This window comes from Melopsittacus undulatus, chromosome 30 (genome assembly GCF_012275295.1).
Source record: "Melopsittacus undulatus isolate bMelUnd1 chromosome 30, bMelUnd1.mat.Z, whole genome shotgun sequence".
Lineage (NCBI taxonomy): Eukaryota > Metazoa > Chordata > Aves > Psittaciformes > Psittaculidae > Melopsittacus > Melopsittacus undulatus.
Window position 1 is genome coordinate 57,227 of NC_047556.1, and position 72,089 is coordinate 129,315.

The window sequence follows — 72,089 nt, forward strand, 5'->3', positions numbered from 1 at the left end:
TTCTCCTTAAGGAGCCAATCAGAACCCACCCCTTATCCCTCTCACCCCCCCACCCCTTACAGAGCCAATCAGAAGCGTCCTCTTATCACTCTCCCCCCCCCCCCCCCCGGCCTCTCTTTCCACGTGACTCCTCCTCGTCCAATCAGCGATCACTCCCTAACCCCCTCCCCCCCCCTTACAGAGCCAATCAGAAGCCTCCTCATATCCCCCCCAAACCTCACGGAGCCAATCAGAAGCGGCCTCTTATCGCTCCCCCCCCCCCCCCCCCCAACCTTCCTGTCCACGTGACTCCTCCTCGTCCAATCAGCGATCACTCTCTTCCCCCCTCCCCCCGCTTCTTACAGAGCCAATCAGAACCCACCTCTTATCACTCCCCCCCCTTCCCTTAGACAGCCAATCAGAAGCCGCCTCTTATCGCTCCCTCCCCCCCCCACCTCCCTTTCCACGTGACTTCCCCTCGTCCAATCAGCGAACACTCTCTCCCTCCCCCCCCCCCCCCCCCCCCTCCCTCTTTACGGAGCCAATCAGAAGCCGCCTCTTATCGCTCTTTAACACTCCCCTTTCCACGTGACCTCTCCTCCTCCAATCACCCCGCCCTCCCGTACGTAACCCCGCCCCTCTTGTACGTAGCCCCGCCCCTCTACGTCCCCAACGTCACGTAGCGGCAGCGGCGGCGTCCGACGGGAGCTCCTCGGGCTCTGATTGGTCAGAGGGGAGGGGGGAGGGGGGGAGGGGGCGGAGCTTGATCCTGATTGGTCAGAGAGGGGAGGGGAGGGGGCGAGGGGAGGGGGGAGCGGAGAGGAGCAGCTCGGGCTGTGATTGGCTGAGAGCGGAGGGGGGAGGGGGGAGCGGAGAGGAGCAGCTCGGGCTGTGATTGGCTGAGGGGGGGGGGGGGGGGGGGGGTGAGTGTGTTGCTATGGTAACCGGAAGCTCCGCCCCCTCCCCCGCAGGCAGCCAATGGGATCGCAGAGCAGCAGCCGGGGGGCGGGGCCGGAAGAGGAGGGGAGGGGGGAGGGGCAGGAGGAGGATGACGTCGACCTGAGGAGGGTCCTGAGCCTGTTGCTGAGGTGAGGGGGGAGGGGAGACCTATGGGGGCTATAGGGGATCTATAGGTGTCTATAGGTGTCTATGGGTGTCTATGGGTGTCTATGGGTGTCTATGGGGTGTCTATGGGTGTCTATAGGTGTCTATGGGGTGTCTATGGGGTGTCTATGGGTGTCTATGGGGTGTCTATGGGTGTCTATGGGTGTCTATGGGGTGTCTATGGGTGTCTATGGGTGTCTATGGGTGTCTATGGGGTGTCTATGGGGTGTCTATGGGGTGTCTATGGGTGTCTATAGGTGTCTATGGGGTGTCTATGGGGTGTCTATGGGTGTCTATGGGGTGTCTATGGGTGTCTATGGGTGTCTATGGGTGTCTATGGGGTGTCTATGGGTGTCTATGTGGTGTCTATGGGGTGTCTATGGGTGTCTATGGGTGTCTATGGGGTGTCTATGGGGTGTCTATGGGGCTCTATGGGTGTCTATGGGTGTCTATGGGGTGTTTATGGGGCTCTATGGGGCTCTGTGGGGTCTCTATGGGGCTCTATGGGGTCTCTATGGGGTCTCTATGGGGTCTCTATGGGGTCTCTATGGGGCTCTATGGGGTCTCTATGGGGCTCTATGGGGCTCTGTGGGTTTCTATGGGGCTCTATGGGGTGCTATGCAATGTCTATGGGGTGTCTATGGGGCGCTATGGGGTGTGTATGGAGTGTCTGTGGGACACTATGGGTCTCTATGGGAGGTCTAAGGGTGTTTATGTGGTGTCTATGTAGTGGCTATGGGTAACTATGGGGTGGCTATGGGTGTCTATGGGTCTCTATTTCTCTCTATGGGGTCTCTATGGGGCCTCTATGGGGCTCTGTTGATCTCTATGTGTCCCATTGATCTCTATGGGCCCCATTGATCTCTATGGGTCCCATTGATCTCTATGTGTCCCATTGATCTCTATGGGTCCCATTGATCTCTATGGTCCCCATTGATCTCTATGGTCCCCATTGATCTCTATGGTCCCCATTGATCTCTATGGTTCCCATTGATCTCTATGGGTCCCATTGATCTCTATGGGTCCCATTGATCTCTATGGGCCCCATTGATCTCTAAGGGCCCCATTGATCTCTATGGGTCCCCATTGATCCCTCTGGGTCCCATTGATCTCTATGGGTCCCATTGATCTCTATGGGCCCCATTGATCTCTATGGGCCCCATTGATCCCTCTGGGTCCCATTGATCTCTATGGGTCCCATTGATCTCTATGGTCCCCATTGATCTCTATGGTCCCCATTGATCTCTATGGTCCCCATTGATCTCTATGGTTCCCATTGATCTCTATGGGTCCCATTGATCTCTATGGTCCCCATTGATCTCTATGGTCCCCATTGATCTCTATGGGTCCCCATTGATCTCTATGGTTCCCATTGATCTCTATGGGCCCCATTGATCCCTATGGGCCCCATTGATCTCTATGGGGCTGCCCCACAGGGGTCGCTCCGTTCAGGACCCCTCCGATGAGGAAGAGGAGGAGGAGGAGCAGTGGGGGTGGGGCAACGATGACGTCACCGCCCCCGGTAGGCGTGGCCTAAGAGGGGGGAGGGGCTAAGAGGGGGAGGGGCTAAGAGGGGGAGGGGCTAAGAGGGGGAGGGGCTAAGAGGGGGAGGGGCTAAGAGGGGGGAGGGGCTAAGAGGGGGAGGGGCTAAGAGGGGGAGGGGCTAAGAGGGGGGAGGGGCTAAGAGGGGGAGGGGCTAAGAGGGGGAGGGGCTAAGAGGGGGAGGGGCTAAGAGGGGGAGGGGCTAAGAGGGGGAGGGGCTAAGAGGGGGAGGGGCTAAGAGGGGGGAGGGGCTAAGAGGGGGGAGGGGCTAAGAGGGGGAGGGGCCTAAGAGGGGGGAGGGGCTAAGAGGGGGAGGGGCTAAGAGGGGGAGGGGCTAAGAGGGGGAGGGGCTAAGAGGGGGGAGGGGCTAAGAGGGGGAGGGGCTAAGAGGGGGGAGGGGCTAAGAGGGGGAGGGGCTAAGAGGGGGAGGGGCTAAGAGGGGAGGGGCTAAGAGGGGAGGGGCTAAGAGGGGAGGGGCTAAGAGGGGGAGGGGCTAAGAGGGGAGGGGCTAAGAGGGGGAGGGGCTAAGAGGGGAGGGGCTAAGAGGGGAGGGGCTAAGAGGGGGAGGGGCTAAGAGGGGGAGGGGCTAAGAGGGGGAGGGGCTAAGAGGGGGAGGGGCTAAGAGGGGGAGGGGCTAAGAGGGGAGGGGCTAAGAGGGGGAGGGGCTAAGAGGGGGAGGGGCTAAGAGGGGGAGGGGCTAAGAGGGGGAGGGGCTTATGGGGGCTATGGGAGGGGGCTTGGCCTGACGTCGTGACGTCATCACGTTAAGCTCCGCCCCCTCCGGACACGCGGGTGCTGGACGGGCACGAGCTGAAAGCTGAGCTCCTATTGGCTCGTGGGAAGGGGGCGGGGCCTAAGGAGGAGAACCTGCCCCGGCTGCTGCGGATGGTGATTGGCTATGGGGGATATGGGTGTCTATGGGTGTCTATGGGGTGTCTATGGGTGTCTATGGGTGTCTATGGGTGTCTATGGGTGTCTATGGGTGTCTATGGGTGTCTATGGGTGTCTATGGGTGTCTATGGGTGTCTATGGGTGTCTATGGGTGTCTATGGGTGTCTATGGGTGTCTATGGGTGTCTATGGGTGTCTATGGGTGTCTATGGGTGTCTATGGGTGTCTATGGGTGTCTATGGGTGTCTATGGGTGTCTATGGGGTGTCTATGGGTGTCTATGGGTGTCTATGGGTGTCTATGGGTGTCTATGGGTGTCTATGGGTGTCTATGGGTGTCTATGGGTGTCTATGGGTGTCTATGGGGTGTCTATGGGTGTCTATGGGTGTCTATGGGTGTCTATGGGTGTCTATGGGTGTCTATGGGTGTCTATGGGTGTCTATGGGTGTCTATGGGTGTCTATGGGTGTCTATGGGTGTCTATGGGTGTCTATGGGGTGTCTATGGGTGTCTATGGGTGTCTATGGGTGTCTATGGGTGTCTATGGGTGTCTATGGGTGTCTATGGGTGTCTATGGGGTGTCTATGGGTGTCTATGGGTGTCTATGGGTGTCTATGGGTGTCTATGGGTGTCTATGGGTGTCTATGGGTGTCTATGGGTGTCTATGGGTGTCTATGGGTGTCTATGGGTGTCTATGGGTGTCTATGGGTGTCTATGGGTGTCTATGGGTGTCTATGGGTGTCTATGGGTCTCTATGGGTGTCTATGGGTGTCTATGGGTGTCTATGGGTGTCTATGGGTGTCTATGGGTGTCTATGGGTGTCTATGGGTGTCTATGGGTGTCTATGGGTGTCTATGGGTGTCTATGGGTGTCTATGGGTGTCTATGGGTGTCTATGGGTGTCTATGGGTGTCTATGGGTGTCTATGGGTGTCTATGGGTGTCTATGGGTGTCTATGGGTGTCTATGGGTGTCTATGGGTGTCTATGGGTGTCTATGGGTGTCTATGGGTGTCTATGGGTGTCTATGGGTGTCTATGGGTGTCTATGGGTGTCTATGGGTGTCTATGGGTGTCTATGGGTGTCTATGGGTGTCTATGGGTGTCTATGGGTGTCTATGGGTGTCTATGGGTGTCTATGGGTGTCTATGGGTGTCTATGGGTGTCTATGGGTGTCTATGGGTGTCTATGGGTGTCTATGGGTGTCTATGGGTGTCTATGGGTGTCTATGGGTGTCTATGGGTGTCTATGGGTGTCTATGGGTGTCTATGGGTGTCTATGGGTGTCTATGGGTGTCTATGGGTGTCTATGGGTGTCTATGGGTGTCTATGGGTGTCTATGGGGTGTCTATGGGTGTCTATGGGTGTCTATGGGTGTCTATGGGTGTCTATGGGTGTCTATGGGTGTCTATGGGTGTCTATGGGTGTCTATGGGTGTCTATGGGTGTCTATGGGTGTCTATGGGTGTCTATGGGTGTCTATGGGTGTCTATGGGTGTCTATGGGGTGTCTATGGGTGTCTATGGGTGTCTATGGGTGTCTATGGGTGTCTATGGGTGTCTATGGGTGTCTATGGGTGTCTATGGGTGTCTATGGGTGTCTATGGGGTGTCTATGGGTGTCTATGGGTGTCTCTATGGGTGTCTATGGGTGTCTATGGGTGTCTATGGGTGTCTATGGGTGTCTATGGGTGTCTATGGGTGTCTATGGGGTGTCTATGGGTGTCTATGGGTCTCTATGGGGTGTCTATGGGTCTCTATGTGTCTCTATGTGTCTCTATGGGTCTCTATGTGTCTCTATGTGTCTCTATGTGTCTCTATGTGTCTCTATGTGTCTCTATGTGTCTCTATGGGTCTCTATGTGTCTCTATGGGTCTCTATGGGTCTCTATGGGTCTCACTGGTCTCTCCCCATAGCGTCAATGGGGCAGGTGCCGCAACAGCAGCTTCTCCTATGGGGAGCGTTCAATGCTCAGCTCCCAGTGAGTACAATGGGGTCTGTGGTGTCAATGGGGGTCAATGGGGTCTCTATGTGGGTCAGTGGGGCTCTATGGGGTTCTATGGGCTTAATGGGTCTCTATGGGGGTGAATGGGGCTCTATGGTCACTTATGGGTCACCCCATAACCAACCTCTTCCCCACCAGTTTCCTCCCCAACCATGAGGCCTTTAAGGACCAATATCCACAAAAGGCTTTTTGTGGGATCTACTCCCCTGATGGCTCCTTGTTTGTGTCAGCGTCACAAGGTATCTATGGGGCAGCTATGGGGCAGCTATGGGGTCTATGGGTGTCTATGGGTGTCTATGGGTGTCTATGGGTGTCTATGGGTGTCTATGGGGTGTCTGTGGGTGTCTATGGGGTGTCTATGGGGTGTCTATGGGGTGTCTATGGGTGTCTATGGGTGTCTATGGGGTGTCTATGGGTGTCTATGGGTGTCTATGGGGTGTCTATGGGGTGTCTATGGGTGTCTATGGGGTGTCTATGGGGTGTCTATGGGTGTCTAGGGGTGTCTATGGGTGTCTATGGGGTGTCTATGGGGTGTCTATGGGTGTCTATGGGGTGTCTATGGGTGTCTATGGGGTGTCTATGGGTGTCTATGGGTGTCTATGGGGTGTCTATGGGTGTCTATGGGGTGTCTATGGGTGTCTATGGGTGTCTATGGGTGTCTATGGGGTGTCTATGGGGTGTCTATGGGTGTCTATGGGGTGTCTATGGGTGTCTATGGGGTGTCTATGGGTATCTAGGGGTGTCTAGGGGTGTCTATGGGTGTCTATGGGGTGTCTATGGGGTGTCTATGGGTGTCTAGGGGTGTCTATGGGTGTCTATGGGGTGTCTATGGGGTGTCTATGGGTGTCTATGGGGTGTCTATGGGTGTCTATGGGGTGTCTATGGGTGTCTATGGGTGTCTATGGGGTGTCTATGGGTGTCTATGGGGTGTCTATGGGTGTCTATGGGTGTCTATGGGTGTCTATGGGGTGTCTATGGGGTGTCTATGGGTGTCTATGGGGTGTCTATGGGTGTCTATGGGGTGTCTATGGGTATCTAGGGGTGTCTAGGGGTGTCTATGGGTGTCTATGGGGTGTCTATGGGGTGTCTATGGGTGTCTAGGGGTGTCTATGGGTGTCTATGGGGTGTCTATGGGGTGTCTATGGGTGTCTATGGGTGTCTATGGGGTGTCTATGGGTGTCTATGGGTGTCTATGGGTGTCTATGGTGTGTCTATGGGTGTCTATGGGGTGTCTATGGGGTGTCTATGGGGTGTCTATGGGTGTCTATGGGTGTCTATGGGGTGTCTATGGGTGTCTATGGGTGTCTATGGGGTGTCTATGGGTGTCTATGGGTGTCTATGGGGTGTCTATGGGTGTCTATGGTGTGTCTATGGGTGTCTATGGGGTGTCTATGGGTGTCTATGGGTGTCTAGGGGTGTCTATGGGTGTCTATGGGGTGTCTATGGGGTGTCTATGGGTGTCTATGGGTGTCTATGGGTGTCTATGGGGTGTCTATGGGTGTTTGTGGGGTGTCTATGGGTGTCTATGGGGTGTCTATGGGTGTCTAGGGGTGTCTATGGGTGTCTATGGGGTGTCTATGGGGTGTCTATGGGTGTCTATGGGTGTCTATGGGTGTCTATGGGGTGTCTATGGGTGTCTATGGGTGTCTATGGGGTGTCTATGGGTGTCTATGGGTGTCTATGGGTGTCTATGGGTCCCTATAGGTCCCTATATGTCTCTATATGTCTCCCCCCTTGGCCCCGCCCCCAGACCACCTCCTCCGCTTCTATTGGTCACGTGACCCGCTGAGGCTCCGCCCCTTCCGCTCCGCCCCCGCCCGGGACGTTGGGTGGAGCCTGTTGGACGTGACCTTTACCCCCGACGGGACCCAGTGTGTGTACTGCAGCTGGTCCAACTATGGTGGGTGACCTATAGAATGTATGGGACCTATAGAGTGTGTGGGACCTATAGAGTGTGTGGGACCTATAGAGTGTGTGGGACCTATAGAATGTATGGGACCTATAGAGTGTATGGGACCTATAGAATGTATGGGACCTATAGAGTGTATGGGACCTATAGACTGTGTGGGACCTATAGAGTGTATGGGATCTATAGAGTGTATGGGACCTATAGATTATATGGGACCTATACAGTGTATGGGACCTATAGATTATATGGGACCTATAGAGTGTATGGGACCTATAGAGTGTGTGGGACCTATAGATGATATGGACCTATAGAGTGTATGGGACCTATAGAGTGTATGGGACCTATAGATTATATGGGACCTATAGAGTGTGTGGGACCTATAGATTATATGGGACCTATAGAGTGTATGGGACCTATAGAGTGTGTGGGACCTATAGAGTGTGTGGGACCTATAGAGTGTATGGGACCTATAGAGTGTATGGGACCTGTAGAGTGTATGGGACCTATAGATTATATGGGACCTATAGAGTGTGTGGGACCTATAGATTATATGGGACCTCTAGAATGTATGGGACCTATAGAATGTATGGGACCTATAGAGTGTATGGGACCTATAGGTTATATGGGACCTATAGAGTGTATGGGACCTATAGAGTGTATGGGACCTATAGGTTATATGGGACCTATAGAGTGTATGGGACCTATGGATTATATGGGACCTATAGAGTGTATGGGACCTATAGAGTGTATGGGACCCATAGAGTGTATGGGACCTATAGAGTGTATGGGACCTATAGAGTGTATGGGACCTATAGAGTGTATGGGACCTATAGATTATATGGGACCTATAGAGTGTATGGGACCTATAGAGTGTGTGGGACCTATAGATTATATGGGACCTATAGAGTGTATGGGACCTATAGAGTGTGTGGGACCTATAGAGTGTATGGGACCTATAGAGTGTATGGGACCTATAGAGTGTGTGTGACCTATAGAGTGTGTGGGACCTATAGAGTGTATGGGACCTATAGAGTGTGTGGGACCTATAGAGTGTATGGGACCTATAGAGTGTATGGGACCTATAGAGTGTATGGGACCTATAGAGTGTGTGGGACCTATAGAGTGTATGGGACCTATAGAGTGTATGGGACCTATAGACTGTATGGGACCTATAGAGTGTGTGGGACCTATAGAGTGTATGGGACCTATAGACTGTATGGGACCTATAGAGTGTGTGGGACCTATAGAGTGTGTGGGACCTATAGAGTGTATGGGACCTATAGAGTTTGTGGGACCTATAGAGTGTATGGGACCTATAGAGTGTGTGGGACCTATAGAGTGTATGGGACCTATAGAGTGTGTGGGACCTATAGAGTGTATGGGACCTATAGAGTGTGTGGGACCTATAGATTATATGGGACCTATAGAGTGTATGGGACCTATAGAATGTATGGGACCTATAGAGTGTATGGGACCTATAGGTTATATGGGACCTATAGAGTGTATGGGACCTATAGAGCGTATGGGACCTATAGAGTGTATGGGACCTATAGGTTATATGGGACCTATAGAGTGTATGGGACCTATAGAGTGTATGGGACCGATAGATTATATGGGACCTATAGAGTGTATGGGACCTATAGGGTGTGTGGGACCTATAGAGTGTATGGGACCTATAGAGTGTGTGGGACCTATAGAGTGTATGGGACCTATAGAGTGTATGTGACCCATAGAGTGTATGGGACCTATAGAGTGTATGGGACCTATAGAGTGTGTGGGACCTATAGAGTGTATGGGACCTATAGAGTGTATGGGACCTATAGGGTGTGTGGGACCTATAGAGTGTATGGGATCTATAGAGTGTATGGGACCTATAGATTATATGGGACATATAGAGTGTATGGGACCTATAGAGTGTATGGGACCTATAGATTATATGGGACCTATAGAGTGTGTGGGACCTATAGATTATATGGGACCTATAGAGTGTATGGGACCTATAGAATGTATGGGACCTATAGAGTGTATGGGACCTATAGATTATATGGGACCTATAGAGTGTATGGGACCTATAGAGTGTATGGGACCTATAGATTATATGGGACCTATAGAGTGTATGGGACCTATAGAGTGTATGGGACCTATAGATTATATGGGACCTATAGAGTGTGTGGGACCTATAGATTATATGGGACCTATAGAGTGTATGGGACCTATAGAATGTATGGGACCTATAGAGTGTATGGGACCTATAGGTTATATGGGACCTATAGAGTGTATGGGACCTATAGAGTGTATGGGACCTATAGATTATATGGGACCTATGGAGTGTGTGGGACCTATAGAGTGTGTGGGACCTATAGAGTGTATGGGACCTATAGAGTGTGTGGGACCTATAGAGTGTGTGGGACCTATAGATTATATGGGACCTATAGAGTGTATGGGACCTATAGAATGTATGGGACCTATAGATTATATGGGACCTATAGAGTGTATGGGACCTATAGATTGTATGGGACCTATAGATGATATGGGACCTATAGAGTGTATGGGACCTATAGATTGTATGGGACCTATAGATTATATGGGACCTATAGAGTGTATGGGACCTATAGAGTGTATGGGACCCATAGAGTGTATGGGACCTATAGAGTGTATGGGACCTATAGAGTGTGTGGGACCTATAGAGTGTATGGGACCTATAGAGTGTGTGGGACCTATAGAGTGTATGGGACCTATAGAATGTATGGGACCTATAGATGATATGGGACCTATAGAGTGTATGGGACCTATAGATTATATGGGACCTATAGAGTGTATGGGACCTATAGATTATATGGGACCTATAGAGTGTATGGGACCTATAGATTGTATGGGACCTATAGAGTGTATGGGACCTATAGAGTGTGTGGGACCTATAGAGTGTATGGGACCTATAGACTGTATGGGACCTATAGATTATATGGGACCTATAGATTATATGGGACCTATAGAGTGTATGGGACCTATAGAGTGTGTGGGACGTATTGACTGTATGGGACCTATAGATTGTATGGGACCTATAGAGTGTATGGGACCTATAGAGTGTGTGGGACCTATAGAGTATATGGGACCTATAGAGTGTATGGAACCTATAGAGTGTGTGGGACCTATAGATTATATGGGACCTATAGAGTGTATGGGACCTATAGAGTGTGTGGGACCTATAGAGTGTATGGGACCTATAGAGTGTATGGGACTTATAGAGTGTGTGTGACCTATAGAGTGTATGGGACCTATAGAGTGTATGGGACCTATAGAGTGTGTGGGACCTATAGAGTGTATGGGACCTATAGAGTGTGTGGGACCTATAGAGTGTATGGGACCTATAGAGTGTATGGGACCTATAGACTGTATGGGACCTATAGAGTGTGTGGGACCTATAGAGTGTATGGGACCTATAGAGTGTGTGGGACCTATAGAGTGTGTGGGACCTATAGAGTGTATGGGACCTATAGAGTGTGTGGGACCTATAGAGTGTATGGGACCTATAGAGTGTGTGGGACCTATAGAGTGTATGGGACCTATGGAGTGTGTGGGACCTATAGATTATATGGGACCTATAGAGTGTATGGGACCTATAGGTTATATGGGACCTATAGAGTGTATGGGACCTATAGAGTGTATGGGACCTATAGAGTGTATGGGACCTATAGGTTATATGGGACCTATAGAGTGTATGGGACCTATAGAGTGTATCGGACCGATAGATTATATGGGACCTATAGAGTGTATGGCACCTATAGGGTGTGTGGGACCTATAGAGTGTATGGGACCTATAGATTATATGGGACCTATAGATTGTATGGGACCTATAGATTATATGGGACCTATAGAATGTATGGGACCTATAGAATGTATGGGACCTATAGAGTGCATGGGACCTATAGGTTATATGGGACCTATAGGGTGTATGGGACCTATAGAGTGTATGGGACCTATAGATTATATGGGACCTATAGAGTGTATGGGACCTATAGATTATATGGGACCTATAGAGTGTGTGGGACCTATAGATTATATCTGACCTATAGAATGTATGGGACCTATAGAATGTATGGGACCTATAGAGTGTATGGGACCTATAGGTTATATGGGACCTATAGAGTGTATGGGACCTATAGAGTGTATGGGACCTATAGATTATATGGGACCTATAGAGTGTGTGGGACCTATAGAGTGTGTGGGACCTATAGAGTGTATGGGACCTATAGAGTGTGTGGGACCTATAGAGTGTGTGGGACCTATAGATTATATGGGACCTATAGAGTGTATGGGACCTATAGGGTGTGTGGGACCTATAGAGTGTATGGGACCTATAGAGTGTGTGGGACCTATAGAGTGTATGGGACCTATAGAGTGTATGTGACCCATAGAGTGTATGGAACCTATAGAGTGTATGGGACCTATAGAGTGTGTGGGACCTATAGAGTGTATGGGACCTATAGAGTGTATGGGACCTATAGATTATATGGGACCTATAGAGTGTATGGGATCTATAGAGTGTATGGGACCTATAGATTATATGGGACCTATAGAGTGTATGGGACCTATAGAGTGTATGGGACCTATAGATTATATGGGACCTATAGAGTGTGTGGGACCTATAGATTATATGGGACCTATAGAATGTATGGGACCTATAGAATGTATGGGACCTATAGAGTGTATGGGACCTATAGGTTATATGGGACCTATAGAGTGTATGGGACCTATAGAGTGTATGGGACCTATAGATTATATGGGACCTATAGAGTGTATGGGACCTATAGAGTGTATGGGACCTATAGATTATATGGGACCTATAGAGTGTGTGGGACCTATAGATTATATGGGACCTATAGAATGTATGGGACCTATAGAATGTATGGGACCTATAGAGTGTATGGGACCTATAGGTTATATGGGACCTATAGGGTGTATGGGACCTATAGAGTGTATGGGACCTATAGATTATATGGGACCTATGGAGTGTGTGGGACCTATAGAGTGTGTGGGACCTATAGAGTGTATGGGACCTATAGAGTGTGTGGGACCTATAGAGTGTGTGGGACCTATAGATTATATGGGACCTATAGAGTGTATGGGACCTATAGAGTGTATGGGACCTATAGATTATATGGGACCTATAGAGTGTATGGGACCTATAGATTGTATGGGACCTATAGATTATATGGGACCTATAGAGTGTATGGGACCTATAGATTGTATGGGACCTATAGATTATATGGGACCTATAGAGTGTATGGGACCTATAGAGTGTATGGGACCCATAGAGTGTATGGGACCTATAGAGTGTATGGGACCTATATAGTGTATGGGACCTATAGAGTGTGTGGGACCTATAGAGTGTATGGGACCTATAGAGTGTGTGGGACCTATAGAGTGTATGGGACCTATAGAGTGTGTGGGACCTATAGATGATATGGGACCTATAGAGTGTATGGGACCTATAGATTATATGGGACCTATAGAGTGTATGGGACCTATAGATTATATGGGACCTATAGAGTGTATGGGACCTATAGATTGTATGGGACCTATAGAGTGTATGGGACCTATAGATTATATGGGACCTATAGAGTGTATGGGACCTATAGACTCTATGGGACCTATAGATTATATGGGACCTATAGATTATATGGGACCTATAGAGTGTATGGGACCTATAGAGTGTGTGGGACGTATTGACTGTATGGGACCTATAGATTGTATGGGACCTATAGAGTGTATGGGACCTATAGAGTGTGTGGGACCTATAGAGTATATGGGACCTATAGAGTGTATGGGACCTATAGAGTGTGTGGGACCTATAGATTATATGGGACCTATAGAGTGTATGGGACCTATAGAGTGTGTGGGACCTATAGAGTGTATGGGACCTATAGAGTGTATGGGACCTATAGAGTGTGTGTGACCTAAAGAGTGTATGGGACCTATAGAGTGTATGGGACCTATAGAGTGTGTGGGACCTATAGAGTGTATGGGACCTATAGAGTGTGTGGGACCTATAGAGTGTATGGGACCTATAGAGTGTATGGGACCTATAGACTGTATGGGACCTATAGAGTGTGTGGGACCTATAGAGTGTATGGGACCTATAGAGTGAATGGGACCTATAGGTTATATGGGACCTATAGAGTGTATGGGACCTATAGAGTGTATGGGACCTATAGAGTGTGTGGGACCTATAGAGTGTATGGGACCTATAGAGTGTGTGGGACCTATAGAGTGTATGGGACCTATAGAGTGTGTGGGACCTATAGAGTGTATGGGACCTATAGAGTGTGTGGGACCTATAGATTATATGGGACCTATAGAGTGTATGGGACCTATAGAGTGTATGGGACCTATAGAATGTATGGGACCTATAGAGTGAATGGGACCTATAGGTTATATGGGACCTATAGAGTGTATGGGACCTATAGAGTGTATGGGACCTATAGGTTATATGGGACCTATAGAGTGTATGGGACCTATAGAGTGTATGGGACCGATAGATTATATGGGACCTATAGAGTGTATGGGACCTATAGGGTGTGTGGGACCTATAGAGTGTATGGGACCTATAGATTATATGGGACCTATAGAGTGTGTGGGACCTATAGATTATATGGGACCTATAGAATGTATGGGACCTATAGAATGTATGGGACCTATAGAGTGCATGGGACCTATAGGTTATATGGGACCTATAGGGTGTATGGGACCTATAGAGTGTATGGGACCTATAGATTATATGGGACCTATAGAGTGTATGGGACCTATAGATTATATGGGACCTATAGAGTGTGTGGGACCTATAGATTATATGGGACCTATAGAATGTATGGGACCTATAGAATGTATGGGACCTATAGAGTGTATGGGACCTATAGGTTATATGGGACCTATAGAATGTATGGGACCTATAGAGTGTATGGGACCTATAGATTATATGGGACCTATAGAGTGTGTGGGACCTATGGAGTGTGTGGGACCTATAGAGTGTATGGGACCTATAGAGTGTGTGGGACCTATAGAGTGTATGGGATCTATAGAGTGTATGGGACCTATAGATTATATGGGACCTATAGAGTGTATGGGACCTATAGAGTGTATGGGACCTATAGATTATATGGGACCTATAGAGTGTGTGGGACCTATAGATTATATGGGACCTATAGAATGTATGGGACCTATAGAATGTATGGGACCTATAGAGTGTATGGGACCTATAGGTTATATGGGACCTATAGAGTGTATGGGACCTATAGAGTGTATGGGACCTATAGATTATATGGGACCTATAGAGTGTATGGGACCTATAGAGTGTATGGGACCTATAGATTATATGGGACCTATAGAGTGTGTGGGACCTATAGATTATATGGGACCTATAGAATGTATGGGACCTATAGAATGTATGGGACCTATAGAGTGTATGGGACCTATAGGTTATATGGGACCTATAGAGTGTATGGGACCTATAGAGTGTATGGGACCTATAGATTATATGGGACCTATGGAGTGTGTGGGACCTATAGAGTGTGTGGGACCTATAGAGTGTATGGGACCTATAGAGTGTGTGGGACCTATAGAGTGTGTGGGACCTATAGATTATATGGGACCTATAGAGTGTATGGGACCTATAGAGTGTATGGGACCTATAGATTATATGGGACCTATAGAGTGTATGGGACCTATAGATTGTATGGGACCTATAGATTATATGGGACCTATAGAGTGTATGGGACCTATAGAGTGTATGGGACCCATAGAGTGTATGGGACCTATAGAGTGTATGGGACCTATATAGTGTATGGGACCTATAGAGTGTGTGGGACCTATAGAGTGTATGGGACCTATAGAGTGTGTGGGACCTATAGAGTGTATGGGACCTATAGAGTGTGTGGGACCTATAGATGATATGGGACCTATAGAGTGTATGGGACCTATAGATTATATGGGACCTATAGAGTGTATGGGACCTATAGATTATATGGGACCTATAGAGTGTATGGGACCTATAGATTGTATGGGACCTATAGAGTGTATGGGACCTATAGATTATATGGGACCTATAGAGTGTATGGGACCTATAGACTGTATGGGACCTATAGATTATATGGGACCTATAGATTATATGGGACCTATAGAGTGTATGGGACCTATAGAGTGTGTGGGACGTATTGACTGTATGGGACCTATAGATTGTATGGGACCTATAGAGTGTATGGGACCTATAGAGTGTGTGGGACCTATAGAGTATATGGGACCTATAGAGTGTATGGGACCTATAGAGTGTGTGGGACCTATAGATTATATGGGACCTATAGAGTGTATGGGACCTATAGAGTGTGTGGGACCTATAGAGTGTATGGGACCTATAGAGTGTATGGGACCTATAGAGTGTGTGGGACCTATAGATTATATGGGACCTATAGAATGTATGGGACCTATAGAATGTATGGGACCTATAGAGTGTATGGGACCTATAGGTTATATGGGACCTATAGAGTGTATGGGACCTATAGAGTGTATGGGACCTATAGATTATATGGGACCTATGGAGTGTGTGGGACCTATAGAGTGTGTGGGACCTATAGAGTGTATGGGACCTATAGAGTGTGTGGGACCTATAGATTATATGGGACCTATAGAGTGTATGGGACCTATAGAGTGTATGGGACCTATAGATTATATGGGACCTATAGAGTGTATGGGACCTATAGATTGTATGGGACCTATAGATTATATGGGACCTATAGAGTGTATGGGACCTATAGATTGTATGGGACCTATAGATTATATGGGACCTATAGAGTGTATGGGACCTATATAGTGTATGGGACCTATAGAGTGTGTGGGACCTATAGAGTGTATGGGACCTATAGAGTGTATGGGACCTATAGACTGTATGGGACCTATAGAGTGTGTGGGACCTATAGAGTGTATGGGACCTATAGACTGTATGGGACCTATAGAGTGTGTGGGACCTATAGAGTGTGTGGGACCTATAGAGTGTATGGGACCTATAGAGTTTGTGGGACCTATAGAGTGTATGGGACCTATAGAGTGTGTGGGACCTATAGAGTGTATGGGACCTATAGAGTGTGTGGGACCTATAGAGTGTATGGGACCTATAGAGTGTGTGGGACCTATAGATTATATGGGACCTATAGAGTGTATGGGACCTATAGAATGTATGGGACCTATAGAGTGTATGGGACCTATAGGTTATATGGGACCTATAGAGTGTATGGGACCTATAGAGTGTATGGGACCTATAGAGTGTATGGGACCTATAGGTTATATGGGACCTATAGAGTGTATGGGACCTATAGAGTGTATGGGACCGATAGATTATATGGGACCTATAGAGTGTATGGGACCTATAGGGTGTGTGGGACCTATAGAGTGTATGGGACCTATAGAGTGTGTGGGACCTATAGAGTGTATGGGACCTATAGAGTGTATGTGACCCATAGAGTGTATGGGACCTATAGAGTGTATGGGACCTATAGAGTGTGTGGGACCTATAGAGTGTATGGGACCTATAGAGTGTATGGGACCTATAGGGTGTGTGGGACCTATAGAGTGTATGGGATCTATAGAGTGTATGGGACCTATAGATTATATGGGACATATAGAGTGTATGGGACCTATAGAGTGTATGGGACCTATAGATTATATGGGACCTATAGAGTGTGTGGGACCTATAGATTATATGGGACCTATAGAATGTATGGGACCTATAGAATGTATGGGACCTATAGAGTGTATGGGACCTATAGGTTATATGGGACCTATAGAGTGTATGGGACCTATAGAGTGTATGGGACCTATAGATTATATGGGACCTATAGAGTGTATGGGACCTATAGAGTGTATGGGACCTATAGATTATATGGGACCTATAGAGTGTGTGGGACCTATAGATTATATGGGACCTATAGAATGTATGGGACCTATAGAATGTATGGGACCTATAGAGTGTATGGGACCTATAGGTTATATGGGACCTATAGAGTGTATGGGACCTATAGAGTGTATGGGACCTATAGATTATATGGGACCTATGGAGTGTGTGGGACCTATAGAGTGTGTGGGACCTATAGAGTGTATGGGACCTATAGAGTGTGTGGGACCTATAGAGTGTGTGGGACCTATAGATTATATGGGACCTATAGAGTGTATGGGACCTATAGAATGTATGGGACCTATAGATTATATGGGACCTATAGAGTGTATGGGACCTATAGATTGTATGGGACCTATAGATGATATGGGACCTATAGAGTGTATGGGACCTATAGATTGTATGGGACCTATAGATTATATGGGACCTATAGAGTGTATGGGACCTATAGAGTGTATGGGACCCATAGAGTGTATGGGACCTATAGAGTGTATGGGACCTATAGAGTGTATGGGACCTATAGAGTGTGTGGGACCTATAGAGTGTATGGGACCTATAGAGTGTGTGGGACCTATAGAGTGTATGGGACCTATAGAATGTATGGGACCTATAGATGATATGGGACCTATAGAGTGTATGGGACCTATAGATTATATGGGACCTATAGAGTGTATGGGACCTATAGATTATATGGGACCTATAGAGTGTATGGGACCTATAGATTGTATGGGACCTATAGAGTGTATGGGACCTATAGATTATATGGGACCTATAGAGTGTATGGGACCTATAGACTGTATGGGACCTATAGATTATATGGGACCTATAGATTATATGGGACCTATAGAGTGTATGGGACCTATAGAGTGTGTGGGACGTATTGACTGTATGGGACCTATAGATTGTATGGGACCTATAGAGTGTATGGGACCTATAGAGTGTGTGGGACCTATAGAGTATATGGGACCTATAGAGTGTATGGAACCTATAGAGTGTGTGGGACCTATAGATTATATGGGACCTATAGAGTGTATGGGACCTATAGAGTGTGTGGGACCTATAGAGTGTATGGGACCTATAGAGTGTATGGGACTTATAGAGTGTGTGTGACCTATAGAGTGTATGGGACCTATAGAGTGTATGGGACCTATAGAGTGTGTGGGACCTATAGAGTGTATGGGACCTATAGAGTGTGTGGGACCTATAGAGTGTATGGGACCTATAGAGTGTATGGGACCTATAGACTGTATGGGACCTATAGAGTGTGTGGGACCTATAGAGTGTATGGGACATATAGAGTGTGTGGGACCTATAGAGTGTGTGGGACCTATAGAGTGTATGGGACCTATAGAGTGTGTGGGACCTATAGAGTGTATGGGACCTATAGAGTGTATGGGACCTATAGAGTGTGTGGGACCTATAGAGTGTATGGGACCTATGGAGTGTGTGGGACCTATAGATTATATGGGACCTATAGAGTGTATGGGACCTATAGGTTATATGGGACCTATAGAGTGTATGGGACCTATAGAGTGTATGGGACCTATAGAGTGTATGGGACCTATAGGTTATATGGGACCTATAGAGTGTATGGGACCTATAGAGTGTATGGGACCGATAGATTATATGGGACCTATAGAGTGTATGGCACCTATAGGGTGTGTGGGACCTATAGAGTGTATGGGACCTATAGATTGTATGGGACCTATAGATTGTATGGGACCTATAGATTATATGGGACCTATAGAATGTATGGGACCTATAGAATGTATGGGACCTATAGAGTGCATGGGACCTATAGGTTATATGGGACCTATAGGGTGTATGGGACCTATAGAGTGTATGGGACCTATAGATTATATGGGACCTATAGAGTGTATGGGACCTATAGATTATATGGGACCTATAGAGTGTGTGGGACCTATAGATTATATCTGACCTATAGAATGTATGGGACCTATAGAATGTATGGGACCTATAGAGTGTATGGGACCTATAGGTTATATGGGACCTATAGAGTGTATGGGACCTATAGAGTGTATGGGACCTATAGATTATATGGGACCTATAGAGTGTGTGGGACCTATAGAGTGTGTGGGACCTATAGAGTGTATGGGACCTATAGAGTGTGTGGGACCTATAGAGTGTGTGGGACCTATAGATTATATGGGACCTATAGAGTGTATGGGACCTATAGGGTGTGTGGGACCTATAGAGTGTGTGGGACCTATAGAGTGTGTGGGACCTATAGAGTGTATGGGACCTATAGAGTGTATGTGACCCATAGAGTGTATGGAACCTATAGAGTGTATGGGACCTATAGAGTGTGTGGGACCTATAGAGTGTATGGGACCTATAGAGTGTATGGGACCTATAGATTATATGGGACCTATAGAGTGTATGGGATCTATAGAGTGTATGGGACCTATAGATTATATGGGACCTATAGAGTGTATGGGACCTATAGAGTGTATGGGACCTATAGATTATATGGGACCTATAGAGTGTGTGGGACCTATAGATTATATGGGACCTATAGAATGTATGGGACCTATAGAATGTATGGAACCTATAGAGTGTATGGGACCTATAGGTTATATGGGACCTATAGAGTGTATGGGACCTATAGAGTGTATGGGACCTATAGATTATATGGGACCTATAGAGTGTGTGGGACCTATAGAGTGTGTGGGACCTATAGATTATATGGGACCTATAGAGTGTATGGGACCTATAGAGTGTATGGGACCTATAGATTATATGGGACCTATAGAGTGTATGGGACCTATAGAGTGTATGGGACCTATAGATTATATGGGACCTATGGAGTGTGTGGGACCTATAGAGTGTGTGGGACCTATAGAGTGTATGGGACCTATAGAGTGTGTGGGACCTATAGAGTGTGTGGGACCTATAGATTATATGGGACCTATAGAGTGTATGGGACCTATAGAGTGTATGGGACCTATAGATTATATGGGACCTATAGAGTGTATGGGACCTATAGATTGTATGGGACCTATAGATTATATGGGACCTATAGAGTGTATGGGACCTATAGATTGTATGGGACCTATAGATTATATGGGACCTATAGAGTGTATGGGACCTATAGAGTGTATGGGACCCATAGAGTGTATGGGACCTATAGAGTGTATGGGACCTATATAGTGTATGGGACCTATAGAGTGTGTGGGACCTATAGAGTGTATGGGACCTATAGAGTGTGTGGGACCTATAGAGTGTATGGGACCTATAGAGTGTGTGGGACCTATAGATTATATGGGACCTATAGAGTGTATGGGACCTATAGATTATATGGGACCTATAGAGTGTATGGGACCTATAGATTATATGGGACCTATAGAGTGTATGGGACCTATAGATTGTATGGGACCTATAGAGTGTATGGGACCTATAGATTATATGGGACCTATAGAGTGTATGGGACCTATAGACTCTATGGGACCTATAGATTATATGGGACCTATAGATTATATGGGACCTATAGAGTGTATGGGACCTATAGAGTGTGTGGGACGTATTGACTGTATGGGACCTATAGATTGTATGGGACCTATAGAGTGTATGGGACCTATAGAGTGTGTGGGACCTATAGAGTATATGGGACCTATAGAGTGTATGGGACCTATAGAGTGTGTGGGACCTATAGATTATATGGGACCTATAGAGTGTATGGGACCTATAGAGTGTGTGGGACCTATAGAGTGTATGGGACCTATAGAGTGTATGGGACCTATAGAGTGTGTGTGACCTAAAGAGTGTATGGGACCTATAGAGTGTATGGGACCTATAGAGTGTGTGGGACCTATAGAGTGTATGGGACCTATAGAGTGTGTGGGACCTATAGAGTGTATGGGACCTATAGAGTGTATGGGACCTATAGACTGTATGGGACCTATAGAGTGTGTGGGACCTATAGAGTGTATGGGACCTATAGAGTGAATGGGACCTATAGGTTATATGGGACCTATAGAGTGTATGGGACCTATAGAGTGTATGGGACCTATAGAGTGTGTGGGACCTATAGAGTGTATGGGACCTATAGAGTGTGTGGGACCTATAGAGTGTATGGGACCTATAGAGTGTGTGGGACCTATAGAGTGTATGGGACCTATAGAGTGTGTGGGACCTATAGATTATATGGGACCTATAGAGTGTATGGGACCTATAGAGTGTATGGGACCTATAGAATGTATGGGACCTATAGAGTGAATGGGACCTATAGGTTATATGGGACCTATAGAGTGTATGGGACCTATAGAGTGTATGGGACCTATAGGTTATATGGGACCTATAGAGTGTATGGGACCTATAGAGTGTATGGGACCGATAGATTATATGGGACCTATAGAGTGTATGGGACCTATAGGGTGTGTGGGACCTATAGAGTGTATGGGACCTATAGATTATATGGGACCTATAGAGTGTGTGGGACCTATAGATTATATGGGACCTATAGAATGTATGGGACCTATAGAATGTATGGGACCTATAGAGTGCATGGGACCTATAGGTTATATGGGACCTATAGGGTGTATGGGACCTATAGAGTGTATGGGACCTATAGATTATATGGGACCTATAGAGTGTATGGGACCTATAGATTATATGGGACCTATAGAGTGTGTGGGACCTATAGATTATATGGGACCTATAGAATGTATGGGACCTATAGAATGTATGGGACCTATAGAGTGTATGGGACCTATAGGTTATATGGGACCTATAGAATGTATGGGACCTATAGAGTGTATGGGACCTATAGATTATATGGGACCTATAGAGTGTGTGGGACCTATGGAGTGTGTGGGACCTATAGAGTGTGTGGGACCTATAGAGTGTATGGGACCTATAGAGTGTGTGGGACCTATAGAGTGTGTGGGACCTATAGATTATATGGGACCTATAGAGTGTATGGGACCTATAGAATGTATGGGACCTATAGATTATATGGGACCTATAGAGTGTATGGGACCTATAGATTGTATGGGACCTATAGATGATATGGGACCTATAGAGTGTATGGGACCTATAGATTGTATGGGACCTATAGATGATATGGGACCTATAGAGTGTATGGGACCTATAGATTGTATGGGACCTATAGATTATATGGGACCTATAGAGTGTATGGGACCTATAGAGTGTATGGGACCCATAGAGTGTATGGGACCTATAGAGTGTATGGGACCTATAGAGTGTATGGGACCTATAGAGTGTGTGGGACCTATAGAGTGTATGGGACCTATAGAGTGTGTGGGACCTATAGAGTGTATGGGACCTATAGAATGTATGGGACCTATAGATGATATGGGACCTATAGAGTGTATGGGACCTATAGATTATATGGGACCTATAGAGTGTATGGGACCTATAGATTATATGGGACCTATAGAGTGTATGGGACCTATAGATTGTATGGGACCTATAGAGTGTATGGGACCTATAGATTATATGGGACCTATAGAGTGTATGGGACCTATAGACTGTATGGGACCTATAGATTATATGGGACCTATAGATTATATGGGACCTATAGAGTGTATGGGACCTATAGAGTGTGTGGGACGTATTGACTGTATGGGACCTATAGATTGTATGGGACCTATAGAGTGTATGGGACCTATAGAGTGTGTGGGACCTATAGAGTATATGGGACCTATAGAGTGTATGGAACCTATAGAGTGTGTGGGACCTATAGATTATATGGGACCTATAGAGTGTATGGGACCTATAGAGTGTGTGGGACCTATAGAGTGTATGGGACCTATAGAGTGTATGGGACTTATAGAGTGTGTGTGACCTATAGAGTGTATGGGACCTATAGAGTGTATGGGACCTATAGAGTGTGTGGGACCTATAGAGTGTATGGGACCTATAGAGTGTGTGGGACCTATAGAGTGTATGGGACCTATAGAGTGTATGGGACCTATAGACTGTATGGGACCTATAGAGTGTGTGGGACCTATAGAGTGTATGGGACCTATAGAGTGTGTGGGACCTATAGAGTGTGTGGGACCTATAGAGTGTATGGGACCTATAGAGTGTGTGGGACCTATAGAGTGTATGGGACCTATAGAGTGTATGGGACCTATAGAGTGTGTGGGACCTATAGAGTGTATGGGACCTATGGAGTGTGTGGGACCTATAGATTATATGGGACCTATAGAGTGTATGGGACCTATAGGTTATATGGGACCTATAGAGTGTATGGGACCTATAGAGTGTATGGGACCTATAGAGTGTATGGGACCTATAGGTTATATGGGACCTATAGAGTGTATGGGACCTATAGAGTGTATGGGACCGATAGATTATATGGGACCTATAGAGTGTATGGCACCTATAGGGTGTGTGGGACCTATAGAGTGTATGGGACCTATAGATTGTATGGGACCTATAGATTGTATGGTACCTATAGATTATATGGGACCTATAGAATGTATGGGACCTATAGAATGTATGGGACCTATAGAGTGCATGGGACCTATAGGTTATATGGGACCTATAGGGTGTATGGGACCTATAGAGTGTATGGGACCTATAGATTATATGGGACCTATAGAGTGTATGGGACCTATAGATTATATGGGACCTATAGAGTGTGTGGGACCTATAGATTATATCTGACCTATAGAATGTATGGGACCTATAGAATGTATGGGACCTATAGAGTGTATGGGACCTATAGGTTATATGGGACCTATAGAGTGTATGGGACCTATAGAGTGTATGGGACCTATAGATTATATGGGACCTATAGAGTGTGTGGGACCTATAGAGTGTGTGGGACCTATAGAGTGTATGGGACCTATAGAGTGTGTGGGACCTATAGAGTGTGTGGGACCTATAGAGTGTATGGGACCTATAGAGTGTATGTGACCCATAGAGTGTATGGAACCTATAGAGTGTATGGGACCTATAGAGTGTGTGGGACCTATAGAGTGTATGGGACCTATAGAGTGTATGGGACCTATAGATTATATGGGACCTATAGAGTGTATGGGATCTATAGAGTGTATGGGACCTATAGATTATATGGGACCTATAGAGTGTATGGGACCTATAGAGTGTATGGGACCTATAGATTATATGGGACCTATAGAGTGTGTGGGACCTATAGATTATATGGGACCTATAGAATGTATGGGACCTATAGAATGTATGGGACCTATAGAGTGTATGGGACCTATAGGTTATATGGGACCTATAGAGTGTATGGGACCTATAGAGTGTATGGGACCTATAGATTATATGGGACCTATAGAGTGTATGGGACCTATAGAGTGTATGGGACCTATAGATTATATGGGACCTATAGAGTGTGTGGGACCTATAGATTATATGGGACCTATAGAATGTATGGGACCTATAGAATGTATGGGACCTATAGAGTGTATGGGACCTATAGGTTATATGGGACCTATAGAGTGTATGGGACCTATAGAGTGTATGGGACCTATAGATTATATGGGACCTATGGAGTGTGTGGGACCTATAGAGTGTGTGGGACCTATAGAGTGTATGGGACCTATAGAGTGTGTGGGACCTATAGAGTGTGTGGGACCTATAGATTATATGGGACCTATAGAGTGTATGGGACCTATAGAGTGTATGGGACCTATAGATTATATGGGACCTATAGAGTGTATGGGACCTATAGATTGTATGGGACCTATAGATTATATGGGACCTATAGAGTGTATGGGACCTATAGATTGTATGGGACCTATAGATTATATGGGACCTATAGAGTGTATGGGACCTATAGAGTGTATGGGACCCATAGAGTGTATGGGACCTATAGAGTGTATGGGACCTATATAGTGTATGGGACCTATAGAGTGTGTGGGACCTATAGAGTGTATGGGACCTATAGAGTGTGTGGGACCTATAGAGTGTATGGGACCTATAGAGTGTGTGGGACCTATAGATGATATGGGACCTATAGAGTGTATGGGACCTATAGATTATATGGGACCTATAGAGTGTATGGGACCTATAGATTATATGGGACCTATAGAGTGTATGGGACCTATAGATTGTATGGGACCTATAGATTATATGGGACCTATAGAGTGTATGGGACCTATAGACTCTATGGGACCTATAGATTATATGGGACCTATAGATTATATGGGACCTATAGAGTGTATGGGACCTATAGACTCTATGGGACCTATAGATTATATGGGACCTATAGATTATATGGGACCTATAGAGTGTATGGGACCTATAGAGTGTGTGGGACGTATTGACTGTATGGGACCTATAGATTGTATGGGACCTATAGAGTGTATGGGACCTATAGAGTGTGTGGGACCTATAGAGTATATGGGACCTATAGAGTGTATGGGACCTATAGAGTGTGTGGGACCTATAGATTATATGGGACCTATAGAGTGTATGGGACCTATAGAGTGTGTGGGACCTATAGAGTGTATGGGACCTATAGAGTGTATGGGACCTATAGAGTGTGTGTGACCTAAAGAGTGTATGGGACCTATAGAGTGTATGGGACCTATAGAGTGTGTGGGACCTATAGAGTGTATGGGACCTATAGAGTGTGTGGGACCTATAGAGTGTATGGGACCTATAGAGTGTATGGGACCTATAGATTGTATGGGACCTATAGAGTGTGTGGGACCTATAGAGTGTATGGGACCTATAGAGTGAATGGGACCTATAGGTTATATGGGACCTATAGAGTGTATGGGACCTATAGAGTGTATGGGACCTATAGAGTGTGTGGGACCTATAGAGTGTATGGGACCTATAGAGTGTGTGGGACCTATAGAGTGTATGGGACCTATAGAGTGTGTGGGACCTATAGAGTGTATGGGACCTATAGAGTGTGTGGGACCTATAGATTATATGGGACCTATAGAGTGTATGGGACCTATAGAGTGTATGGGACCTATAGAATGTATGGGACCTATAGAGTGAATGGGACCTATAGGTTATATGGGACCTATAGAGTGTATGGGACCTATAGAGTGTATGGGACCTATAGGTTATATGGGACCTATAGAGTGTATGGGACCTATAGAGTGTATGGGACCGATAGATTATATGGGACCTATAGAGTGTATGGGACCTATAGGGTGTGTGGGACCTATAGAGTGTATGGGACCTATAGATTATATGGGACCTATAGAGTGTGTGGGACCTATAGATTATATGGGACCTATAGAATGTATGGGACCTATAGAATGTATGGGACCTATAGAGTGCATGGGACCTATAGGTTATATGGGACCTATAGGGTGTATGGGACCTATAGAGTGTATGGGACCTATAGATTATATGGGACCTATAGAGTGTATGGGACCTATAGATTATATGGGACCTATAGAGTGTGTGGGACCTATAGATTATATGGGACCTATAGAATGTATGGGACCTATAGAATGTATGGGACCTATAGAGTGTATGGGACCTATAGGTTATATGGGACCTATAGAATGTATGGGACCTATAGAGTGTATGGGACCTATAGATTATATGGGACCTATAGAGTGTGTGGGACCTATGGAGTGTGTGGGACCTATAGAGTGTATGGGACCTATAGAGTGTGTGGGACCTATAGAGTGTATGGGATCTATAGAGTGTATGGGACCTATAGATTATATGGGACCTATAGAGTGTATGGGACCTATAGAGTGTATGGGACCTATAGATTATATGGGACCTATAGAGTGTGTGGGACCTATAGATTATATGGGACCTATAGAATGTATGGGACCTATAGAATGTATGGGACCTGTAGAGTGTATGGGACCTATAGGTTATATGGGACCTATAGAGTGTATGGGACCTATAGAGTGTATGGGACCTATAGATTATATGGGACCTATAGAGTGTATGGGACCTATAGAGTGTATGGGACCTATAGATTATATGGGACCTATAGAGTGTGTGGGACCTATAGATTATATGGGACCTATAGAATGTATGGGACCTATAGAATGTATGGGACCTATAGAGTGTATGGGACCTATAGGTTATATGGGACCTATAGAGTGTATGGGACCTATAGAGTGTATGGGACCTATAGATTATATGGGACCTATGGAGTGTGTGGGACCTATAGAGTGTGTGGGACCTATAGAGTGTATGGGACCTATAGAGTGTGTGGGACCTATAGAGTGTGTGGGACCTATAGATTATATGGGACCTATAGAGTGTATGGGACCTATAGAGTGTATGGGACCTATAGATTATATGGGACCTATAGAGTGTATGGGACCTATAGATTGTATGGGACCTATAGATTATATGGGACCTATAGAGTGTATGGGACCTATAGAGTGTATGGGACCCATAGAGTGTATGGGACCTATAGAGTGTATGGGACCTATATAGTGTATGGGACCTATAGAGTGTGTGGGACCTATAGAGTGTATGGGACCTATAGAGTGTGTGGGACCTATAGAGTGTATGGGACCTATAGAGTGTGTGGGACCTATAGATGATATGGGACCTATAGAGTGTATGGGACCTATAGATTATATGGGACCTATAGAGTGTATGGGACCTATAGATTATATGGGACCTATAGAGTGTATGGGACCTATAGATTGTATGGGACCTATAGAGTGTATGGGACCTATAGATTATATGGGACCTATAGAGTGTATGGGACCTATAGACTGTATGGGACCTATAGATTATATGGGATCTATAGATTATATGGGACCTATAGAGTGTATGGGACCTATAGAGTGTGTGGGACGTATTGACTGTATGGGACCTATAGATTGTATGGGACCTATAGAGTGTATGGGACCTATAGATTATATGGGACCTATAGAGTGTATGGGACCTATAGACTGTATGGGACCTATAGATTATATGGGATCTATAGATTATATGGGACCTATAGAGTGTATGGGACCTATAGAGTGTGTGGGACGTATTGACTGTATGGGACCTATAGATTGTATGGGACCTATAGAGTGTATGGGACCTATAGAGTGTGTGGGACCTATAGAGTATATGGGACCTATAGAGTGTATGGGACCTATAGAGTGTGTGGGACCTATAGATTATATGGGACCTATAGAGTGTATGGGACCTATAGAGTGTGTGGGACCTATAGAGTGTATGGGACCTATAGAGTGTATGGGACCTATAGAGTGTGTGGGACCTATAGATTATATGGGACCTATAGAATGTATGGGACCTATAGAATGTATGGGACCTATAGAGTGTATGGGACCTATAGGTTATATGGGACCTATAGAGTGTATGGGACCTATAGAGTGTATGGGACCTATAGATTATATGGGACCTATGGAGTGTGTGGGACCTATAGAGTGTGTGGGACCTATAGAGTGTATGGGACCTATAGAGTGTGTGGGACCTATAGATTATATGGGACCTATAGAGTGTATGGGACCTATAGAGTGTATGGGACCTATAGATTATATGGGACCTATAGAGTGTATGGGACCTATAGATTGTATGGGACCTATAGATTATATGGGACCTATAGAGTGTATGGGACCTATAGATTGTATGGGACCTATAGATTATATGGGACCTATAGAGTGTATGGGACCCATAGAGTGTATGGGACCTATAGAGTGTATGGGACCTATATAGTGTATGGGACCTATAGAGTGTGTGGGACCTATAGAGTGTATGGGACCTATAGAGTGTGTGGGACCTATAGAGTGTATGGGACCTATAGAGTGTGTGGGACCTATAGATGATATGGGACCTATAGAGTGTATGGGACCTATAGATTATATGGGACCTATAGAGTGTATGGGACCTATAGATTATATGGGACCTATAGAGTGTATGGGACCTATAGATTGTATGGGACCTATAGAGTGTATGGGACCTATAGATTATATGGGACCTATAGAGTGTATGGGACCTATAGACTGTATGGGACCTATAGATTATATGGGACCTATAGATTATATGGGACCTATAGAGTGTATGGGACCTATAGAGTGTGTGGGACGTATTGACTGTATGGGACCTATAGATTGTATGGGACCTATAGAGTGTATGGGACCTATAGAGTGTGTGGGACCTATAGAGTATATGGGACCTATAGAGTGTATGGGACCTATAGAGTGTGTGGGACCTATAGATTATATGGGACCTATAGAGTGTATGGGACCTATAGAGTGTGTGGGACCTATAGAGTGTATGGGACCTATAGAGTGTATGGGACCTATAGAGTGTGTGTGACCTAAAGAGTGTATGGGACCTATAGAGTGTATGGGACCTATAGAGTGTGTGGGACCTATAGAGTGTATGGGACCTATAGAGTGTGTGGGACCTATAGAGTGTATGGGACCTATAGAGTGTATGGGACCTATAGACTGTATGGGACCTATAGAGTGTGTGGGACCTATAGAGTGTATGGGACCTATAGAGTGTATGGGACCTATAGAGTGTGTGGGACCTATAGAGTGTATGGGACCTATAGAGTGTGTGGGACCTATAGAGTGTATGGGACCTATAGAGTGTGTGGGACCTATAGAGTGTATGGGACCTATAGAGTGTGTGGGACCTATAGATTATATGGGACCTATAGAGTGTATGGGACCTATAGAGTGTATGGGACCTATAGAATGTATGGGACCTATAGAGTGAATGGGACCTATAGGTTATATGGGACCTATAGAGTGTATGGGACCTATAGAGTGTATGGGACCTATAGGTTATATGGGACCTATAGAGTGTATGGGACCTATAGAGTGTATGGGACCGATAGATTATATGGGACCTATAGAGTGTATGGGACCTATAGGGTGTGTGGGACCTATAGAGTGTATGGGACCTATAGATTATATGGGACCTATAGAGTGTGTGGGACCTATAGATTATATGGGACCTATAGAATGTATGGGACCTATAGAATGTATGGGACCTATAGAGTGCATGGGACCTATAGGTTATATGGGACCTATAGGGTGTATGGGACCTATAGAGTGTATGGGACCTATAGATTATATGGGACCTATAGAGTGTATGGGACCTATAGATTATATGGGACCTATAGAGTGTGTGGGACCTATAGATTATATGGGACCTATAGAATGTATGGGACCTATAGAATGTATGGGACCTATAGAGTGTATGGGACCTATAGGTTATATGGGACCTATAGAATGTATGGGACCTATAGAGTGTATGGGACCTATAGATTATATGGGACCTATAGAGTGTGTGGGACCTATAGAGTGTGTGGGACCTATAGAGTGTATGGGACCTATAGAGTGTGTGGGACCTATAGAGTGTGTGGGACCTATAGATTATATGGGACCTATAGAGTGTATGGGACCTATAGAGTGTATGGGACCTATAGATTATATGGGACCTATAGAGTGTATGGGACCTATAGATTGTATGGGACCTATAGATTATATGGGACCTATAGAGTGTATGGGACCTATAGATTGTATGGGACCTATAGATTATATGGGACCTATAGAGTGTATGGGACCTATAGAGTGTATGGGACCCATAGAGTGTATGGGACCTATAGAGTGTATGGGACCTATATAGTGTATGGGACCTATAGAGTGTGTGGGACCTATAGAGTGTATGGGACCTATAGATTATATGGGACCTATAGATTATATGGGACCTATAGATTGTATGGGACCTATAGATTATATGGGACCTATAGAGTGTATGGGACCTATAGAGTGTGTGGGACGTATTGACTGTATGGGACCTATAGATTGTATGGGACCTATAGAGTGTATGGGACCTATAGAGTGTGTGGGACCTATAGAGTATATGGGACCTATAGAGTGTATGGGACCTATAGAGTGTGTGGGACCTATAGAGTGTGTGGGACCTATAGATTATATGGGACCTATAGAGTGTATGGGACCTATAGAGTGTATGGGACCTATAGATTATATGGGACCTATAGAGTGTATGGGACCTATAGATTGTATGGGACCTATAGATTATATGGGACCTATAGAGTGTATGGGACCTATAGAGTGTATGGGACCTATAGATTGTATGGGACCTATAGATTATATGGGACCTATAGAGTGTATGGGACCTATAGACTGTATGGGACCTATAGATTATATGGGAGCTATAGATTATATGGGACCTATAGAGTGTATGGGACCTATAGAGTGTGTGGGACGTATTGACTGTATGGGACCTATAGATTGTATGGGACCTATAGAGTGTATGGGACCTATAGAGTGTGTGGGACCTATAGAGTATATGGGACCTATAGAGTGTGAGGGACCTATAGAGTGTGTGGGACCTATAGATTATATGGGACCTATAGAGTGTATGGGACCTATAGAGTGTATGGGACCTATAGATTATATGGGACCTATAGAGTGTATGGGACCTATAGATTGTATGGGACCTATAGATTATATGGGACCTATAGAGTGTATGGGACCTATAGAGTGTATGGGACCTATAGATTGTATGGGACCTATAGATTATATGGGACCTATAGAGTGTATGGGACCTATAGAGTGTATGGGACCTATATAGTGTATGGGACCTATAGAGTGTATGGGACCTATAGAGTGTGTGGGACCTATAGAGTGTATGGGACCTATAGAGTGTGTGGGACCTATAGAGTGTATGGGACCTATAGAGTGTGTGGGACCTATAGATGATATGGGACCTATAGAGTGTATGGGACCTATAGATTATATGGGACCTATAGAGTGTATGGGACCTATAGATTGTATGGGACCTATAGAGTGTATGGGACCTATAGATTATATGGGACCTATAGAGTGTATGGGGCCTATAGACTGTATGGGACCTATAGATTATATGGGACCTATAGATTATATGGGACCTATAGAGTGTATGGGACCTATAGAGTGTGTGGGACCTATAGAGTGTATGGGACCTATAGAGTGTGTGGGACCTATAGATGATATGGGACCTATAGAGTGTATGGGACCTATAGATTATATGGGACCTATAGAGTGTATGGGACCTATAGATTGTATGGGACCTATAGAGTGTATGGGACCTATAGACTGTATTCGACCTATAGATTATATGGGACCTATAGATTATATGGGACCTATAGAGTGTATGGGACCTATAGAGTGTGTGGGACGTATTGACTGTATGGGACCTATAGATTGTATGGGACCTATAGAGTTTATGGGACCTATAGAGTGTGTGGGACCTATAGAGTATATGGGACCTATAGAGTGTATGGGACCTATAGAGTGTGTGGGACCTATAGGGTTTGTGGGACCTATAGATTATATGGGACCTATAGAGTGTATGGGACCCATAGAGTGTATGGGACCCATAGAGTGTATGGGACCTATAGATTGTATGGGACCTATAGAGTGTGTGGGACCTATAGAGTGTATGGGACCTATAGAGTGTGTGGAACCTATAGAGTGTATGGGACCTATAGAGTGTATGGGACCTATAGAGTGTGTGGGACCTATAGAGTGTATGGGACCTATAGATTATATGGGACCTATAGATTATATGGGACCTATAGATTGTATGGGACCTATAGATTATATGGGACCTATAGAGTGTATGGGACCTATAGAGTGTGTGGGACGTATTGACTGTATGGGACCTATAGATTGTATGGGACCTATAGAGTGTATGGGACCTATAGAGTGTGTGGGACCTATAGAGTATATGGGACCTATAGAGTGTATGGGACCTATAGAGTGTGTGGGACCTATAGAGTGTGTGGGACCTATAGAGTGTGTGGGACCTATAGACTGTATGGGATCTATAGAGTGTATAGGACCCATAGAGTGTATGGGACCTATAGAGTGTATGTGACCTATAGATTATATGGGACCTATAGAGTGTATGGGACCTATAGAGTGTATGGGACCTATAGACTGTATGGGACCTATAGATGATATGGGACCTATAGAGTGTGTGGGACCTATAGAGTGTATGGGACCTATAGATTATATGGGACCTATAGACTGTATGGGACCTATAGATGATATGGGACCTATAGAGTGTATGGGACCTATAGAGTGTATGGGACCTATAGATTATATGGGACCTATAGATGATATGGGACCTATAGAGTGTATGGGACCTATAGAGTGTGTGGGACCTATAGAGTGTGTGGGACCTATAGAGTGTGGGGCTGGGACCTATAGATTATATGGGACCTATAGAGTGTATGGGACCTATAGATTATATGGGACCTATAGAGTGTATGGGACCTATAGAGTGTGTGGGACCTATAGAGTGTATGGGACCTATAGATTATATGGGACCTATAGAGTGTATGGGACCTATAGACTGTATGGGACCTATAGAGTGTATGGGACCTATAGAGTGTGTGGGACCTATAGAGTGTATGGGACCTATAGAGTGTATGGGACCTATAGGTTATATGGGACCTATAGAGTGTATGAGACCTATAGAGTGTGTGGGACCTATAGAGTGTATGGGACACATAGAGTGTGTGGGACCTATAGAGTGTATGGGACCTATAGAGTGTATGGGACCTATAGAGTGTGTGGGACCTATAGAGTGTATGGGACCTATAGTGTGTGTGGGACCTATAGAGTGTATGGGACCTATAGAGATGGGACCCATAGAGTGTGGGGCTGGGACCTATAGATGATATGGGACCTATAGAGTGTGGGGCTGGGACCTATAGATGATATGGGACCTATAGAGTGTGGGGCTGGGACCTATAGATTATATGGGACCTATAGAGTGTGGGGCTCGGACCTATAGATTATATGGGACCTATAGAGTGTGGGGCTGGGACCTATAGATTATATGGGACCCATAAGTGTGGGGCTGACCTATAGATTATATGGGACCTATACAGTGTGACCCATAGCGTGTGGGTCTGACCCATAGAGACAGGAGCCATAGAGTGTGGGGTGACCTATAGATGATATGGGACCCATAAGTGTGGTGCTGGGACCCATAGATATGGGACCTATAGAGTGTGGGGCTGCCCCATAGAGATGGGACCCATAGAGTGTGGGGTGACCGATAGCATGTGTGTCTGCCCCATAGGGGTATATGGGGGGTCTGCCCCTATTGCTCAGCCAATGGGGTTGGGTTTAGGGGTTGGGGGCGTGGCTTGTGTAGGACACGCCCCCTCCCCCCCCCAGTTCATGTCTATGACATCTATGGGGAGGGAGACAACCACACAGCTCTGGACATGAGGTATGGGGGCTATGGGGTCTATGGGGGTCTATGGGGTCTATGGGGCTCTATGGGGTGGGTTATGGGGCTCTATGGGGTTCTATGGGGTGGGTTATGGGGCTCTATGGGGCTCTATGGGGTGGGTAATGGGGTCTATGGGGCTCTATGGGGTGGGTTATGGGGTCTATGGGGTGGGTTATGGGGCTCTATGGGGCTCTATGGGGTGGGTTATGGGGTCTATGGGGCTCTATGGGGTGGGTTATGGGCTCTATGGGGTGGGTTATGGGGCTCTATGGGGCTCTATGGGGTGGGTTATGGGCTCTATGGGGCTCTATGGGGTGGGTTATGGGGCTCTATGGGGTGGGTTGTGGGCTCTATGGGGCTCTATGGGGTGGGTTATGGGGCTCTATGGGGCTCTATGGGGTGGGTAATGGGGTCTATGGGGCTCTATGGGGTGGGTTATGGGGCTCTATGGGGCTCTATGGGGTGGGTTATGGGGCTCTATGGGGTGTATTATGGGGTCTATGGGGTGGGTTAAGGGGTCTATGGGGAGGGTTATGGGGTCTATGGGGCTCTATGGGGTGGGTAATGGGGTCTATGGGGTTCTATGGGGTGGGTTATGGGTCTCTATGGGGCTCTATGGGGTGGGTTATGGGGTCTATGGGGTTCTATGGGGTGGGTTATGGGTCTCTATGTGTCTCTATGTGTCTCTATGTGTCTCTATGTGTCTCTATGTGTCTCTATGGGTCTCTATGGGTCTCTATGTGTCTCTATGTGTCTCTATGGGTCCCTATGTGTCTCTATGTGTCTCTATGGGTCTCTATGGGTCTCTATGGGTCCCTATGGTCTCTATGGGTCCGTATGGTCTCTATGGGTCCCTATGGTGTCTATGGGTCCCTATGGTGTCTATGGGGCTGCCCCACAGACCTGACAACAGCCGTTTCTCCATCTTCTCCCTGGCTGTGGGTCCGGACGGACGTGAGATCCTTGGGGGCGGCAGCGACGGATGCGTCTACGTCTATGACCGGGGGGTGCAGAGGAGAACACTGAGGGTCAGTTATGGGGCAGATATGGGGCCTATGGGGTGTCTATGGGGGTCTATGGGGTGGCTATGGGGAGTTGTGGGGCGCTATGGGGCGGGTGAGGGCACACACTTGTGGGGCTGACACATATCTATGGGTCTGGTTCATGTCTATGGGTCTGACCCACACTTATGGGTCCCAGCCCCACACTTATGGGTCTGGTTCACATCTATGTGTCTACCACCCACTTATGGCTCTCACCCCCCACTTATGGGTCTGCCCTATATCTATGGGTTTTCCCCACACTTATGGGTCCAGCCCCACACTTACGGGTCTGCCCCACACTTATGGGTCTGCCCCATATCTATGGGTCTCACACCCCATCTATGGGTCCCAGCCCCACACTTATGGGTCTGCCCCCACTTATGGGTCCCAGCCCCACACTTATGGGTCTCACCCCACACTTATGGGTCTCCCCCCTATTTATGTGTCTGCCCCACACTTATGGGTCCAGCCCCACACTTATGGGTCTGCCCTATATCTATGTGTCTCACACCCCATCTATGAGTCCCAGCCCCACACTTATGGCTCTCACCCCCCACTTATGTATCTGCCCCATATCTATGGGTCTGCCCCACACTTATTAGTCTCACCCCCCATCTATGGGTCTCATCCCCCACTTATGGGTCTCTCCCCTACTTATGGGTCCTAGCCCCCCACTTATGGATCTCCCCATATCTATGGCTCCTCCCCACACTTATGGGTCCCAGCCCCACACTTATGGGTCCAGCCCCACACTTATGGGTCTGGTTCACATCTATGACTCCAGCCCCACACTTATGTGTCCCAGCCCCACACTTATGGGTCCCAGCCCCACACTTATGGGTCCAGCCCCACACATATGGGTCCAGCCCCACACATATGGCTCCAGCCCCACACTTATGGGTCCCAGCCCCACACTTATGGGTCTCACCCCACACTTATGGGTCCCAGCCCCACACTTATGGCTCCAGCCCCACACTTATGGGTCCAGCCCCACACTTATGGGTCCCAGCCCCACACTTATGGGTCTCACCCCACAGGTCGAGGCCCACGAGGACGACGTCAATGCTGTGGCTCTGCTGGACCCTGGGGGGCAGCTGCTGCTGTCGGGGGGGGACGATGGAGTCACCCGAGTGTGGGACCGAAGATCTATGGGGCAGGAAGGGGCCAGACCTGTGGGGCTGTTGGCAGGACATAGGGATGGGGTCACCTTCCTGCACCCCAGGGTGAGCCTATGGGGTCTATGGGTGTCTATGGGGTGTCTATGGGTGTCTATGGGTGTCTATGGGGTGTCTATGGGTGTCTATGGGTGTCTATGGGTGTCTATGGGGTGTCTATGGGTGTCTATGGGTGTCTATGGGGTGTCTATGGGTGTCTATGGGTGTCTATGGGGTGATATGGGGTGTCTATGGGGTGTCTATGGGTGTCTATGGGTGTCTATGGGTGTCTATGGGGTGTCTATGGGTGTCTATGGGTGTCTATGGGGTGATATGGGTGTCTATGGGGTGTCTATGGGTGTCTATGGGTGTCTATGGGTGTCTATGGGTGTCTATGGGTGTCTATGGGGTGTCTATGGGTGTCTATGGGTGTCTATGGGGTGATATGGGGTGTCTATGGGGTGTCTATGGGTGTCTATGGGTGTCTATGGGTGTCTATGGGGTGATATGGGTGTCTATGGGTGTCTATGGGGTGTCTATGGGGCGCTATGGGGCAGCTATGGGTGTCTATGGGTCTCTATGGGGTGTCTATGGGGTGTCTATGGGGTGTCTATGGGGTGTCTATGGGGTGTCTATGGGGTGTCTATGTGTCTCTATGGGTCCCAATGTCTCTCTATGGGTCCCAACATGTCTCTATGGGTCTCTATGGGGCAGGGGGACTCCCGTTATGTGCTCTCCAACTCCAAGGACCAGAGCTGCAAGCTATGGGACCTTCGCTGCCCCACAGGTCCCAATGTCTCTCTATGTGTCTCTATGTGTCTCTATGGGTCTCTATGGGTCTCTATGGGTCTCTATGGGTCCCAATGTCTCTCTATGGGTCTCTATGGGTCTCTATGGGTCCCAATGTCTCTCTATGGGTCTCTATGGGTCTCTATGGGTCTCTATGGGTCTCTATGGGTCCCAGTGTCTCTCTATGGGTCTCTATGGGACATTCGCTGCCCCACAGGCCCCAATGGGCTGGAGGCCACACGAAGAGCAGTGGCCAAGCAGGGATGGGACTACAGATGGCAGCGGGTGCCCCATAGGGGTGAGCTATGGGGCAGCTATGGGGTGATATGGGGCAGCTATGGGGTGTCTATGGGTGTCTATGGGGTGCTATGGGGGTGCTATGGGGCAGCTATGGGGCAGCTATGGGGAAGCTATGGGGTGATATGGGGCAGCTATGGGGTGTCTATGGGTGTCTATGGGGTGCTATGGGGCAGCTATGGGGTGTCTATGGGGCTCTATGGGGTGCTATGGGGCAGCTATGGGGGTGCTATGGGGCAGCTATGGGGTGTCTATGGGGCTCTATGGGGGTGCTATGGGGCAGCTATGGGGCAGCTATGGTGTGTCTATGGGTGTCTATGGGGTGGATATGGGGTGTCTATGGGGCTCTATGGGGTGCTATGGGGCAGCTATGGGGTGCTATGGGGCAGCTATGGGGCAGCTATGGGGTGTCTATGGGGCTCTATGGGGGTGCTATGGGGCAGCTATGGGGGTGCTATGGGTCAGCTATGGGGTGTCTATGGGGCTCTATGGGGGTGCTATGGGGCAGCTATGGGGGTGCTATGGGTCAGCTATGTGGTGTCTATGGGGCTCTATGGGGGTGTTATGGGACAGCTATGGGGCATCTATGGGGCAGCTATGGGGTGTCTATAGGGTGTCCATGGGGTGCTATGGGACAGCTATGGGGGTGCTATGGGGTGTCTATGGGGCAGCTATGGGGTGTCTATGGGGTGTCTATGGGTGTCTATGGGGTGTCTATGGGGTGTCTATGGGTGTCTATGGGGTGTCTATGGGGTGTCTATGGGTGTCTATGGGGTGTCTATGGGTGTCTATGGGTGTCTATGGGGCTCTATGGGTCTCTATATGTCCCTATATGTCCCTATGTGTCTATGACGTCACCCCCAGCGCTGACGTCACCCCCCCTGCCGGGTGACACGTCCCTCATGACCTACCGCGGTCACGTGGTCCTCAACACCCTCCTGCGCTGCCGCCTGGCCCCGCCCCCCGGCCCCGGAGCCGGCCAATACCTGAGCGCGGCCTGTGCCACGGGAGCTGTGATTGGTCAGAGACACAGCCAATGGGAGACCAGGGGGGAGGGGCTAGGGAGGGGCTATGGGAGTCAATGGTAGTCAATGGGAGGAGAGGGGGGCGGGGCTAAGTGGTGGCAATGGGAGCCAATAGGAGCACAGACGGGCGGGGCTAAAGGGGGCCTATGGGAGCTAATGGGAGCGCAGAGGGAGGGGCTAACGGAGGGGGGTCAATGGGAGGTCAGGGGGAGGGGCTAAGGGGGGGCTATGGGAGTCAATGGGAGTTAGTGGGAGCCAATGGGAGGGGAGGGGGGCGGGGCTAAGGGGCTGTGATTGGTTAGAACGGGAGCTAATGGGAGGAGAGGGGGGCGGGGCTCAGGGGGGCTATGGGAGCCAATGGGAGGAGAGGGGGCGGGGCTAAGGAGGGGGGTCAATGGGAGGTCAGGGGGAGGGGCTAAGGGTGGTGTGATTGGTCAGAGCAGGAGCCAATGGGAGGAGAGGGGGGCGGGGCTAGGGGGGGGCTATGGGAGCCAATGGGAGCCCAGGGGGCGGGGCTAAGGGGGCGCAATGGGAGCCAACGGGAGGAGAGGGGGGCGGGGCTAATGGAGGGCTATAGGAGCCAATGGGAGGCAATGGGACTGCAGGGGGCGGGGCTAAGGAGGGGGGTCAATGGGAGGTCAAGGGGAGGGGCTAAGGGGGGGGCAGTAGGAGCCAATGGGAGCGCAGGGGGCGGAGCTAAGGACGGGGGTTAATGGGAGGTTAGGGGGCGGGGTTAAGGGGGGGCTATGGGAATCAATGGGAGCCAATGGGAACCAATGGGAGGGGAGGGGGGCGGGGCTAAGGGGACTGTGACTAGTTAGAACGGGAGCCAATGGGAGTCAATGGGAGGAGAAGGGGGGGGGCAAAGGGGGGGCTATGGGAGCCAGTGGGAGCCAATGGGAGGTAATGGGAGCCGATGGGAGCCAATGGGAGCGCAGGGGGAGGGGCTAAGGAGGGGGGTCAATGGGAGGTCACGGGGCGGGGCTAAGTGGGGGGATATAGGAGCCAATGAAAGGCAATGGGATTTCATGGGAGCCAATGGGATTTAATGGGAGCTAATGGGATTTAATGGGAGTCAATGAGAGCCAATGGGAGCGCAGGGGGCGGGGCTAAGGAGAGGGGCTCAATGGCAGGTCAGGAGGCAGGGCTAAGGGGGGCAATGGGAGTCAATGGGATCCAATGGGAGCCAATAGGAGCTAATGGAAGCCAACGGCAGCCAATAGGAGCGCAGGGGGCGTGGCCTGTGCTTGACCCCGCCCCCTTTACGTCGCAGTCTATGACGTGCTGACCGGGAGGGTCTGGGGGCGGGGCTAAGGGGGGGCAATGGGAGCCAATGGGAGTCAATGGAGTCAAAGGGGTCAATGGGAGCCAATAGGAGTCAATGGAAGCCAATGGCAGCCAATAGGAGCGCAGGGGGCGTGGCTACGACGTGACCCCGCCCCCTTTCCGTCGCAGTCTATGACGTGCTGACCGGGAGGCCCGTGCGGCGCCTGACCAATCACAGCGGCTGCGTCCGTGACGTCAGCTGGCACCCGGAGGGGGGGGCGCTGGCCAGTGCCTCGGTGGGCGGGGCTAAGGGGTCAATGGGGGTCAAGGGGGGGCTATGGGTGTCTATGGGTGTCTATGGGTGTCTATGGGTGTCTATGGGGTGTCTATGGGTGTCTATGGATGTCTATGGGGTGTCTATGGGTGCCTATGGGGTGTCTATGGGTGGATATGGGTGTCTATGGGTGTCTATGGGTGTCTATGGGTGTCTATGGGGTGTCTATGGGTGTCTATGGGGCTCTATGGTGTGTCTATGGGGTGAGTTATGGGTCTCTATGGGGCTCTATTGAGTGCATTATGGGGTCTATGGGTCTCTATGGGGTGAGTTATTGCATCTATGGGTCTCTGTGGGGCAGGTTATGGGTCTGTATGTGTGTCTATGGGGTCTCTAGGTGTCTCTATGGGTCTCTATGGGGATCTATGGGGCTCTATAGGGCCTCTATGGGAGTCTATGGGGTGTCTATGGGTGTTTATGGGGTGTCTATGGGTGTCTGTGGTGTCTATGGGGCTCTATTGGGTGCATTATGGGGTCTATGGGGTGGGTTATAGGGTCTATGGGGCTCTATGGGGCTCTATGGGGTGGGGTATGGGTTCTATTGGGGTCTATGGGATGCATTATGGGGTCTATGGAGCTCTATGGGGTGGGTTATGGGGCTCTATGGGTCTCTGTGGGGCAGGTTATGGGTCTGTATGTTTATGGGGTCTCTATGGGGCTCTATGGGTCTCTATGGGGTGTTTATGGGTGTCTATGAGGTGTCTATGGGTGTCTATGGGGGTCTATGGGTGTCTGGGGTGTCTATGGGTGTCTATGGGTGTCTATGGGGTCTCTATGGGGTGTCTATGGGGTGTCTATGGGTGTCTATGGGTGTCTATGGGTGTCTATGGGGTGTCTATGGGTGTCTATGGGGTCTCTAGGTGTCTCTATGGGTCTCTATGGGGATCTATGGGGCTCTATAGGGCCTCTATGGGAGTCTATGGGGTGTCTATGGGTGTCTATGGGTGTCTATGGGGTGTCTATGGGTGTCTATGGGTATCTATGGGTGTCTATGGGTGTCTATGGGTGTCTATGGGTGTCTATGGATGTCTATAGGTGTCTATGGGGTGTCTATGGGTGTCTATGGGGTGTCTATGGGTGTCTATGGGTGTCTATGGGTGTCTATGGATGTCTATGGGGTGTCTATGGGGTGTCTATGGGTGTCTATGGGGTGTCTATGGGGTGTCTATGGGGTGTCTATGGGGTGTCTATGGGTGTCTATGGGGTGTCTATGGGGTGTCTATGGGGTGTCTATGGGTGTCTATGGGTGTCTATGGGTCCCTGACCCCTCCCCCCACAGTGGGACGGATCCATTCGCCTCTGGACCTATCAGGAGCCGGATCAGGAGCCAATGGGAGAGCAGAGGGGGAGGGACCCACCCTAAGCTCCGCCCCCTGCCCCATAGCGGGACCCACAATAAACCTCTGTGAACCCATGTCTGCCTATGGGTCTATAAGGGGTCTCTATGGGGCTCTATGGGGACTCTATTGGACTCTATGGGTCTCTATGGGGCTCTATGGGGTCTCTATAGGGCTCTATGGGATCTCTATGCGTCTCTATGGGTCCCAATGTCTCTCTATGGGTCTCTATGTGTCTCTATGGGTCTCTATGGGTCCCAATGTCTCTCTATGGGTCCCAATGTCTCTCTATGGGTCTCTATGGGTCTCTATGGGTCTCTATGGGTCTCTATGGGTCTCTATGGGTCCCAATGTCTCTCTATGGGTCCCAATGTCTCTCTATGGGTCTCTATGGGTCTCTATGGGTCTCTATGGGACATTCGCTGCCCCACAGGCCCCAATGGGCTGGAGGCCACACGAAGAGCAGTGGCCAAGCAGGGATGGGACTACAGATGGCAGCGGGTGCCCCATAGGGGTGAGCTATGGGGCAGCTATGGGGTGATATGGGGCAGCTATGGGGTGTCTATGGGTGTCTATGGGGTGTCTATGGGGTGTCTATGGGGCTCTATGGGGTGCTATGGGGCAGCCATGGGGTGCTATGGGGCACTATGGGGGTGCTATGGGGCTCTATGGGGTGCTATCAGGCAGCTATGGGGTGCTATGGGGCAGCTATGGGGGTGCTATGGGGCAGCTATGGGGTGTCTATGGGGTCTCTATGGGGTGTCTATGGGCCTCTATGGGGCAGCTATGGGGTGTCTATGGGGTGTCTATGGGGCTCTATGGGGCAGCTATGGAGGTGCTATGGGGCAGCTATGGGGCAGCTATGGGGTGTCTATGGGTGTCTATGGGGCAGCTATGTGGTGTCTATGGGGCTCTATGGGGGTGTTATGGGACAGCTATGGGGCATCTATGGGGCAGCTATGGGGTGTCTATAGGGTGTCCATGGGGTGCTATGGGACAGCTATGGGGGTGCTATGGGGTGTCTATGGGGCAGCTATGGGGTGTCTATGGGGTGTCTATGGGTGTCTATTGGTGTCTATGGGTGTCTATGGGGTGTCTATGGGTGTCTATGGGTGTCTATGTGTCTCTATATGTCCCTATATGTCCCTATGTGTCTATGACGTCACCCCCAGCGCTGACGTCACCCCCCCTGCCGGGTGACACATCCCTCATGACCTACCGCGGTCACGTGGTCCTCAACACCCTCCTGCGCTGCCGCCTGGCCCCGCCCCCCGGCCCCGGAGCCGGCCAATACCTGAGCGCGGCCTGTGCCACGGGAGCTGTGATTGGTCAGAGACACAGCCAATGGGAGACCAGGGGGGAGGGGCTATGGGAGACAATGGGAGACAATGGGAACCAATGGGAGCAGAGGGGGGAGGGGCTATGGGGGTGCTATGGGAGCCAATGGGAGTCAATGGGAGCTAATGGGAGCCAATGGGAGCCAAGGGGGAGGGGCTAAGGAGGGGGCTATAGGAGCCAATGGGAGGGGAGGGGGGAGGGGCTAAGGAGGGGGGTCAATGGGAGGTCAGGGGGCGGGGCTAAAGGGGGGTAATGGGAGGCAATGGGAGCCAATGGGAGTGGAGGGGGCGGAGCTAAGAAGGGGGTTCAATGGGAGGTCAAGGGGAGGGGCTAAAGGGATTGTGATTGGTCAGAGCGGTGGCCAATGGGAGGGGAGGGGGAGGGGCTAAGGAGGAGGGTCAATGGGAGGTCAGGGGGCGGGGCTAAGGGGGCCTATGGGAGTCAATGGGAGTCAATGGGAGCCAATGGGAGAGCAGGGGGCGGGGCTAAGGAGGGTTGTCAATGGGAGGTCAGGGGGCGGGGCTAAGGGGGGCTATGGGAGCTAATGGGCGTCAGTGGGACCTAATGGAAGCCAATGGGAGTCAATGGGAGGCAATGGGAGCCAATGAGAGCCAATGGCAGCGCAGGGGGTGGGGCTAAGGAGGGGGTCAATGGGAGGTCAGGGGGTGGGGCTAAGGGGGGGCTATGGGAGTCAATGGGAGCCAGTGGGAACCAATAGGAGGGGAGGGGGGCGGGGCTAAGGGGCTGTGATTGGTTAGAGCGGGAGCCAATGAGAGGGAAGGGGGCGGGGCTAAGGGAAGTTATGGGAGGCAATGGGAGCCTATGGGAGCCAAGGGGAGCAGAGGGGGGAGGGGCTAAGAGGGTCTAAGGAGGGGGGGTCAATGGGAGGTCAGGGGGCGGGGCTAAGGGGGGGCAATGGGAGTCAATGGGAGTCAATGGGAGCGCAGGGGGTGGGGCTAAGGAGGGGGGGTCAATGGGAGGTCAGGGGAGGGGCTAAGGGGGGGTATAGGAGCCAATGGGAGCGAAGGGGGGAGGGGCTATAGAGGGGCTATGGGAGGCAATGGGAACCAATGGGAGCCAATGGGAGGAGAGGGGGCGGGACTAAGGAGGGGGGTCAATGGGAGGTCAGGCGGCGGGGCTAAGGGGGGGCTATGGGAGTCAATGGGAGCCAATGGGAGCGCAGGGGTGGGTTAAGGGCTGTGATTGGTTAGAGCAGGAGCCAATGGGAGGGGAGGGGGGCGGGACTAAGGGAGGGCTATGGGAGGCAATGGGTGATAATGGGACCCAATGGGAGTCAATGGGAGGTAATGGGAGCAGAGGGGGGCGGGGCTATGGGAGCCAATGGGAGCCAATGGGAGCGCAGGGGGAGGGGCTAAGGGGGGGTGTGATTGGTCAGAACGGGAGCCAATGGGAGGAGAGGGGGGCGGGGCTAAGGAGGGGGGTCAATGGGAGGTCAAGGGGAGGGGTAAGGGGGGTGTGATTGGTCAGAACGGGAGCCAATGGGAGCAGAGGGGGGCGGGGCTGAGGGGGGAGCAATAGGAGCCAATGGGAGAGCAGGGGGTGGAGATAAGGAGGGGGGTCAATGGGAGCGCAAGGGGGAGGGGCTAAAGGGGGGTCAATGGGAGGTCAAGGGGAGGGGCTATGGGGGGGTATGGGAGCCAATGGGAGCGCAGGGGGCGGAGCTAAGGAGGGGGGTCAATGGGAGGTCAGGGGGCTGCGACACCGGCACTGTGATTGGTCAGAACGGGGGCCAATGGGAGGGGAGGAGGGAGGGGCTATGGGAGGCAAATGGAGTCAATGGGAGGGGAGGGGGCGGGGCTAACGGGGGGCTGTGGGAGCCAATGGGAGCGCAGGGGGTGGGGCTAAGGGGGGATGTGATTGGTCAGAACGGGAGCCAATGGGAGCAGAGGGGGGAGGGGCTAAGGGGGGGCTATGGGAGCCAATGGGAGCTAGTGGGAGCCAAGGGGAGCAGAGGGGGAGGGGCTAAGGGGGGCTAAGGAGGGGGGGTCAATGGGAGGTCAAGGGGAGGGGCTAAGGGGGTGCGACTGGTTAGAACGGGAGCCAATGGGAGCCTATGGGAGGAGAGGGGGGAGGGGCTAGGGGGGGCTATTGGAGGCAATGGGAGCTAATGGGAGCCAATGGGAGCAGAGCGGGGCGGGGCTAAGGAGGGGGGTCAATGGGCGGTCAGGGGGCGGGGCTAAGGGGGCTGTGATTGGTTAGAGCAGGAGCCAATGGGAGGAGAGGGGGGCGGGGCTAGGGAGGGGCTATGGGAGGCAATTGGAGTCAATGGGAGGCAATGGGAGCACAAGGGGGCGGAGCTAAGGAGGGGGGTCAATGGGAGGTCAGGGGGCGGGGCTAAGAGGGGGCTATGGGAGTCAATGGGAGCCAGTGGGAACCAATGGGAGGGGAGGGGGGCGGGGCTAAGGGGCTGTGATTGGTTAGAGCGGGAGCCAATGGGAAACAATGGGGGAGGGGCTAAGGGGGTCTATAGGAGGCAAAGGGAGCTAATGGGAGCCAATGGGAGCAGAGGGGGGCGGGGCTACAGAGGGGCTATGGGAGCCAATGGGAGTCAATGGGAGGGGAGGGGGGCAGGGATAAGGGGGGGGCTATGGGAGCCAATGGGAGCTCAGGGGGAGGGGCTAAGGAGGGGGGTCAATGGGAGGTCAAGGGGAGGGGCTAAGCGGGGTGTGATTGGTTAGAGCAGGAGCCAATGGGAGGGGAGGGGGGCGGGGCTATGGGAGCCAATGGGAGCGCAGGGGGAGGGGCTAATGAGGGGTTCAATGGGAGGTCAGGGGGAGGGGCTAAGGGGGGGCTATGGGAGACAATGGGAGTCAATGGGAGCCAAGGGGAGGAGGGTGGCTAAGAGGGGTCAATGGGAGGTCAGGGGGCGGGGCTATCGTGGGCTATGGGAGCCAATGGGAGCAAAGGGGAGCGCAGGGGATGGGCCACGGGCGTGGTGATTGGTCAGAGCGGGGGCCAATGGGAGTCAAGGGGGGAGGGGCTAGGGGGGGCTATGGGAGCCAATAGGAGTGCAGGGGGCAGGGCTAAGGGGGGGGCAATGGGAGCCAATGGGAGCCAATGGGAGCGCAGGGGGAGGGGCTAAGGAGGGGGGTCAATGGGAGGTCAAGGGGAGGGGCTAAGGGGGCTGTGATTGGTTAGAGCAGGAGCCAATGGGAGGAGAGGGGGGCGGGGCTGAGGGGGGGCTGTGGGAGTTAATGGAAGCCAATGGGAGCACAGGGGGGCGGGGCTAGTTGGAGCGCAATTGGAGCCAATGGGAGCCAATGGGATTTAATGGGAGCCAATAGGAGCGCAGGGGGCGTGGCCAGTGCGTGACCACGCCCCCTACGTCGAAGTCTATTATGTGCTCACCGGGAGGGTCAGGGGGCGGGGCTAAGGGGGGGCAGAGGGAACCAATGGGAGCCAATGGGAGCTAATGGGAGCCAATGGGAGCCAATGGGAGCTAATGGGAGCCAATGGGAGCCAATGGGAGCTAATGGGAGCCAATGGGAGCCAATGGAAGCCAATGGGAGCTAATGGGAGCCAATGGGAGCCAATGGGAGCTAATGGGAGCCAATGGGAGCCAATGGGAGCCAATGGAAGCCAATGGGAGTCAATGGGAGCCAATGGAAGCCAATGGGAGTCAATGGGAATCAATGGGACCCTAATAGGAGCCAATGGCAACCAATGGGAGCTAATGGGATCCAATAGGAGCGCAGGGGGCGTGGCTAAGGGGGGGGGGGTCAATGGGAGGTCAGGGGGCGGGCCTACGGGAGCCAATGGCAGCCAATGGGAGGAGAGGGGGGCGGGGCTAAGGGGGTGGTCAATGGGAGTCAATAGAAGTCAATGGAAGCCAACGGCAGCCAATAGGAGCGCAGGGGGCGTGGCCTGTGCGTGACCCCGCCCCCTTTCCGTCGCAGTCTATGACGTGCTGACCGGGAGGCCCGTGCGGCGCCTGACCAATCACAGCGGCTGCGTCCGTGACGTCAGCTGGCACCCGGAGGGGGGGGGCGCTGGCCAGTGCCTCGGTGGGCGGGGCTAAGGGGTCAATGGGGGTCAATGGGGGGGCTATGGGTGTCTATGGGGTGTCTATGGGTGTCTATGGGTGTCTATGGGTGTCTATGGGGTGTCTATGGGTGTCTATGGGTGTCTATGGGGTGTCTATGGGTGTCTATGGGGTGTCTATGGGGTGTCTATGGGTGTCTATTGGTGTCTATGGGTGTCTATGGGTGTCTATGGGTGTCTATGGGGTGTCTATGGGTGTCCATGGGTGTCTACGGGTGTCTATGGGGTGTCTATGGGTGTCTATGGGTGTCTATGGGGTGTCTATGGGGTGTCTATGGGTGTCTATGAGGTGTCTATGGGTGTCTATGGGTGTCTATGGGTGTCTATGGGGTGTCTATGGGTGTCCATGGGTGTCTATGGGTGTCTATGGGGTGTCTATGGGTGTCCATGGGTGTCTATGGGTGTCTATGGGGTGTCTATGGGTGTCCATGGGTGTCTATGGGGTGTCTATGGGTGTCTATGGGTGTCTATGGATGTCTATAGGTGTCTATGGGGTGTCTATGGGGCTCTATGGGTCTCTATGGGTCTCTATGGGTCCCTGACCCCTCCCCCCACAGTGGGACGGATCCATTCGCCTCTGGACCTATCAGGAGCCGGATCAGGAGCCAATGGGAGAGCAGAGGGGGAGGGACCCACCCTAAGCTCCGCCCCCTGCCCCTGCCCCATAGCGGGACCCACAATAAACCTCTGAACCCATGTCTGCCTATGGGTGTCTATGGGGATCTATGGGGCTCTATGGGGTGTCTATGGGTGTCTATGGGGTCTCTATGGGTGTCTATGGGTGTCTATGGGTGTCTATGGTTGTCTATGGGGTGTCTATGGGTGTCTATGGGTGTCTATGGGTGTCTATGGGGTGTCTATAGGGTCTCTATGGGTGTCTATGGGGTGTCTATGGGTGTCTATGGGGTGTCTATGGGGTGTCTATGGGTGTCTATGGGTGTCTATGGGGTGTCTATGGGTGTCTATGGGTGTCTGTGGGGTGTCTATGGGTGTCTATGGGTGTCTATGGGGTGTCTATGGGGTGTCTATGGGTGTCTATGGGGTGTCTATGGGGTGTCTATGGGTGTCTATGGGTGTCTATGGGGTGTCTATGGGTGTCTATGGGTGTCTGTGGGGTGTCTATGGGTGTCTGTGGGGTGTCTATGGGTATCTATGGGGTGTCTATGGGGTGTCTATGGGTGTCTATGGGTGTCTATGGGTGTCTGTGGGGTGTCTATGGGTGTCTATAGGGTCTCTATGGGTGTCTATGGGGTGTCTATGGGTGTCTATGGGGTGTCTATGGGGTGTCTATGGGTGTCTATGGGTGTCTATGGGGTGTCTATGGGTGTCTATGGGTGTCTGTGGGGTGTCTATGGGTGTCTATGGGTGTCTATGGGTCTCTATAGGTCCCTATGGGGTCCCTATAGGTCCCTATATGTCTCTATCCCCCCTATATCACCCCATAAGTTCCCCCTCGTCCCTCCCTCCCCCCCTTGTGCCCCCCCAATGTCCTCCCTATGCCCTTTAACCACCTGTTACCCACAATCCTATGGGGCGCCTATAGGGGGCTATGGGGCGTCTATGGGGCTCTATGGGGCGTCTATGGGGCGCTATGGGGCGTCTATGGGGCTCTATGGGTCTCTATATGTCCCTATATGTCCCTATGTGTCTATGACGTCACCCCCAGCGCTGACGTCACCCCCCCTGCCGGGTGACACGTCCCTCATGACCTACCGCGGTCACGTGGTCCTCAACACCCTCCTGCGCTGCCGCCTGGCCCCGCCCCCCGGCCCCGGAGCCGGCCAATACCTGAGCGCGGCCTGTGCCACGGGAGCTGTGATTGGTCAGAGACACAGCCAATGGGAGACCAGGGGGGAGGGGCTAAGGAGGGGCTGTGGGAGTCAATGGGAACTAATGGAATCCAATGGGAGCCAATGGGAGTCAATGGGAGCCAATGGGAGCTAATGGGATCCAATGGGAGCCAATGGGATCCAATGGGAGTCAATGGGAGCCAATGGGAGGTAATGGGAGCCAATGGGAACCAATGGGAGCTAATGGGAGCCAATGGGAGTCAATGGGAGCCAATGGGAGCTAATGGGAGCCAATGGGATTTAATGGGAGCCAATGGGAGCTAATGGGATCCAATGGGAACCAATGGGAGCTAATGGGAGCCAATGGGACCAATGGGAGCCAATGGGAGTCAATGGGAGCCAATGGGAGCCAATGGGAGCCAATGGGAGCCAATGGGAGCCAATGGGAGTCAATGGGAGCCAATGGGAGCCAATGGGAGCTAATGGGATCCAATGGGAACCAATGGGAGCCAATGGGAGTCAATGGGAGCCAATGGGAGCCAATGGGAGCTAATGGGAGCCAATGGGAGCCAATGGGAGCCAATGGGAGCTAATGGGAGCCAATGGGAGCCAATGGGAGCCAATGGGAGTCAATGGGAGCCAATGGGAGCCAATGGGAGCCAATGGGAGCCAATGGGAGCCAATGGGAGTCAATGGGAGCCAATGGGAGCTAATGGGATTTAATGGGAGCCAATGGGAGCTAATGGGATTTAATGGGAGCCAATGGGAGCCAATGGGAGTCAATGGGAATCAATGGGACCCTAATAGGAGCCAATGGCAGCCAATGGGAGCTAATGGGAGCCAATAGGAGCGCAGGGGGCGTGGCTAAGGGGGGGGGGTCAATGGGAGGTCAGGGGGCGGGGCTAAGGGGGGGGCAATGGGAGCCAATGAGAGCCAAAGGGAGTCAATGGGAATCAATGGGACCCAATAGTAGCCAATGGGAGTCAATGGAAGCCAATGGCAGCCAATAGGAGCGCAGGGGGCGTGGCCTGTGCGTGACCACGCCCCCTTACGTCGCAGTCTATGACGTGCTGACCGGGAGGCCCGTGCGGCGCCTGACCAATCACAGCGGCTGCGTCCGTGACGTCAGCTGGCACCCGGAGGGGGGGGCGCTGGCCAGTGCCTCGGTGGGCGGGGCTAAGGGGTCAATGGGGGTCAATGGGGGGGCTATGGGTGTCTATGGGTGTCTATGGGTGTCTATGGGTGTCTATGGGTGTCTATGGGGTGTCTATGGGGTGTCTATGGGGTGTCTATGGGTGTCTATGGGTGTCTATGGGGTGTCTATGGGTGTCTATGGGTGTCTATGGGTGTCTATGGGGTGTCTATGGGTGTCCATGGGTGTCTATGGGTGTCTATGGGGTGTCTATGGGTGTCCATGGGTGTCTATGGGTGTCTATGGGTGTCTATGGGTGTCTATGGGTGTCTATGGGTGTCTATGGGGTGTCTATGGGGTGTCTATGGGGTGTCTATGGGTGTCTATGGGTGTCTATGGGGTGTCTATGGGTGTCTATGGGTGTCTATGGGTGTCTATGGGGTGTCTATGGGTGTCCATGGGTGTCTATGGGTGTCTATGGGGTGTCTATGGGTGTCCATGGGTGTCTATGGGTGTCTATGGGTGTCTATGGGTGTCTATGGGTGTCCATGGGTGTCTATGGGTGTCTATGGGTGTCTATGGGTGTCTATGGGTGTCTATGGGTGTCTATGGGTATCTATGGGTGTCTATGGGTGTCTATGGGTGTCTATGGGTGTCTATGGGTGTCCATGGGTGTCTATGGGGTGTCTATGGGTGTCTATGGGTGTCTATGGGTGTCTATGGGTGTCTATGGATGTCTATAGGTGTCTATGGGTGTCCATGGGTGTCTATGGGGTGTCTATGGGTGTCTATGGGTGTCTATGGGGTGTCTATGGGGTGTCTATGGGTCTCTATGTGTCTCTATGGGTCCCTGACCCCTCCCCCCACAGTGGGACGGATCCATTCGCCTCTGGACCTATCAGGAGCCGGATCAGGAGCCAATGGGAGAGCAGAGGGGGAGGGACCCACCCTAAGCTCCGCCCCCTGCCCCATAGCGGGACCCACAATAAACCTCTGAACCCATGTCTGCCTATGGGTGTCTATGGGGATCTATGGGTGTCTATGGGGTGTCTATGGGTGTCTATGGGGTCTCTATGGGTGTCTATGGGTGTCTATGGGTGTCTATGGGTGTCTATGGTTGTCTATGGGGTGTCTATGGGTGTCTATGGGTGTCTATGGGTGTCTATGGGGTGTCTATAGGGTCTCTATGGGTGTCTATGGGGTGTCTATGGGTGTCTATGGGGTGTCTATGGGGTGTCTATGGGTGTCTATGGGTGTCTATGGGGTGTCTATGGGTGTCTATGGGTGTCTGTGGGGTGTCTATGGGTGTCTATGGGTGTCTATGGGGTGTCTATGGGGTGTCTATGGGTGTCTATGGGTGTCTATGGGGTGTCTATGGGTGTCTATGGGTGTCTGTGGGGTGTCTATGGGTGTCTATGGGGTGTCTATGGGTGTCTATGGGTGTCTATGGGGTGTCTATGGGTGTCTATGGGTGTCTATGGGTGTCTATGGGGTGTCTATAGGGTCTCTATGGGTGTCTATGGGGTGTCTATGGGTGTCTATGGGTGTCTATGGGGTGTCTATGGGGTCTCTATGGGTGTCTATGGGGTGTCTATGGGTGTCTATGGGTGTCTATGGGTGTCTATGGGGTGTCTATGGGTGTCTATGGGTGTCTATGGGTGTCTATGGGGTGTCTATAGGGTCTCTATGGGTGTCTATGGGGTGTCTATGGGTGTCTATGGGGTGTCTATGGGGTGTCTATGGGTGTCTATGGGGTGTCTATGGGTGTCTATGGGTGTCTATGGGTGTCTATGGGTGTCTATGGGTGTCTGTGGGGTGTCTATGGGTGTCTATGGGGTGTCTATGGGTGTCTATGGGGTGTCTATGGGTGTCTATGGGTGTCTATGGGGTGTCTATGGGTGTCTATGGGTGTCTATGGGTGTCTATGGGGTGTCTATAGGGTCTCTATGGGTGTCTATGGGGTGTCTATGGGTGTCTGTGGGGTGTCTATGGGTGTCTATGGGTGTCTATGGGGTGTCTATGGGTGTCTATGGGTGTCTATGGGTGTCTATGGGTGTCTATGGGGTGTCTATGGGTGTCTATGGGGTGTCTATGGGTGTCTATGGGTGTCTATGGGGTGTCTATGGGGCTCTATGGGTCTCTATATGTCCCTATATGTCCCTATGTGTGTCTATGACGTCACCCCCAGCGCTGACGTCACCCCCCCTGCCGGGTGACACGTCCCTCATGACCTACCGCGGTCACGTGGTCCTCAACACCCTCCTGCGCTGCCGCCTGGCCCCGCCCCCCGGCCCCGGAGCCGGCCAATACCTGAGCGCGGCCTGTGCCACGGGAGCTGTGATTGGTCAGAGACACAGCCAATGGGAGACCAGGGGGGAGGGGCTATAGAGGGGCTATGGGAGCCAATGGGAGGCAATGGGAGAGCAGGGGGGAGGGGCTATGAGAGCCAATGGGAGTCAATGGGAGCCAATGGGAGCGCAGGGGATGCGCCACGGGAGCTGTGATTGGTCAGAGCGGGAGCCAATGGGAGCCGAGGGGGGAGGGGCTAAGGGGGGCTAAGGGAGACAATTGGAATCAATGGGAGCCAATAGAAGCCAATGGGAGCAGAGGGGGGAGGGGCTAGGGGAGTCAATGGGAGGTCAGGGGGCGGGGCTAAGGGGGGGCTATGGGAGCCAATAGGAGCCAATGGGAGCTCAGGGGGAGGGGTATGGGGGGGTCAATGGGAGGTCAAGGGGATGGGCCACGGGTGCTGTGATTGGTCAGAGAGGGGGCCAATAGGGGGTCGAGGGGGGGAGGGGCTAGGGGGGGCTGTGGGTGGCAATGGGAACCAATGGGAGCTAGTGGGAGCTAATGGGAGCCAATGGGAGGAGAAAGGGGCGTGGCTAAGGGGGGCTATGGGAGCCAATGGGAGCGCAGGGGGCAGGGCTAAGGGGGGGTAATGGGAACCAATAGGAGCCAATGGGAGGAGAGGGGGCGGAGCTAATGATGGAGGGCTATAGGAGCCAATGGGAGGCAATGGGAGCGCAGGGGGCGGAGCTAAGGACGGGGTTAATGGGAGGTCAGGGGGCGGGGCTAAGAGGGGGCTATGGGAGTCAATGGGAGCCAATGGGAACCAATGGGAGGGGAGGGGGGCGGGGCTAAGGGGCTGTGATTGGTTAGAGCGGGAGCCAGTGGGAGTCAATGGGAGCGCAGGGGGAGGGGCTAAGGGGGCTTTGATTGGTTAGAGCAGGAGCCAATGGGAGCAAAGGGGGGAGGGGTATGAGAGCCAATAGGAGTCAATGGGAGGAGAGGGGGCGGGGCTAGGGAGGGGGGTCAATGGGAGGTCAAGGGGAGGAGCCACGGGCGCTGTGATTGGTCAGAGCGGGGGCCAATGGGAGCCGAGGGGGAGGGGCTGAGGGGGTTCAATGGGAGGTCAAGGGGAGGGGCTATGGCGGGGTATGGGAGCAAATGGGAGCGAGGGGGGCGGGGTTAAGGGGGGGCGTGAGAGGCAATGGGAGCCTATGGGAGCCAAGGGGGAGGGGCTAAGGAGGGGGTCAATGGGAGGTCAGGGGGCGGGGCTAAGGAGGGGGCTGTGGGAGCTAATAGGAGCCAATGGGAACGCAGGGGGCGGAGCTAAGGGGGGTAATGGGAGCCAATGGGAGGAGAGGGGGGAGGGGCTAAGGAGAGGGGGGCGGGACTGAGGGTGGCTATGGGAGCCAATGGTAACACAGGGGGCGGGGCTAAGGGGGGGCCTGTGGGAGCCAATGGCAGCCAATGGGAGTCAATGGGAGCGCAGGGAGGGGCTAAGGGAGGGGTGTGATTGGTGAGCGCAGGAGCCAATAGGAGAGCAGGGGGCGGGGCTAAGTGGGGGCAATGGGAGGTCAGGGGGTGTGGCTATGGGAGCCAATGGGAGGGGGAGGAGCTAAGGGGGGGCAATGGGAGCCAATGGGAGGGAAGGGGGCGGGGCTAAGGAGGGGGGTTCAATGGGAGATCAGGGGGCGGGGCTAAGGGGGCTGTGATTGGTCAGAACGGGAGCCAATGGGAGCCAAGGGGGGCGGGGCTAAAGGGGGGTAAATGGGAACCAATGGGAGCGCAGGAGGTGGGGCTAAGGAGGGGGGTCAATAGGAGGTCAGGGGGAGGGGCTAAGGGGCTGTGATTGGTTAGAGCGGGGACCAATGGGAGTCGAGGGGGGAGGGGCTATGGGGGGCTACGGGAGCCAATGGGAGCAGAGGGGGGCGGGGCTAGGTGGAGCGCAATTGGAGCCGATGGGATTTAATGGGAGACAATGGAAGCCAATAGGAGCTAATGGCAGCCAATGAGAGCCAATGGGAGTGCAGGGGGCGTGGCTATGACGTAACCCCGCCCCCTTCCGTCGCAGTCTATGACGTGTTGACCGGGAGGGTCAGGGGGCGGGGCTAAGGGGGGCAATGGGAGCCAATGGGAGCCAATGGGAGCTAATGGGAGTCAATGGGAGCCAATGGGAGCTAATGGGAGCCAATGGAAGCCAATGGGAGCCATTGGGAGCCAATGGGAGCCAATGGGAGCTAATGGGACTTAATGGGAGCCAATGGGAGCTAGTGGGAGTCAATGGGATCCAATGGGACCCAATGGGAGCCAATGGGAGCCAATGGGACCCAATGGGATTTAATGGGAGCTAATTAGAGCCAATAGGAGCCAATGTGAGCCAATTGGATTTAATGGGAGCCCATAGGAGCGCAGGGGGCGTGGCTAAGTGGGGGGTCAATGGGAGGTCAGGGGGCGGGCCTACGGGAGCCAATGGCAGCCAATGGGAGGAGAGGGGGGCGGGGCTAAGGGGGTGGTCAATGGGAGTCAATAGAAGTCAATGGAAGCCAATGGCAGCCAATAGGAGCGCAGGGGGCGTGGCTACGACGTGACCCCGCCCCCTTTCCGTCGCAGTCTATGACGTGCTGACCGGGAGGCCCGTGCGGCGCCTGACCAATCACAGCGGCTGCGTCCGTGACGTCAGCTGGCACCCGGAGGGGGGGGCGCTGGCCAGTGCCTCGGTGGGCGGGGCTAAGGGGTCAATGGGGGTCAATGGGGGGCTATGGGTGTCTATGCGTGTCTATGGGTGTCTATGGGTGTCTATGGGTGTCTATGGGTGTCTATGGGGTGTCTATGGGGTGTCTATGGGTGTCTATGGGGTGTCTATGGGTGTCTATGGGGTGTCTATGGGTGTCTATGGGGTGTCTATGGGGTGTCTATGGGTGTCTATGGGGTGTCTATGGGGTGTCTATGGGGTGTCTATGGGTGTCTATGGGGTGTCTATGGGGTGTCTATGGGTGTCTATGGGGTGTCTATGGGTGTCTATGGGTGTCTATGGGTGTCTATGGGGTGTCTATGGGTGTCTATGGGTGTCTATGGGGTGTCTATGGGGTGTCTATGGGTGTCTATGGGGTGTCTATGGGTGTCTATGGGTGTCTATGGGGTGTCTATGGGGTGTCTATGGGTGTCTATGGGGTGTCTATGGGTGTCTATGGGTGTCTATGGGGTGTCTATGGGTCTCTATGGGTGTCTATGGGGTGTCTATGGGTGTCTATAGGTGTCTATGGGGTGTCTATGGGGTGTCTATGGGTGTCTATGGGTGTCTATGGGTGTCTATGGGTCTCTATGGGTGTCTATGGGGTGTCTATGGGTGTCTATAGGTGTCTATGGGGTGTCTATGGGGTGTCTATGGGTGTCTATGGGGTGTCTATGGGTGTCTATGGGGTGTCTATGGGGTGTCTATGGGTGTCTATAGGTGTCTATGGGTGTCTATGGGTGTCTATGGGTGTCTATAGGTGTCTATGGGGTGTCTATGGGGTGTCTATGGGTGTCTATAGGTGTCTATGGGTGTCTATGGGGTGTCTATGGGTGTCTATGTGTTTCTATGTGTTTCTATGGGTGTCTATGGGTGTCTATGGGTGTCTATGGGTGTCTATGGGTGTCTATGTGTGTCTATGGGTGTCTATGGGTGTCTATGGGTGTCTATGGGGTGTCTATGGGGTGTCTATGGGGTGTCTATGGGTCTCTATATGTCTCTATGGGTCCCTGACCCCTCCCCCCACAGTGGGACGGATCCATTCGCCTCTGGACCTATCAGGAGCCGGATCAGGAGCCAATGGGAGAGCAGAGGGGGAGGGACCCACCCTAAGCTCCGCCCCCTGCCCCTGCCCCATAGCGGGACCCACAATAAACCTCTGAACCCATGTCTGCCTATGGGTGTCTATGGGTGTCTATGGGGCTCTATGGGGCTCTATGGGGCTCTATGGGTCTCTATGGGTCTCTATCGGGTCTCTATGGGATCTCTATGGGTCTCTATGGGTCTCTATGGGGATCTATGGGGCTCTATGGGTCTCTATGGGGTGTCTATGGGGCTCTATAGGGTTCTATGGGTCTCTATGGGTCTCTATGGGGCTCTATGTGTCTCTATGGGGATCTATGGGGTCTCTATGGGGTGTCTATGGGTCTCTATGGGGCCTCTATGGGGTCCCTATGGGGTCCCTATGGGGGCTCTATGTGTCTCTATGGGGTCTCTATGGGTCTCTGTGGGGTCTATATGGGGTCTATATAGGATCTCTATGGGGCTCTATAGGGGCTCTATGGGGTCTCTATGGGTCTCTATGGGGCTCTATGGGTCGCTATAGGTCTCTATGGCGTCTCTATGTGGGATCTATGGGGTCCCTATGGGTCTCTATGGGGTCTCTATAGGGCTCCCTATATGTCTCTATGTGTCTATGGGTGTCTATGGGGATCTATGGGTCTCTATGGGGTCTCTATGGGGTCTCTATGAGGTCTCTATGGGGTCTCTATGTGTCTCTATGGGGTCTCTATGGGTCCCTATGGGGCTCTATGGGGTCTCTATAGGATCTCTATGGGTCTCTATAGGTCCCTATATGTCTCTATCCCCCCTATATCACCCCATAAGTGACCCCTCGTCCCTCCCTCCCCCCCTTCTGCCCCCCCCATGTCCTCCCTATGCCCTTTAACCACCTGTTACCCACAATCCTATGGGGCTCCTATAGGGGGCTATGGGGCGTCTATGGGGCTCTATGGGGCGTCTATGGGGCGCTATGGGGCAGCTATGGGTCGCTATGGGTCGCCTATGGGTCCCTATGTTGCGGCTATGGGTCGCTATGGGGTGGCTATGGGGCGCTATGGGGTGGCTATGGGGCCCTATGGGGTGCTGTGGGGCAGTGATCCATGGGCTGTGCTATGGGGCAGCGGCTGTTATGGGGTCCCCACTGTTCCCTAGGGCTCATGCTATGGCCCTGGCCCTACTTGTGGGGCTGGGACCCACATTGAAGGCTCGAGCTGACCCCCACAGCATCCTGGCCTCGCCCCATAACCTGCTGGAGAGGTGAGGCTATGGGGCAGTATGGGGGCTATGGGGGGGATATGGGGCTCTATGGGGTCTATGGGGCTCTATGAGGGTCTATGGGAGGCTATGGGTCTCTATGGGGGTTATGGGGCTGTATGGGGTCTATGGGGGGTCTATGGGTCTCTGTGGGACTCTATGGGGTCTATGGGGCTCTATGGGTCTCTATGGGGTCTATGGGGGGCTATGGGTCTCTATGGGGGGCTATGGGGTCTATGGGGCTCTATGGGGTCTATGGGGTCTATGGGGCTCTATGGGAGGCTATGGGGCTCTATGTGTCTCTATGGGTCTCTATGTGTCTCTATGTGTCTCTATGGGTCTCTATGTGTCTCTATGGGTCTCTGTGTCTCCATGGGGGTCTATGGGGTCTATGGGGTCTATGGGTCTCTATGGGGGCTCTATGGGGGTCTATGGGGGTCTATGGGTCTCTATGGGCTCTGTGGGGTCTCTATGGGGTCTATGAGCTCTATGGGGGGCTCTGTGGTCTATGGGTCTCTATGGGGGTCTATGGGGCTCTATGGGGTCTCTATGGGTCTCTATGGGGGTCTATGGGTCTGGGGGGTCTATGGGGCTGAAGTGAGTTGTTATGGGGTTGTATGGGGCTATGCTGGTCTATGGGGCTATGGGGGGTGTGGGGCTGGACGGGGGTTATGGGGTAGGGCTGCTCCTATGGGGCTGGGGCTGATCTATGGGGCTGGGTCTCTATGGGGTCTCTATGGGTCTCTATGGGGGGCTATGGGCCTGGGGTTCTATGGGGCTAGAAGGTGTTATGGGGCTCATGGGGGGTATCTATGGGGGTCTATGGGGTTCTATGGGGCTATGCTGGTCTATGGGGCTATGTGGGGGGTGTGGGGCTGGACAGGGGTTATGGGGCAGGGCTGAAGCTATGGGGCTGGGGCTGATCTATGGGGTTTGGACTCTGTCTATGGGTCTGGGTCTCTATCTATGGGGTCTCTATGGGTCTCTATGGGGTTTCTATGGGGTTTCTATGGGTCTCTGTCTATGGGTCCCTATGGGTCTCTATGGGGTGTCTGCCGTTCTCTATGGGGCTCTATGGGTCTCTATGGGGGGTCTATGGGGGGCTATGGGTCTGGGGGGTCTATGGGGCTGGAGGCATTATAGGGCTTATGAGGGGTCTCTATGGGGTCTCTATGGGGGGCTCTGGGCTCTATGGGGTTCTATGTGGGGTCTATGGGGTCTATGGGGCTATGTTGGTCTATGGGGCTATGGGGGGGGGTGTGGGGCTGGACAGGGGTTATGGGGCAGGGCTGAACCTATGGGGCTGGGAGGGGGGGTCTCTGGGGCTGGGACCAAATGTATGGGGGCCTGGGGCTGTATCTATGGGTCTGGGTTTATGTGTCTGGCTCTCTCTCAATGGGTCTCTATGGGTTCCGTATGGGGTATCTATGGGGTATCTATGGGGTGTCTATGGGGTCTCTATGGGTCTCTATGGGGTGTCTATGGGGAATCAATGGGGTCTCTATGGGTCTCTATGGGGTATCTATGTGTCTCTATGTGTGTCTATGTGTCTCTATGGGTCCCTATAGGGTCTCTATAGGGTATCTATAGATATCTATGGGGTATCTATGGGTCCCTATATGTCTCTATAGGTCTCTATGTGTCTCTATAGGGTCTCTATAGGTTATCTATAGGTTATCTATAGGTCCCTATAGGTATCTATATGGTATCTATATGTCTCTATGGGATATCTATATGTCTCTATATGGTCTCTATATGTCCCTCTATACGTTCTCTCTCCCCTCCCCCAGCCGGCTCCTCCCCTCCTGCCCCTCCCTCTCCTGGCTCCTCCCCCTCTCTCTGGCCGTGGCCTCCTCCCCCCTCCTCCGCCCCACGTGGGGGGCGCTGGCTCGCGCGGCCGCGCGCGGGGCCCTGGCGGCGGCCTCCCATTGGCTGCTGGCCCGGCGGCTCGGCCAATGGGAGGGCTCCGGCCCCGCCCCCCGCGCCTTCAGCCTGGTGCACTGCGGGCTGGGATTGGCTGAGGAGGTGGGGGCCTTGGGGGCGGGGCTCTACGGGAGGGGGCGGGGCCAAAGGGGGAGGGGGCGGGGCCAAAAGGGGAGGGGCTTGAAGGGGGAGGGGCTATGGGGGTCACGTGGGACGATGGGGGAGGGGTATTGGGGGTCACGTGGCTTAAAGGGGGAGGGGCTTATGGAGGGGTATAGGGGGGAGGGGTATTGGGAGTCACGTGGCTTAATGGGGGAGGGGTATAAGGGGGAGGGGTTATGGGGGTCACGTGGTTTAATGGGGGAGGGGTATTGGGGGTCACGTGGGATGATGGGGGAGGGGCTTATGGGGTCACGTGGCTTAATGGGGGAGGGGCATTGGGGGGAGGGGCTTAAAGGGTCACGTGGGTTAATGGGGGAGGGGCAATGGGAGTCACGTGGTATAATGGAGGGGTATAGGGGATGGTATAAGGGGGAGGGGCATATGGGGTCACATGGTATGATGGGGGAGGGGCTTAAAGGGTCACGTGGGACGACGGGGGAGGAGCATTGGAGGTCACGTGGTTTAATGGGGGAGGGGCATTGGGAGTCATATGGGGGAGGGGATGTCCATAGGGAACCATATGGGTCAATGGGGGATATCTATAGGGAATCTATGGGGTGGGAGGGTGATGGGGGTCGCTATGGGGCAGGGTATACCCATAGGGAACCCTATGGGGGGGGGTATATCCATAGGGAAGCCCCATATACAGCCTGGCCCCATAGAGAGCATCTATGGGGCAGAGGGGGCCATAGGGAGAGCCAATGGAGTCTATGGGGCTGGCTACGGGGGCTGCCATTGGTGGGGTGGGTCTTTAGGATGGGGGCCCCATTGCCGTCTATGGGGCCAGGGTCATCTATGGGGCCAGCATCATCTATGGGGCAGGCATCACATATGGGGTCCCCATTGTCATCTATGGGGTCCCCATTGTCATCTATGGGGCCAGCATCACCTATGGGGTCCCCATCCCTTCGGAGGTCCCCGTCCCCCATAGACCCATCACTTATGGGGCGCCCATCGTCACCTATAGGGCGCCCATCATCACCTATAGGGCGCCCATCATCTATAGGGCGCCCATCATCCCCTATGGGTCTCACACCCCCTATGGGACCCCCATCCTCTAGGAGGTCCCCATCACCTATAAGGTCCCCTATGGGGCCAGGAGCATCACTTATGGGTCCGGCATCATCTATGGGGCCAGAATCACTACTTATGGGGCAGACATCATCTATGGGGCAGGCATCATCTATAGGGCCAGGAGCATCACTTATGGGGCCAGGAGCATCACTTATGGGGCCAGGAGCATCACTTATGGGTCCGGCACCATCTATGGGTCCAGCACCATCTATAGGTCCCCCATTGCCACCTATGGGTCCAGCAGCATCACTTATGGGTCCAGCCTCACTTATGGGGCCGGAGGGCCCCATAGAGCCCCCCAAGCACCCCAGTCTGGCCCTATCCATCCTCTTCCTCCTCAACGTGGCCTTCATCCTCCTATGGCACTTCCTATTGGCTGTCACCTTGGCCTATGGCTCTGATTGGTCGAGGGACGCAGCGGGCGCTGCCATTGGCTGGGCCTCCTGGGCCATCACCTATAGGTGCTGGTATAGGTACCCATGGTCCCCTGGGCCCCCTGGGTTGGGGGTCAGAGGGGGGTAATGGGGGATATGGGGTGTCTATGGGGTGTCTATAGGGATCTATGGGGTCTCTATGGGGCTCTATGGGGGCTCTGTGGGGTCTCTATGGGGTGTCTATGGGTCTCTATGGGGCCTCTATGGGGCACTATGGGGTCTCTATGGGGCTCTATGGGTCTCTATGGGGCTCTATGGGGGTCTCTATGGGGCTCTATGGGGTTTCTATGGGGTCTCTATGGGGCTCTATGGGGCTCTATGGGGCTCTATGGGGCCTCTTTGGGTCTCTATAGGGTCTTTATGGGGCTCTATGGGTCTCTATGGGAGTCTATGGGGTCTCTATGGGGTCTCTATGGGGCTCTGTGGGGTCTCTATGGGGTCTCTATGGGTCTCTATGGGGTCTCTATGGGGAGCTATGGGGCCTCTATGGGTCTGTATGGGGATCTATGGGGCACTATGGGGCTCTATGGGTCTCTATGGGGTTTCTATGGGGCGCTATGGGGATCTATGGGGTCTCTATGGCATCTCTATGGGTCTCTATGGGGTCTCTATGGGTTCTCTATGGGGCATCTATGGGGCTCTATGGGTCTCTATGGGGCTCTTTGGTCTCTATGGGGCTCTATGGGTTCTCTATGGGTTTCTATGGGGTCTCTATTGGGTCTCTATGGGTCTCTATGGGGTCTCTATGGGGTCTCTATGTGTCTCTATGGGGCCACAAGTACCTCCATTGCCCATAAGTATCTGATGCATCCTGAAGGACCCAATGGTCCTTGGGGGTCCATAGGGCTCTATGGGGTTCTATAGGGCTCTATGGGGTTCTATGGGGCAGTTATGGGGTCCATAGGGCTCCATAGGGTTCCATAGGGCAGCTATGGAGTCCATAGTGTTCTATAGGGCCCCATAGGGTTCTATGGGGCAATAATGGGGTTGGGGGTGACCTTTGGCCCCATAGGACCCCCCTTTAGACCCACGTCCCTATTTGACCCCCAAAATGACCCAAATTGGGCCGAAATTGCCCCAAAATCAGCCTCTTCCCCCCCCTTTGAGCTCCTGACCAATCAGAGAGCAGCAAGGGGGCGGGGCCAAGCGCTCAGCCAATCAGGTGCCAGCAGCGGCCGATCCACTAGGGGGCAGCATCGTGCTGTGAATGGGGGGGAAAAGGAGCCCAAAAATAGCGATTTTTGGTTAAAAACAGGCAAATTTTGGGTTTTTTGACCCAAAAATGAGCGTTTTTTGGGGTAAAATATGTGAAAATGATGATTTTTGGGTGGAAAATGGGTTTTTTGGGCCTTAAAATGGTGATTTTTGGGTGGAAAAACGACGATTTTGGGTCTGGGAAGTGGGTTTTGGAAGGTGAAAATGAAGATTTTTTGGGTGAAAAAAGGAGGATTTTGGAGTGAAAAATGAAGATTTTTGGGGTGAAATATGAGGATTTTTGGCCACAAAAATGAAGATTTTTGGAGCAGAAGAAAGAAGATTTTTGGGTGGAAAAAAGGTGATTTTGGGGGCGGAAAAGTGATGCTGAAAATGAAGATTTTGGGTCAAAAAGTGACGGTTTTGGGACAAAATGTGTTAAGATTTGTGCATTTTGGTTGCGTTTCACCCCCAAAAAAGGCAGATTTTGGGTCATTTTGGGCCAAATTTCACCGTTTGGGGTAAAATTGTCCCAATTCTCCTTTTTTTGGTGGGAATGGGGTGAAAAAGTGGGATTTTAGGTCAGTTCGGTGTGAAAATAATGGTTTTTGACAGAATGGGGCTGGTTTTGGGGGGGAAATGGTGGTTTTGGGGTTAAAATGATGGGAAATGGGTTTCTTCCCCTTGAAATATGTGGGTTTGCCCTAAAAAGTGTGGTTTTATCCTAAAATGTGTAATTTTTACCCTAAAAAGTGTGTTTTTATCCTAAAATGTGTAATTTTTGCCCGAAAATGTGTGGGTTTTACCCTAAAATGTGTCAAATTTTGCCCTAAAATGTGTGATTTTACCCTAAAATGTGTAATTTTTGCCGTAAAAAGTGTGTTTTTATCCTAAAATGTATAATTTTTGTCCTAAAATGTGTGGTTTTACCCTAAAATATACAATTTTTGCCCTAAAAAGTGTGTTTTTGCCTTAAAATGTGTCATATTTTACCCTAAAATGTGTAAATTTTGCCCTAAAAAGTGTGTTTTTACCCTAAAATGTGTATTTTTTGCCCTAAAAAGTGTATTTTTTGCCCTACGTGTCATATTTTGCCTAAAATGTGTCATTTTTGCCCTAAAATGTGTGGGTTTACCCTAAAATATGTAATTTTTGCCCTAAAAAGTGTGGTTTTACCCTAAAATGTGTCATATTTTACCCTAAAATGTGTCATATTTTGCCCTAAAATGTGTGGTTTTGCCTTAAAATGTATATTTTTTGCCCTAAAAAGTGTTTTTACCCTAAAATATGTAATTTTTGCCCTAAAATGTGTGTTTTTACCTTAAAATATGTAATTTGTGCCCTAAAAAGTGTGTTTTTACCCTAAAATGTGGATTTCTGCTTAAAACTTGTGGTTTCTGGCAATAAAACATGTGATTTGCCCAAAAATGCTGCTTTTTGCACCAAAAATGCTGGATTTGGGCAACAAATAGAGGGGAATGGGCATAAAATTAGGGGTTTTTTGCCTTAAAATGAGGATTTTTGACCCAAATGATGGATTTTTGCCCCAAAATGCTAATTTTTGACCCTAAATGATGGATTTTTGACCCAAAATGAGGATTTTTGACCCAAAATAAGGATTTTGACCCAAAATGGTGGATTTTTGACCCAAAATGATGGATTTTTTACCCAAAATGATGGATTTTTGCCCCACAATGAGGATTTTCGACCCAAAATGATGGATTTTTGACCCAAAATGAGGATTTTTGACCCAAAATGATGATTTTTGACCCAAAATGAGGATTTTTGCCTCAAAATGAGGATTTTTGCCCCAAAATGAGGATTTTTGACCTAAAATTATGGATTTTTCACCCAAAATGAGGATTTTTCACCCAAAATGAGGATTTTTGACCCAAAATAAGGATTTTTGACCCAAAATGAGGATTTTTGACCCAAAAATGAGGATTTTTGACCCAAAATGATGGATTTTTGACCAAAATTAGGATTTTGACCCAAAAATGAGGATTTTTGACCCAAAATGAGGATTTTTTACCCAATATGATGGATTTTTGACCCAAAATGATGGATTTTTGCCCCAAAATGAGGATTTTTGCCCCAAAATGAGGATTTTTGCCCCAAAATGAGGATTTTTGACCCAAAATGGGGATTTTTGACCTAAAATGAGGATTTTTGACCAAAATGAGGATTTTTGACCCAAAATGAGGATTTTTGACCAAAATGGGGATTTTTGACCCAAAATGAGGATTTTTGACCCAAAATGGGGATTTTTGACCCAAAATGAGGATTTTTTAATCAAAATGAGGATTTTTGACCCAAATGATGGATTTTTGACCAAAATGAGGATTTTTGACCCAAAATATGGATTTTTGACCCAAAATGATGGATTTTTGACCCAAAATAAGGATTTTTGACCCAAAATGAGGATTTTTGACCCAAAAAGAGGATTTTTGACCCAAAATAATGTTTTTTTGCCCCAAAAACGACAATTTTCGATCCCATTACCAAAAACTTTAATTTCCCCCCAAAACACATTGTTTTTAACCAAAACCCAGGTGTTTCCCCCCAAAAAAGCTCATTTCCCATCAAACACACTCATTTTGAGCCTCGAAACACGTTTTGGGGCTAAAAAAGGGGGAAACGGTTAAAAAGCTGCGGTCGAAAGTGAGATTTTTGTGGTTGGGGAGGGAGAAATGGGGCAAAAAAGGGGATTTTTGGGGCTATTTTGGGGCCATGACGGTTATATGGGTGCAGGTGTGGGTGCTATAGGGGCCCCATGATAGGACATATAGGGCCCATAGCCACATAGCATAGGGGTAGACCTGATAGCCCTAATATAGACCCTATTAGGGGTAGACCTGATAGCCCTAATATAGACCCTATTAGAGGTAGAACTGATAGCCCTAATATATATACTCTATTAGGGGTAGACCTGATAGCCCCAATATAGACCCTATTAGGGGTAGACCTGATGTCCCTAACACACACCCTATCAGGGGTAGACCTGATAGCCCTAATAGAGACCCTATTCGGGGTAGACCTGATAGCCCTAATATATATGCCCTATTAGGAGTAGACCTGATAGCCCTAATGTACACCCTATTAGGGGTAGACCTGATAGCCCTAATATAGACCCTATTAGGGGTAGACCTGATAGCCCGAATATAGACCCTATTAGGGGTAGACCTGATAGCCCTAATATAGACCCTATTAGGCGTAGACCCTATTATAGGTAGACCCTATTAGGGGTAGACACTATTATGGGTAGACCCTATTATAGGTAGACCCTATTATGGGTAGACCCCATAGCCCCAGTGCAGGTAGACCCTATTATGGGTAGACCCTATTAGGGGTAGACCCTATTATAGGTAGACCCTATTATGGGTAGACCCCATAGCCCTAATACATAGACCCTATAATGGGTAGACCCTATTATAGGTAGACCCTATTATGGGTAGACCCCTATTATAGGTAGACCCTATTATGGGTAGACCCTATAATGGGTAGACCCTATAATAGGTAGACCCTATTATGGGTAGACCCCATAGCCCTAATACATAGACCCTATAATGGGTAGACCCTATTATGGGATGGCCCTATAGCCCCAATGCCCATAGACCCTATTATGGGATGACTCCATAGCCCCAATGACCATAGACCCCTATTATGGGTAGACCCCATAGCCCCAATGACCATAGACCCTATAATGGGATGACCCCATAGCCCCAATGACCATAGACCCTATAATGGGATGACCCCATAGCCCCAATGCCCATAGACCCTATTATGGGATGGCCCCATAGCCCTAATACATAGACCCTATAATAAGCAGACCCCATAGCCCCAATCCCATTGGCTGGTGCCTTCCTCTCCATCAGCCAATGGGAGAGCTCCTCTTCAGACCACGTGGTTCATGACGTCATTGTAGTGGGGAGGGGGGCGGGGCTTGGGGTGGAGGAGGGAGGTCAGGACCCAATTGACCTGTATGGGGGGAGACGTCAGCCAATCAAGTTCCAGGGACCCCATGAGCAGCCAATGAGCATCAAGCAATGAGAACCCATTGACCAATGAGCATCCATTGACCCAATGAGGACCCATAGACCCCATAGAGGCCCCATAGACCCTATAGGAGCCCCATAGACCCCATAGGAAGTCCCATAGACCCCTATAGAAGGCCCCATAGACCTCATAGGAAGCCCCATAGACCCCATAGGAGGCCCCATAGACACCATAGAGGCCCCATAGACACCATAGGAAGCCCCATAGACCCCATAGGAGGCCCCATAGACACCATAGAGGCCCCATAGACACCATAGGAAGCCCCATAGACACCATAGAGCCCCATAGACCCCATAAAGGCCCCATAGACCCCATAGGAAGCCCCATAGACCTTATAGAAGGCCCCATAGACCCCATAGGAGGCCCCATAGAACCCATAGGAGTCCCATAGACCCCATAGGAGGCCCCATAGTCACCACAGGACACCCCATAGACCCCATAGAGCCCCATAGACCCCATAGGAAGCCAAATAGACCCCATAGGACACCCCATAGACCCCATAGAGCCCCATAGACCCATAGGAGCCCCATAGACCCCATAAGACACCCCATAGACACCATAGGAAGCCCCATAGACCCTATAGGAGGCCCCATAGACCCCATAGAGGCCCCATAGACACCATAGGAAGCCCCATAGACCCCATAGAGCCCCATAGACCCAATAGAAGCCCCATAGACCACCATAGGAGGCCACATAGACCCCATAGGAGGCCACATAGACCCCATAGAGCCCCATAGACCCCATAGAAGCCCCATAGACTCCATAGGAAGCCCCAAAGACCCCATAGAAGGCCCCATAGGAAGGACCATAGACCCCATAAAAGGCCCCATAGACCCCATAGAGGCCCCATAGACCCCAAAAGAGGCACCATAGACCCCATAGGAGGCCCCACAGGAAGGACCATAGACCCCATAAAAGACCACATAGACCCCATAGACCACATAGACCCCATGGAGACCCCATAGACCACATAGACCCCATGGAGACCCCATAGACCACATAGACCCCATAGACCCCATAGCCCCCATAGAGCCCCATAGACCCCATAGAGCCCATAGAGCCCCATAGACCCCATAGACCCCGTAGAGCCCCATAGACCCCATAGGCCCCATAGACCCCATAGGAGCCCCATAGACCCCATAGACCGAATAGACCCCATAGACACCCATAGACCCCATAGACCCCATAGACCCCATAAACCCCATAGAGCCCCATAGATCCCATAGAGCCCCATAGACCCCATAGACCCCATAGACCCCATAGAGACCCATAGACCCCATAGACACCCATAGACACCCCATAGACACCCATAGACCCCATAGGCCCCATAGACACCCATAGACCCCATAGACCCCATAGACCCCATAGGCCCCATAGAGCCCCATAGGCCCCATAGACCCCATAGACCCCATAGACCCCATAGACACCCCATAGACCCCATAGACCCCATAGACCCCATAGGCCCCATAGGCCCCATAGGACACCCCATAGACCCCATAGACCCCATAGAGCCCCATAGACACCCATAGACCCCATTGACCCCATAGACCCCATTGACCCCATAGACCCCATAGACACCCATAGACCCCATAGACCCCATAGACCCCATAGGCCCCATAGATCCCATAGACCCCATAGGCCCCATAGACCCCATAGACCCCATAGAGACCCATAGACCCCATAGAGCCCCATAGAGACCCATAGACCCCATAGAGCCCCATAGACCCCATAGACCACATAGACCCCATGGAGACCCCATAGACCCCATAGACCCCATAGACCACATAGACCCCATAGACCCCATAGCCCCCATAGAGCCCCATAGACCCCATAGAGCCCATAGAGCCCCATAGACCCCATAGACCCCGTAGAGCCCCATAGACCCCATAGGCCCCATAGACCCCATAGGAGCCCCATAGACCCCATAGACCGAATAGACCCCATAGACACCCATAGACCCCATAGACCCCATAGACCCCATAGAGCCCCATAGATCCCATAGAGCCCCATAGACCCCATAGACCCCATAGACCCCATAGAGACCCATAGACCCCATAGACACCCATAGACACCCCATAGACACCCATAGACCCCATAGGCCCCATAGACACCCCATAGACACCCATAGACACCCATAGACCCCATAGACCCCATAGAGCCCCATAGATCCCATAGAGCCCCATAGACCCCATAGACCCCATAGGCCCCCCATAGACACCCATAGACCCCATAGGCCCCATAGACACCCCATAGACACCCATAGACCCCATAGACACCCATAGACCCCATAGACCCCATAGGCCCCATAGAGCCCCATAGGCCCCATAGACCCCATAGACCCCATAGGCCCCATAGAGTCCATAGACCCCATAGACACCCATAGCCCCCATAGACCCCATAGACCCCATAGACACCCCATAGACCCCATAGACCCCATAGACCCCATAGGCCCCATAGGCCCCATAGGACACCCCATAGACCCCATAGACCCCATAGAGCCCCATAGAGCCCCATAGACCCCATAGAGCCCATAGACCCCATAGACACCCATAGACCCCATTGACCCCATAGACCCCATAGACCCCATAGACCCCATAGACACCCATAGACCCCATTGACCCCATAGACCCCATAGCCCCCATAGACCCCATAGACCCCATAGACCCCATAGGCCCCATAGATCCCATAGACCCCATAGGCCCCATAGACCCCATAGACCCCATAGAGACCCATAGACCCCATAGAGCCCCATAGAGACCCATAGACCCCATAGAGCCCCATAGACCCCATAGACCCCATAGACCCCATAGGCCCCCCATAGACACCCATAGACCCCATAGGCCCCATAGACACCCCATAGACACCCATAGACCCCATAGACACCCATAGACCCCATAGACCCCATAGGCCCCATAGAGCCCCATAGGCCCCATAGACCCCATAGACCCCATAGGCCCCATAGAGTCCATAGACCCCATAGACACCCATAGCCCCCATAGACCCCATAGACCCCATAGACACCCCATAGACCCCATAGACCCCATAGACCCCATAGGCCCCATAGGCCCCATAGGACACCCCATAGACCCCATAGACCCCATAGAGCCCCATAGAGCCCCATAGACCCCATAGAGCCCATAGACCCCATAGACACCCATAGACCCCATTGACCCCATAGACCCCATAGACCCCATAGACCCCATAGACACCCATAGACCCCATTGACCCCATAGACCCCATAGCCCCCATAGACCCCATAGACCCCATAGACCCCATAGGCCCCATAGATCCCATAGACCCCATAGGCCCCATAGACCCCATAGACCCCATAGAGACCCATAGACCCCATAGAGCCCCATAGAGACCCATAGACCCCATAGAGCCCCATAGACCCCATAGACCCCATAGACCCCATAGACCCCATAGGCCCCATAGAGCCCCATAGACCCCATAGACCCCATAGGCCCCATTGACCCCATAGACCCCATAGAGCCCCGTAGACCCCATAGACCGCATAGAGCCCCATAGACCCCATATAGCCCCATAGACCCCCATAGACCCCATAGGCCCCATAGACCCCATAGACCCCATAGGCCCCATAGAGCCCCATAGACCCCATAGACCCCATAGACCCCATAGGTCCCATAGACCCCATAGACCCCATAGGCCCCATAGACCCCATAGGCCCCATAGACCCCATAGACCCCATAGGCCCCATAGGTCCCATAGACCCCATAGACCCCATAGACCCCATAGGCCCCATAGACCCCATAGACCCCATAGACCCCATAGACACCCATAGACACCCATAGACCCCATAGACACCCATAGACCCCATAGACCCCATAGATCCCATAGACCCCATAGACACCCATAGACACCCCATAGACACCCATAGACACCCATAGACCCCATAGACACCCATAGACACCCCATAGACACCCATAGACCCCATAGACCCCATAGACCCCATAGACACCCATAGACACCCATAGACACCCATAGACACCCATAGGCCCCATAGACCCCATAGACCCCATAGGCCCCATAGACCCCATAGACCCCATAGACACCCATAGACACCCATAGACACCCATAGACACCCATAGACACCCATAGACACCCATAGACACCCATAGACACCCATAGACACCCATAGACCCCATAGACACCCATAGACCCCATAGACACCCATAGACACCCATAGACACCCATAGAGCCCCATAGAGCCCCATAGACCCCATAGGACCCTATAGACCTTCCATATGGTGACAGTTGCACTATAGGACACACTGAGGAGGAAGAGGGTGATGAAGACGAGGATGGTGTCATATGACCCAGAGGTCACCTCGGGGTCACCGTGGCAAAGGTCATCGGGGAGGAGCATCTCTATAGGGGGGATATGGGGTCAATGGATCCCAATGGGTCCCAGTATATCCCAGTATATACCAGTACATCCCAATGCATCCCAATGGATCCCAATGCATCCCAATGGATCCCAATGCATCCCAATGGGTCCCAGTATATCCCAGTACATCCCAATGAATCCCAATGGATCCCAATGCATCCCAGTGCATCCCAATGCATCCCAATGGGTCCCAGTATATCCCAGTACATCCCAGTACATCCCAGTACATCCCAATGTATCCCAATGGATCCCAATGGATCCCAACGCATCCCAATGGATCCCAATGCATCCCAATGGGTCCCAGTATATCCCAGTACATCCCAATGGATCCCAATGCATCCCAATGGATCCCAATGGATCCCAGTTCATCCCAGTTCATCCCAGTACATCCCAATGCATCCCAGTACATCCCAGTACATCCCAGTTCATCCCAGTACATCCCAATGCATCCCAATGGATCCCAATGCATCCCAATGCATCCCAATGCATCCCAATGGATCCCAATGCATCCCAATACATCCCAATACATCCCAGTTCATCCCAGTACATCCCAGTGCATCCCATTCACCCCACATCTCCCCACATAACCACACTCTTTGCTCCATCATCTCCTTTATTCTCACCCCACATCCCATTGCCCACCCCATAGACACCCCATATACACCCATAGACACCCATAGACACCCCATAGACACCCATAGACACCCATAGACACCCCATAGACACCCATAGACACCCATATACACCCCATAGACACCCATAGACACCCATAGACACCCATAGACACCCATAGACACCCCATAGACACCCATAGACACCCATAGACACCCCATAGACACCCCATAGACACCCATAGACACCCATAGAGACCCATAGACACCCATAGACACCCATAGAGACCCATAGACACCCCATAGACACCCATAGACACCCATAGACACCCCATAGACACCCCATAGACACCCATAGACACCCATAGACACCCCATAGACACCCATAGACACCCATAGAGACCCATAGACACCCCATAGACACCCATAGACACCCCATAGACACCCCATATATACCCCATAGCTGCCCCATATCCACCCCATATACACACCATATACATCCCATTACCCACCCCATAGCTGCCCCATTACTGCCCCATAGTTGCCCCATAACCCACCTCACACACCCCATATCACCCCACATACCCCCCATATCTGCCCCATATACCCCCCATATCACCCCATATCTGCCCCATATCACCCCATAGACACCCCATAGACACCCATATACACCCATATACACCCCATATACACCCTATATGTGCCCCATAGATCCTATTTACCACTGTCCCTATGCACACTCCTCTGTATGAACCTCATGGGCAGAGCCTCATGCACGACC

At 51.1% G+C, this 72,089-nt stretch overlaps 3 protein-coding genes and 1 gene segment (V, D, J or C); 3 read left to right on the forward strand and 1 right to left on the reverse strand.

Moving 5' to 3' along the window:
• Window positions 1-649: 649 nt before the first annotated feature.
• Window positions 650-41,867, forward strand: LOC117437882 (DDB1- and CUL4-associated factor 11-like). Its single transcript, XM_034072532.1, has 15 exons — window positions 650-705; window positions 951-1,067; window positions 2,520-2,605; window positions 3,395-3,513; window positions 5,422-5,486; window positions 5,649-5,749; window positions 7,261-7,410; window positions 34,489-34,543; window positions 35,448-35,574; window positions 36,627-36,812; window positions 37,458-37,530; window positions 37,750-37,830; window positions 38,694-38,849; window positions 40,310-40,416; window positions 41,734-41,867. The coding sequence occupies exons 2-15, from the start codon at window positions 958-960 to the stop codon at window positions 41,815-41,817; spliced, it is 1,500 nt and encodes a 499-aa protein (XP_033928423.1). The 5' UTR covers window positions 650-705; window positions 951-957; the 3' UTR covers window positions 41,818-41,867.
• A 318-nt stretch (window positions 41,868-42,185) lies between these two features.
• LOC117437883 (DDB1- and CUL4-associated factor 11-like) lies at window positions 42,186-51,123 on the forward strand. The gene is made up of 4 exons (XM_034072533.1): window positions 42,186-42,305; window positions 48,858-49,013; window positions 50,041-50,147; window positions 50,983-51,123. The coding sequence occupies exons 2-4, from the start codon at window positions 48,896-48,898 to the stop codon at window positions 51,064-51,066; spliced, it is 309 nt and encodes a 102-aa protein (XP_033928424.1). The 5' UTR covers window positions 42,186-42,305; window positions 48,858-48,895; the 3' UTR covers window positions 51,067-51,123.
• Window positions 51,124-52,233: 1,110 nt separating this feature from the next.
• LOC117437877 (DDB1- and CUL4-associated factor 11-like) lies at window positions 52,234-56,298 on the forward strand. Its single transcript, XM_034072524.1, has 3 exons — window positions 52,234-52,457; window positions 55,010-55,116; window positions 56,160-56,298. Exons 1-3 carry the CDS (start codon window positions 52,268-52,270, stop codon window positions 56,241-56,243), a joined length of 381 nt encoding a protein of 126 aa, XP_033928415.1. The 5' UTR covers window positions 52,234-52,267; the 3' UTR covers window positions 56,244-56,298.
• Window positions 56,299-65,984: 9,686 nt separating this feature from the next.
• The window catches only part of LOC117437852 (Ig mu chain C region-like), a gene marked incomplete at its 5' end in the record, with an annotated part of 12,273 nt that continues 6,168 nt past the window's right edge, over window positions 65,985-72,089 (reverse strand). Inside the window, 2 exon segments of the C gene segment in view lie at window positions 65,985-66,211; window positions 70,548-70,678. Coding sequence covers window positions 66,128-66,211; window positions 70,548-70,678 — 215 coding nt within the window.

Bases quoted from the DNA above. Each gene is read 5' to 3' on its own strand.
- LOC117437882 (XM_034072532.1), top strand. From the start codon at position 958: ATGGGATCGCAGAGCAGCAGCCGGGGGGCGGGGCCGGAAGAGGAGGGG. The intron at 36,813-37,457 runs GTGAGCCTATGG...TCTATGGGGCAG, and splicing joins TCACCTTCCTGCACCCCAGG to GGGGACTCCCGTTATGTGCT. The intron at 37,831-38,693 runs GTGAGCTATGGG...CGTCACCCCCAG, and splicing joins GCAGCGGGTGCCCCATAGGG to CGCTGACGTCACCCCCCCTG.
- LOC117437883 (XM_034072533.1), top strand. From the start codon at position 48,896: ATGACCTACCGCGGTCACGTGGTCCTCAACACCCTCCTGCGCTGCCGC. The intron at 49,014-50,040 runs GTCAGAGACACA...CTTACGTCGCAG, and splicing joins TGCCACGGGAGCTGTGATTG to TCTATGACGTGCTGACCGGG. The intron at 50,148-50,982 runs GTGGGCGGGGCT...CTCCCCCCACAG, and splicing joins GGGCGCTGGCCAGTGCCTCG to TGGGACGGATCCATTCGCCT.
- LOC117437877 (XM_034072524.1), top strand. From the start codon at position 52,268: ATGTCCCTATGTGTGTCTATGACGTCACCCCCAGCGCTGACGTCACCC. The intron at 52,458-55,009 runs GTCAGAGACACA...TTTCCGTCGCAG, and splicing joins TGCCACGGGAGCTGTGATTG to TCTATGACGTGCTGACCGGG. The intron at 55,117-56,159 runs GTGGGCGGGGCT...CTCCCCCCACAG, and splicing joins GGGCGCTGGCCAGTGCCTCG to TGGGACGGATCCATTCGCCT.